The sequence below is a fragment of the Papaver somniferum genome, chromosome 3 (genome assembly GCF_003573695.1).
Source record: "Papaver somniferum cultivar HN1 chromosome 3, ASM357369v1, whole genome shotgun sequence".
NCBI classification, from domain to species: Eukaryota; Viridiplantae; Streptophyta; class Magnoliopsida; order Ranunculales; family Papaveraceae; genus Papaver; species Papaver somniferum.
The window spans coordinates 30,790,702-30,862,790 of NC_039360.1; the positions used below are offsets into that span (position 1 = coordinate 30,790,702).

At 36.5% G+C, this 72,089-nt stretch overlaps 3 protein-coding genes across 7 annotated transcripts; all 3 read right to left on the minus strand.

Annotated features, from left to right (window-relative positions):
* Positions 1-9,564: 9,564 nt before the first annotated feature.
* LOC113355728 (trafficking protein particle complex subunit 2-like) lies at positions 9,565-15,593 on the minus strand. 5 transcript variants are annotated; one of them, XM_026598664.1, is made up of 7 exons: positions 15,313-15,476; positions 14,771-14,908; positions 11,419-11,542; positions 10,753-10,838; positions 10,609-10,670; positions 10,089-10,174; positions 9,565-9,923 (listed from the first exon to the last, which is right to left on the minus strand). In XM_026598664.1, the coding sequence occupies exons 3-7, from the start codon at positions 11,497-11,499 to the stop codon at positions 9,831-9,833; spliced, it is 408 nt and encodes a 135-aa protein (XP_026454449.1). In that variant the 5' UTR covers positions 11,500-11,542; positions 14,771-14,908; positions 15,313-15,476; the 3' UTR covers positions 9,565-9,830. The 5 variants fall into 5 exon arrangements, with proteins under 5 accessions (XP_026454449.1, XP_026454448.1, XP_026454447.1 ...); XM_026598663.1 differs by lacking the exon at positions 14,771-14,908 and having other exon boundaries at positions 15,313-15,471; XM_026598662.1 differs by lacking the exons at positions 14,771-14,908; positions 15,313-15,476 and adding an exon at positions 12,244-12,373.
* A 406-nt stretch (positions 15,594-15,999) lies between these two features.
* Positions 16,000-18,694, minus strand: LOC113355729 (peptide deformylase 1A, chloroplastic-like). Its single transcript, XM_026598665.1, has 4 exons — positions 18,146-18,694; positions 17,030-17,119; positions 16,833-16,900; positions 16,000-16,425 (listed from the first exon to the last, which is right to left on the minus strand). The coding sequence occupies exons 1-4, from the start codon at positions 18,677-18,679 to the stop codon at positions 16,179-16,181; spliced, it is 939 nt and encodes a 312-aa protein (XP_026454450.1). The 5' UTR covers positions 18,680-18,694; the 3' UTR covers positions 16,000-16,178.
* Positions 18,695-18,876: 182 nt separating this feature from the next.
* On the minus strand, positions 18,877-20,404 carry LOC113355730. Its single transcript, XM_026598666.1, has 3 exons — positions 20,049-20,404; positions 19,837-19,942; positions 18,877-19,404 (listed from the first exon to the last, which is right to left on the minus strand). The coding sequence occupies exons 1-3, from the start codon at positions 20,189-20,191 to the stop codon at positions 19,105-19,107; spliced, it is 549 nt and encodes a 182-aa protein (XP_026454451.1). The 5' UTR covers positions 20,192-20,404; the 3' UTR covers positions 18,877-19,104.
* Positions 20,405-72,089: the final 51,685 nt, after the last annotated feature.

Sequence of the window (72,089 nt, forward strand, 5' to 3'; positions counted from 1 at the left end):
GCGAGCTGTTTTGATATACTTCAGGATTGGAAACTAAGTTTGCATACCCGTTCACAAACTGTTTCAACTGTTTAAGTCAAAGTACTTAAGTTTGCATACCCGTTCGCAAACTGACTTACCTTTTGAAGTACGGGAACCAAGTTTGCGTACCTGTTTGCAAACGGTTTCACCTGAGTTCGGTCCGGAACCAAAGTTTGCGTACCCATTTGCAAACGGTTGGTTTATGACCAACGTCCGTAACTTAAGTTTGTGTACCCATTTGCAAAATTAAGTGGTTCAAGTTCTAAAATCGGAAAAGTATGTTTTCACACTCATGAAAAAATACATTTATATACTAAGGAATGTAATTTTTGCAAACTGTGGCTTAAATGTTCGTTACTTGATTCTTTCGAATCAATCCGATTTTGCTTCAGTTGGATCATATATACTTCTATGTGATTGTTAACAATTGAACATATTTATGAAGAACATAATTAGATTTTTTGATTATCATTCATGTTCGATTGATCATCATAGTTGATCTAGATGTGTTAGATGAATGTGGATTAGACAAAAGTGTTCATATGGATAACTTTGGTTTATTGAGCCAACCTTATGTACATGTTTAGGTACGGTTACCCATATCTAAATGAAGTATATTTCATTTGTGTGTGACAAGATAAGTCCATCTAACGATAGAGAGATATTGCTTTGGTTTCAAGCGAAACTTAGCTTGCATCTTAAATCACGATTTCATCTAACAGTGAATAATGAATGATTTTTTTCTAAGCTAACTTAGCAAACCCTGATTTGAAAGGCTATATAAAGGAGAATTCTAGCAACTGGGAAACTTAACCCCACATCTCTTCTGTAATACTAGTTGCGATAGAAGTCGATTCTCCTCTAACTTACGTTTTTCCTAAAACCATTATAGGTTAACGACTTGAAGACTTCATAGGGATCCCGAAGACAGATCCAACTATTTTCTCTGAAGTTGCGTATCATGATCTTAATTGTTTTATCGTATTGAGTACTATCTTCTCTAAGATTTGCTCGAAATTTAACTCCGATAGGTAAGATATAAAAAGTAATCACAAAGCTCTTCGTCTCATTTTTTTGTGATTCCACAATAACTTGTTCTACTACCTTATAGTTAAGTTATTGTGAGGTGATTGATATTTCTAAGCTGTTCTTTGGGAATATAAGACTGGATTATCAATTGGTTCCTGTGCACCTTGACTTATCATAAGACAGAACAAAACTTCATAGGTATTTCTGTGGGAGACAAAATTATCTATCTGAATAGACTTTTCTGTGGGAGGAAGATTGGTTTGTAAGTCTTCGACTTTAGGTCGTATCAACTCTTGGTTGTGGGTGAGATCAGCTAAGGGAATCAAGTGCGTAGAGTCCTGCTGGGATTCATAGGCGTAAGGAACGTGACTGTACCTTGATCAATGTGGGATTAGTTAGGGCTCAACTACATTCCAGTATGAAGTTAGTCTTGTAGTAGGATAATGTTTGTAGCGGCTTAATACAGTGTGGTGTTCAATCTGGACTAGGTCCCCGGGTTTTTCTGCATTTGCGGTTTCCTCGTTAACAAAATTTCTGGTGTCTGTGTTATTTCTTTTTCGTATTATATTCGTTTATATAATTGAAATATCACAGGTTGTGTGTAGTTCAATCAATTGGTAAATCCGACCTTGCTTGCTGGATAAGAATTGATTGACGCTTGGATATTGGTCTTTGGTACCATCCAAGTTATTTCTCATATCGATCAGGCCCACAGATTTTTATATATTCGATTGCAAATTGATTTGATAAATTGAGATATAACTCTTGGATACTTTTCCGTGATTGAGTCTTACTGTCTAGTTGATTCTATTGGAATTGTAATGGAGTTGTACATACAAATTGCCGAAATTGGGGGTGGTTGTTAAACCGTCGCTATTTCAATTGGTATCAGAGCAAGAAAACACGCCAAGACCTCATAAGTTTGTGTTTGGAGCAATATGATTATTATGGACGAGTCTATCTCTAATAACGTACCAGCTCAGAAATTACCAGATGATTATCAAAGCTTGTATTCAACTGAGAGAACTGTCACATCTAAGTCAATATCTAAACATTCTCTTGATGTTGAAACTGTTGATTGAGAATCACTCCTAGAAGAAAAATTGGATGAAATTTATGATGAAGGTGATTCGGATATTGATAGATATGTTGATGAGGAAGTCTCACAATATGTTAAGCTTTTGGATTCATTGGAAAAGAAGAAGATGACAACTTCTCATGTCACAACTCTACTGACTCCTCTCTGTCGAGAAAATAAGAAATTGAGAAGAATTTACTCAGGTCTTTATTCTTGGAATAACATTAACGATTCGATGCTCAAAGATCGTGTTAAAGACCTAAGTAAAAAGTCACTTGAATGTGATAATCTTCGCCAAGATTTCTATAAGTAGGAAGAAAAACTTGCAGCAACTGAAGCAAGGATTAACTCCAAGCAAATAAGTTCTGATGACAGGGAAAACACTTGTCTCACTCGAGAAAAGCGTCTTGAGGATGATTTAGTTGTTTCCCTTGGTAAAATCAAGATGTTAGAGGAGGACTTAAAAATTTTCAATACTAGTTCGAACAAATTAACCATTATGTTAGGAGCAAGTAAAAATCATCGTGATACACGAGGATTAAGCTATAAGGGAATAAATGCTCCAATTATTAGCAAAGAGGTAAAATTTATCAAGGTTAGTGATTCTTCTGAAAAAAAGGTTTGTACTGATGGCAAAAGTGAAATGCCTTCACCGGTAGTTAAGGTTAGAAAGAGCAAAGTATGTCAACCTACAAAACCATCACACATGAATCCAGGTAAGAACGTTTCTTATAGTTGTCATTATTGCGGAAACAAAGGTCACCTGGAAAGAAATGTCGTTTTCATATAAAGAATGAAAAACTTCGTGATATTCTTGTTTAGGTGTCAAAAGAAGTTATTAAACCTAGATCATATGTTAAGGCTAACACCCTTAACATTACGGGGTGTCAATGTCCAACCTTCAGGCAAAGGAATCATCGTTGTGATAAACCTAGATTTGCCTATAAATGTTATACGAAGCCTTTTCACAATTGTAATGGTTATCAAGAGGATAACTTCGTAAATACAAAGACAAGATCCGATGCTCCGAATTGGAGAAATACTAACTTGCAAAAAAGTAGTCAATCCAATCCTCCTTCGAGAAATCTTGAAGAAAGTAATGGGAAGAAGGTTCCGGTTGTTTATAAACGCACTCATGAGCAAGACATTGTTCACCTCAACACAACTTGAATGTGTTGTAAGTGCATCCTCACCAAGGAATGCCCTTCTATGTATACGGTGATGGAAGCACGAAAATTTGGGCGCACAGATTATGTTTGGTAAGGTTGTATAATTCGATTGGATTCATCTAAAAAGGCATGTCTATAAACTTGAGCAAAATTTGTGCTTTTATTTATTTGCATAGAGTACTTATAATGATCCACGTACCTTTCTTATCGTTCTTTTTACCTAACTTGATTTGTGTTTAAGGTTCTTAAGTGTTTAGGTTTGAAATTAGTAGTTCAAGATGTTTGGACTACATGGTACACATACCATGTATGCATACCATCATTTAAAAATCAAAATCCTGGGGTTTTAGTATGGATATCCTTTTGCATACTTCTTCAGGACATGGAAATTCGTTTGCAAACCCATATGCATACTAGCCTGTAGATATCGTTTTTCGGTAGTTGCGTATTCTGATCTTACTTGTTTTATCGTATTGAGTACTATCTTCTCTAATATTTGCTTGAGATTCCGATAAGTAAGATATAAAAATTAATCACAAAGATCTTCGTCTCATTCTTTGTGATTCCACAATAACTTGTTCTACTGCCATATAGTTAAGTTATTTGAGGTGACTGATATTTTTAGGGTGTTCTTAGGGAATATAAGACCGAATTATCAATTGGTTCATGCACACGTTGATTTATCATTAGACGGAAAAAAACTTCATAGGTATTTCTGTGGGAGACATATTTATCTATCTGAATAGACTTTTATGTAGGAGACAGATTGGTTTATAAGTCTTCGACTTTGGGTCGCAGCAACTCTTGGTTGTGGGTGATATCATCTAAGGGAATCAAGTACGTAGAGTCCTGCTGGGATTCATAGGCGTAAGGAACGCAAATGTACCTTGATCAGTGTGAGATTGGTTAGAGCTCAACTACATTCCAGTCCTAAGCTAATCTTGTAGTAGGCTAGTGTCTGTAGAGGCTTAATACAATGTGGTGTTCAATCTGGACTAGGTCCCGGGGTTTCTCTGCATTTGCGGTTTCCTCATTAACAAAATTTATGATGTATGTGTTATTTCTTTTCCGCATTATATTCGTTTATATAATTGAAATATCACAGGTTATGCATAGTTCAATCAATTGATAAATCCGACCTTGCTTTTTGGATAGGAACAGATTGACGCTTGGATATTGGAATTTGGTACCATCCAAGTTATTTGTCATATTGATCCAGCTCACTGATTTCTATCTGTTCGATTGTATATTGATTTTAGAAATTGAGATATAACTCTTGGATACTTTTCTGTGATTGAGTCTGACTGTCTAGTTGATTCTCTTGGAATTGTATTGGAGTTGTCCATACAGATTTCCGAACGAAATATTGGGTGTGGTTGTTAGACCCCCGCTTTTTCAATGGTAAAAAGAACAAATCCCGAGGTGCAAAACATCACATAAGACGAAAACATTTGTCGTAATTATGTTTATTTTACCCAAGATTGCGTCGATGGTGCACAATAACATTGTAACACCATGTGGGATAACATATTTGGTAAATATGAAGAACAAACCATGAGCATCAATAGTCGTGATGCAAAAGGATTGTCGGAACGCTTCATTGTAATCAATAGGGAATTCGCCTTATATGTTGTTGCAATAATGCAAGCCAAGAGTGGACGGGAGAGTGGTCTTGTGGATATCCGGTGATGTTGAAAGACAAGTTCATACAAAATGACAGCGAAAAAATGACATTTTTTTGCTTTCGGAAGTTGTTATCATATTTTGAAGGTATTGAACAAATATAGTCCAGAAGTGTTAACAGCTAATCAACGAGTACCTGAAAGGTCACCATAGAATTCTTCTCCCCCAACACCAAATTCTTCACCATTTTCACCAGGTCTATCAAATTCTTCACTAGATACCCCAAAAAACTCAAATGTCAACTTAGTTCTTAATAATGATTATGCTAATAAAAAACTTCTAGGAAGAAACATAGCAAGACTTGCTAGAAAATTAGCTCAAGAAGGTGGAAGCTCCAATAAATTTAACATGACGGAGTTTATGGAACATCGGAAGACCGTCGAGAAGCAAAGAGCGGTTGGTATGAAATTTCAAAACAGGGAGACTAAAAAAAATCGCCTTTCTCAAGAAAATTTTGTAAATTACTATGACAAGCATAAAATTCTTCAAGCTGACACTTCAATTATGAGACCCCGGCAAAAACATTTGTGGCAAATCGAATTTGACAGGATTCAACCACATATTGAACAAAAAACTGGATTAAATAACAACTAACCTAGTGGTGGTGGTGATGATGATGATGATGAGTTCGGTGTAGTAGAACCTCTAGATAATTGATGTATTAATTTAAGTTTTAAAGTATTGCATTTTAATTTGATATGTTGTTGTTGCATTCTACTTAATATTAGTTTGAAATGAAAATTTGATTATTTTGAAATGTTGTTGTAGTCTACTTAAACAAGTTTCACTCATTAACTTAATATTGAATAAAACAAACCATAATTATCAACTATCACATTCAGTCTCATCAATTTACAATCCAAAAAAAGAAGGAAAAAAATCACGGCTACTACATACCCTTACGAAAAGATTGTGCAACTGTGAGAGCGTGTGTGACACTCAAACAACACTTTGAAGATCTAGGAAAACACATAGATCAAAATCCGATGCTTGGTGGAACCGTGTATTCATAGTTTTTGTGGCGTTAGACGGAAATTGTAACTCAAGGACTTTGAAACTCGTTAAGAAAAGGTTCAAGGAGATATTCGAAGAATGCAAATCCTTCAAAAAAGAATTGAAATCCGTGAAGGAGTCCAATCCCTATATTTTGTGTGTTATAATAGTAAGTCTTTCAACAAATAAACACTTATAATCCCGAATTTTGAATGAAACCAACTAAATAAATTATATTTGTTTTGTATTTTTAGTGGGGATGGTTCTTGCCATGAGACTATCCATGGGAAAAAGCTTGAGCTCGATGATTGTTACCGTATCTTGGAAAATACTACCTATGATTATCATCTATATGATTAAGTGTTTAGGTGCAACATTATTATCTATTTTATTTCATTTCCTTCAACGTAACACTACGTAAGATGTATGCCTTTGATAATAAATGAAATGCTTTTATGAAATCCCAAAAATATAACAATCCATTTAAAGAGTCGATAGGGTAAATAAATGTCGAGCCTGACGACTCCTCCCAAAAAATGTAATGGTAGGTTAGAGTCGTCATTGTATATGAATAGCCTCATGAAGACTCCGGGAGCTATATTGACAGAGGGCTTTTGGTTACAGAGTCATCAGGTATAAACACACAAATATAAAGACTCTTCCTGACCCAAGCTAGTTAGAGTCGTCAGAGTATATCATATTACCCTGGCGATTTTTCATAACCTGGATAAGTTGCGTTTGAGTCGTCAATTTTGGTGACAATACATTGACGATTTTGAAGAGTTGTTGGGGTAAACACCTCTCGACATTGACGACTCTTTCTCCGTGTTATGACATAATGTCTATGACTCGACCACGTAGAGCACCATCTAGACAATTTGAAGAGTAAAATAAGTTTACCTGAGTATTTTGAGCTCCAGATTCTTCATTTTGAGGATTGGTTTCTTCGTTTTTGATCAATTGGATCATCATGCACCATCATTTGAGGCTTCCTCTTCATCATATATCCAATCCATATGAGAACTTAAGATAATCTTACCATCAACACAATCATCTTTGTTATTTGAACATTCCCCAACATCATTTCTCCCACTAGAATCACTCATTTCTACAAAACCCTAGGTTTTCCTCTAAAACCTCTTCTTCTTCTTCTTCTCAACTAAAAAAAAAACCAAATATTTTTTCTCCAATTTTAATCATAAAATATTATTTTAATCTAATATAATCTAATCAAACTAGTTAACTTAACTTAGTACTTATTAACACTAATCACTCTGGGGCAGTTTAACCATTACACAAAATATTTGGATAAGGGGTTCTTGAAATTAGGTTTAGGTGATCTTTTTTGTCCTCTAGGTCAAGGCCCCCAATTAAACGAGGTATTTTATATGGGTTATGGTTAATAAAAGTATGGACTATATTTAAGAAAATCCTACAAAATAGGAGGGATGTGAAAATAAATATGAAGGTGTTAAAGAAAGTCTTATCTACGCTTCCGAATGCACCTCCACCTCATATTTTCTATTATCTTATTTTTTTTTAATAATTAATTAATGTAAAAATAAATGATTAAGATTTTATCACATAAGATATCCTAATTAAGTATTAAATCCTTTACTATTGGAGAGAGTTTTTTTAACTTTGGAGTCTTATTTTTACTACACCTGTAAATTCTCCAAATAATAATCTTAAGAAGACTTCCATGTAGGATTTTTTACACTCTTAATACAAGACTCTTTAGATCATCAAATTTTATTTAAGAACCAAAAAACCCCAAATTAAGCTATTTTTGTGGATTTTGAAGGTTCAAATGAAGAACCAAACGAGGGAAATGAAGAAATTAATCTTACAAACACCAATTGGCAAGAGCCAATATGATATTCAATCTTGTTCCAAGCCAACTTTGAGCAGCCCCCAAATGGTTGGGCCACAGTCGGCATAGTCAGAATTATATAGCCCCTAGTTGGCATGCTAAACAGAAACCTGAGTTACGAACATGGACAAAGTCTGAGAAAATCAGTCTATGTTGGTTGAATCATTGCAACATTAAAACAACTCAAATATGGTGGTTTATGAAGCCATAAGATAAGAAACTTGTTTTGAGGCATACAAAATCATTTTCCTATCTAGAGTAGGTTTATAAGGGTGTTCTAGCAATGGGTAGATTACTAACTTATCATTACCTAAAATTAAAAACCCTAACCTACTATGTGTCAGAAAAAAAAAAAAAAAATCTTTGAAGCCAAGACTATATAATTGTTGGCATTAACCATTAATCACTAATGTAGTAAGGGCATTACTGTCGTGATAAAAATACGATGGAGAAAAGGCTATTGATTTTACCACATAATAATTTTATTGTGTGATTACCTTGTATGCCTCAAAAAAAATTAAATATGCCTCAGCAGGTTTCTAAGATAAGACTATGCGGCAATGTCTTGACAATTGGGTTGTTTACTATAAAAAAAAGTAGGCCCTTGGGCCAATTTGATATGCAGATGAGAATTCCCATTTGCCTTTACCCAGAACTGTATCCGATTGTTTTTCTGAATTTTTTTCTTTCTTCTGGTAGGTAATTAATTTACCTCTCGTAAGTCCTCATGAGCTTCTCTTTGAAATCTTGAACTTTCTCCAAGACCCATCATGTGGGTAATTGCACGTACATTTTCTAAGCCTTTGAAATCCTCTACAACTGTTGTAGTTGCAGTATTCGGGTCAAAGCGGAAGATGATCCTTTTTAATTTGTTCCAGAATAGAATTTCACCACCATTTGTAAGCGCGAGAGGGGAAACATCAGCACGATCCCCACTCAAAAATAGGTCTTGCCGTGGTGTAGAGAAAATATTTGTCCAATGCTGCCTATTCTCAACTGTCATGTCTTCCTCCATATCAACATATCCACCAGGTTCATTCTTGCATTCTTTAGAAAAACAAACCAAGCCGTTGCACGAACCAACCAAAGAATAACGGTAGCTACTTAGCATATTATTTGGTATCCACCAATCCTTATTATCTGCTATAAGTTCCTCAGCAGTTGTAATATTATCAATATTCTCATTGTACTGAAGTTGGAGTTTCTCAGGGTATCCAAAGAATGCCATATTATTATATTTTTTAATCAAAAATATATGACCAAGGCTAATATAATCATCAACATACCTTCTATCGTCATCACATGCATCAAGTTGTTGACGATATAGAATCTGGCGACGAGAGTGAGTATTTGCAAAGTAGATACTACGTATGAGATTTCGCCATCTCCTGCATACTTTTACACACTCTAAAACTGAATTAACAGGTAACCGGAAAAGTATTTCCATTGTTATGCCTGTTTCAAGATTCTCCATGATTTGTATAACAAAGCTAACTTGTGCAGCTAAACTAGGTGCTGCAGATAAGAAATTTAATCAGATTCTAATCCGGAATGCATCCCAATAAGGAAATTCCCTGCTTTTAGTCTGCTTTCCTTTCTTGGGTCGGACAGTCCAAAGCCCAACAATTAGTTATGGGTCCATGTTGGCCGGCTACAGGAGCATCAACAGTGTTACTGTTTCAACTTAAAACAAGATAGAACTGAAGGCACTACAGAAATAAGCTAGAAGATAGATAATGACTTTAGTTAAGAAACAGAGTTGTTCAAACTTAAGACAAAAGGTATCACTAACATTTCTGTTCCAACTTATATCCTTTTGAAAGAGAAATTGTACAACAATATTGAACACAACACGAGAATTAGAATGAAGGATGTCGAAGACAAACGTCTGCAGAAGCAACTTAGGATACTAACCACCTATCCCAAGTTCCACTTTTCACAAGAATTATCTTCATCTTCACTGGTGACAATGAAAATTGGCTTACTACAGATACTTTCTTGCTAAAGCCCTGACTTTCGTATCAAAATGAGATGATGTTATGCGCGATCCAGGAATATAGAGGGGATTGAGAAGAATCTGCAGGAGTACCAGAGGGGGACACTAAGCAAAACGATTACAAAATGAATAAAAGTTAACATCTAACGTAACTACTGAGGATTAACAGAGCGGCACCAAGGACCTCATATTTACTCTACAAAAAAACACACAGGAAAAATGGCTCTTTCAAACTGAAATTGTTACCTTTATATACAGCTCATGGACATCTTGAAAAAAACTTTTGATCCCATCTTCACTTCTCGAGTCATGAAGTAGCATCAAACGTGTATGTATGATGAGATGCTTGGTCAAAGAAGACAAAAGAACAAAAGTGAAAAAGCTGATGCGAAATACTGAGTCATACGACTATAGAGATCATGAAGCAACAGTTCACAAAATTAATTAACCTTTGATTAACCTATGGGGAATATCATGCATTGTGTACACAGACATCTATCTGCAATTTTCAAATTTGGTCGGCCCTTCAATCAATAAAACCCCAAATCAGATGATGGAAACAACTCTGACTAAGGTAGCATTTGGTAAAACTCAATCAACCACTTGTCACTAACTTAATTTCGGCTTTACCTATCCAAGATTTATCAAACAAGTATAATGATCATAACAATGCTTTACCCTAATGATGCTTCACAATACATTAATCTGTAAGTTATTCTAGAGTTATGCGATTAATAAGTTTATCGATTCCCATTTTGTAGGATATGACCAGCAGTAACGTATACAGACACCACCAAATCGTTGAACCTATCCACCGTCTTCAGGAACCTGTGTCCAAATTGTGAAGCAGAATGTCTTAGTGGGGAAAAAGAGAATGGGTAACAACAAGGACTTCGGTATTTTTACTCACATAGCACTAGTAGTCCATGCAAGGTCTTGAACAACATCCAACGCTGCATGTAAAATAAATTGGTGCTGGTGAGCAGCATCTTCTTTCTGTCATCATAATCTTAGGAAATTAAGAACTGGTAACAAAAGAAACTTGCGAACAAATATAAGAAATAAACGAGGAATGCGACCACTGGTGGAACAAAGTTACACACCAGGGTAAAGTGGAAAGTAAATAAACATACAGAAGCAAGCTTGGTAAAGCACATAGCATTCCCAATTAAAATAGACGAGTAAAGCACCAAAGTGTCGGGTAAATGTCATGCATAAGGTGAGTACATTTCATGCACAACTACTGCAAAATTTTCTCAGACTGTATGTGAACTCCAACATTTTATGTAAGCGTGCGAAGAAGCAAACTCATTTCTACAGAATAATGATATAACAAAATACATATATCTTACGACTCCCATAATATCCAAATCTTCCCAGGATGTTATACAATTTAAACAACTTATCTACAAAAAAAATGAAGAATCAAACTCATGGCAGCATATACAATGATATAACAAGAAAGTGGAAAATCTTCTAATCATTTGCTAAGTTAGTGGCTTGTAATCATCACTTCCTAATTCAGAATACAAGGTTCATACAGTTCTAAAAGAATAAAACTCAGGAAAATTCATACTCTGAGAGCAGAGCCAACTTCAGCTTCATAAACGGGAATGTCATTCTTGCTAACAATAACAAAACATGCTGTAGTTGCCATAACCCCTTCCTTTAGTAGAATAACCTTCGGTATAAATCGCAAACTGCAAGAGAAAAGAAAAATGTCAGACCTTAAGAGCATAAAGTAAGATTACCTGTCTGCTGCTTCTTCTAACATGAACGACAAAATGAGAAAAGATATAACAATTTAAACTAGCAAAAACAGATAAATTCAACTTCATGTTGCACGTCTAGGGAGATGGTGGGAGATCTGCAGCTTTAGCTTGTAAGCATGCTTGGTATGTCCACACAATATTGTGGGTAATATATTTCAGGTATTAACTACAAAAGATTCTGTGTTCCATGCCATCAAATGCAAGCCATATATCCAAAACAACAAAAACAAAAGAAAGGAATCCATACAACAACTAAACACACTTATGAGTAGAGATCACCTAACTAACAAAGCCCGAGTTGTATTACTCTTATACATGGCTCAAATATAGTTCCGCTTATAAATGCTACCAGGTCAACAGTAATGCTACTTGTGACTTGGTCAATTTCTGGTTCCAAAAGATGAATGTTAACAGAATAGTTCTTAGCTGGTATACCTATACTGTTAGATCAGGACTTCGGAACAGTTTTAAGCTGGAAGTACATCATGACCAAATTTATCCTCCTTATCTAGCAGCCAACATTCATCAATTTCAGCTAAAACTTTTAATCAACTCGTCAGGCATTACATATAAAAGTATATGCAAGGACAACAAAATCCTCTATTTGCTATATTAGAAGAAAATTCTACCTTTCAGCCATTATATAAATATATATTGTCTTTCCCGATTCTCTGATTTTGCATCTCTAACAGCTTCATCTCCAACCCTATATATTCTACCATTTTATATATATCTTCAGTTTGTGGATGAGATTTATCCTCTGAACAGAAACCATGCATATACATAGAACCATGCACCTCACCAACATCTGCCCAACTTAACCCTGTTAGTTTCTTCACTCCTTTGTCTCTCATCCCTTTCCTTATCTTTGCTACTTTCTCCCACTCTCCTTTCTCTGCATACATATGAGACATCAATACATAAGAACCAGACTCCTCTGGTTCCATCCCAATTAGAACTTCTCCGACTTTTATACCCAGCTCAACATTACCATGAGTTCTACAAGACCCAAGCAAGCTCTGCAACACTGGCAGTCCAGGTTTTGTTGGCATTTTATCCATAAATTCTTCTGCTAAGTCCAACCGACCAGCTCTTCCTAACATATCCACCATTGACGAATAATGCTCAGGTGAAGGCTCAATTTTATGATCATTCACCATGGAGTTGAAGATTTTCATACCCATGTCAACCATTCCTCTTCGACCACAGACTGCTAATATTGGAAGAAATGTAATCGAATCTGGCTTTACTCCTTCTTCAATCATCTCCTCGTATAAGCTCATCACAGTTTCGAAATCCCCATGTCTTGAATAAGCCGAAATTATTGCAGTCCAAGCAACTAAGCTTCTCTCTGTAGTCTCCTCAAAAACAGCCCTAGATTCATCAATACTTCCACGTTTAGCGTACATATCCAGCAAAGCTCCTAAAACACTAATTTCTGTGTGTACGCCTAGCTTGATAATGTGGGAATGGCAGCGTCGTCCATGTCTTAGTGACACAGGTTCGGCAGATGCAATCGCATTCAATACACTACCGAAGGTGAATTTGTTTGGTCGTAAGAACTCCATAATTGCAGACAAAAATGTCTCCAAAGCTTCTTGATATAGCCCATTTTGAGCATAACCAGAAATCAAAGCATTCCATGAAACAATCTCTCCGTGACTTAACTCATTAAACACTTTCCTTGCTTCTTCCATATATTCAAACTTAGCGTACATGGTTATGAAACTGTTAGAAACATTCAATTTGGTTATAAACCCTGTCTTAATACAACACCCATGAATCAATTTTCCTCCTTCCACTAAATCTTGACTAGATATTGCTTGGATTAGCCCCACATAAGTGACTTCATTTGGACAAACTCCATCAAGTTGCATTTCTTTAAATAGAGAAACTGCAGTTTCTTCATTTAGCGAAATCATGGTAGTCCATGACACCACATTTCGATCAGTCATACTCTCAAAAACCATTTTAGCACTGTGGGTAATCTCACATTTCGAATACATCGAAATCAGAACATTACATACTGAGACATGAACACCATACCCAGTTTTCAAAGCTAAACTGTGTACTTGTCTCCCCATATCCAAGTTTTTTACATGACCACAGGCTGATATTGCACTTGAAAATGAAACATGATCGAGCTTCAAACCTTCTTTTACCATATCCACGAAAAGCAAAATAGCCTCCAGTCCATTATTTCCTTCTTGCACATATCCACAGATAACTGCATTCCAAGAAACCAAATCTCTATAAGCCATTTCATTAAACACCATTTTAGCTTCTTCTAGTCGGCACCACCTTGAATACATTGTTATAAGAGCGTTACCCACATAATTTTCAGCCCCAAACCCAGATTTTAGTATCTGAGAGTGAATCTGAATTCCAAGAAGCTCTGGAGGATCTGAACAAAAGGAAATTATAGTTGTATACGTTACTGCATCAAAAACAACCCCTTTTCGATGCATTTCAACAGCAAACTCTGCAGCATCTTCACTACATTGGAAACCCGAAAGAATGGTATTCCAAGACACAATGTCTGGGTTTTCTAGACTCCTAAAAATATCAAAAGCTTGTTTAAACTGCCCAGATTTACAATAGAAACTAATCAACGAATTATGAACGGTAACATAGGAATTGAATCCAGCTGATATTGTCAAGCCATGTATTTGAGAACCAGTTTTTAGGTTTCCACAACAAGATTTAAAAGCAATGGCAATGGTGTTCTCATTTAATCCACTCGTACCACCAAACTGAATCTGCTTTCTTAGTGTTTCAAGAGCCAAGGATGGACGATTATTGTGTAAATAAGAAAGCATTGAACGGTTAAGAGAAGACGGATTTGGACGAGGAATATGGACGGAAGAATGGAATCCATGTTTCAGAGAGAGGAAGTTCTTGAAACTTGCTAACACTTGATCTTGTTCTAGGAAACAGTTACGGAATCTATAATGGAGGGAAAACATTAGAAGATTTCAACACCTGCCCCAGAAAACCCACTAAGAGTGTAAGTAAGTATAAGTCTTCAATGGAGTGGCATCACAAAAATTCCCACACGGAATCTGGCTAACGACAGCAGATCCTCCTGGTTTCATTTTAAATGGTCATAAAACTACAAAGACTAGGATGTACGATTCAAGATGAAAAACATCATACCGTATAAGCAGTCAGCAAAAACATGTTGAAATTGTCGTACCCCCTTCCTCTAGCAGAATAACATATTGCAAACAGCAAAACGAACGAAAACTCATATCAAATCTTGTCTTGAAGTATGATGTATGATTCTGGAACCTACTGCTTCATATACCAGGAACGATAAAATGTCAAAGACAACGAGGACTTTGGTGGTTATTAAAAGCATCTAGATCACAAATACATCTATTCGAAGCAAAATGAGGTTTCACACAATTCACCACAGACAATAAAAAACTATCCAGTCATAGAACAAAAATCACCATACCATTTTAAACTAGCAAAATTATTATAAGAATCCAATTTCACATTTCACATAAACTCATACTGATATTTCAGTTATTCAATGCTTTTGTTTCATTATAACGATAGTGTTTGCCATGAATAGGGAACCAGGTCAAGTGATGAATTTGGTTTAAGTTCAGGATATAGATTAATTCAACGAGATCTAAAGAAGAAGGCATAGAAAATTAAACATCACTGGATGAAGAGTTTTGAAAATTTACCTGATTTTTGCAAAAGAATTCTGAGTATCCTTAAAACCCTAATTTTTGTTCTAAATCGGGCGGGACAAAGTTTATTGGAGAAACCTAAAAATTGCTGTGTGCTACAAGCTCTTCGGTACACGATATTTACCCCCTTCGTTTTTACACGGCTTTTGTCACAGAAATAACTTTGACAGAATAGCCTGTTTGGATGTAAAGTAAGAAATAGGTCAAGAATAACTTTGACTTCTGGAAGACAAAATAGAAGAAGTCAATTTGGGGATGACTTCTAGAAGTAAAGATGTTAGTACTTCATAGTGAGCAGTAAGCAAAGTGTTTTTGCTTCCGACTTCTAGAAATGGTTTAATACATCTCCACCTTTACTTCTGGTATTCAAATAGGCTTACGCTTGTAGCAATGTGTGCGTGCATATCACAACAAAGTGTGCACTAATAGAGGCAATTGCCAACATTTGTTTATAACTGACTCCATGTTTGATTGCAAGCTTTAACCAGATAATGCGAATGACGGGTAAGCTGGAATAAGGATGCGAGCTAAAAACACTTGTAGTGGCTTCTCATATCTTTCTCTTTTTATATATTAATATAGAGATAAACAATGATTTTCTTCAAAACTGTACTCATAATTATTTTTTTTTGAATTGATGTTTGTTTGTTTGTTTCAAGTTGGAAAAGGATGAAACTCTACTGAAAGAAAACGAGAAACAACCTAGACTCATAATCCAGGTTTCTCGTTTATGGAGCTGAATTCTCAACAATTACAACGAAAAGGCAACATAGAGTAGAGGTTTATGGAGCTGAATTTTCACAATTACAACGAAAAAATGACAAAAATTTAGTGCAACAATGTTTCACAGAAATTCCCACCTATGAGTTGAGCACTCCGAGTTTAGGGACTGCAGCCGGAAGAGGCAACTCCAGGTTCTCCACAGTTCTGAATGTTCTTGGAACCATTTTATCAACATAAATTGTGCCATCTAGATGATCACACTCATGTTGTAGTATTCGAGCCTGCCAACCTGAAGCTTTTACTTTCAACGGCTTGCCATCACGTCCTAAACCTGTAACTTCCACCTCAAGGTGACGCTCAACCACTGCCCTAAAGCCGTCAACACTTTACCATGATACAAATAAAAACGACATCACGGTTAGTTCATGATAAAGTATATTCGAATTGTGAATGACGTAAATGCATAACAGAGATATAAGCAACTAAGCAAGGACTTTCGAAATCCATATATCTACTGCAATAGCTTCAATTACAAGAAAAAGTTTTCAGCTGAAATTCTCAGTGAAACTTGATAGTGAAATCCAACATCACTGACTCATGATACTAGATTACAAGGGAAGTTATTTTCAACTAGGATGTTTCCAGATAATTGCTTGACGTCGCATAACATGAAGTCAATCAGTATATGTTCTAATATTGAAAGAATGAAAGTAGTTGTTGGTTAGCCGAATAAGCTCTTATACAAAGTAAATAGAATGGCAAGGAGGTAAAGGTTAGGTATGTTTTCTTACCTCAGGCAGCCTTCAAAGAACAACGCAGTCTTGCTGCCTTTCTTTTCAAGCTTGGGGTTCAGTATGACCTGCTTCCAGAGAAACATTAACTACTAGCTCTGTAGAAATAAAAAGTTTTCTGTCGATGAGAAAATAATGAAAAGAAATAGCACTAAATCGTTTATTGGTGTACGATCTTCACAGAAAAACCAACTTACCAGAAGATCAAAAACGCGTCTATCTTGTTCTTTGATATCCTGCTTTGGAGCATAACCAATATACTCTTTTGTATCTTCCAAAACAATAATCTGCAGACCACAAGATTCGCATTATTGTGATTTCATTAACTCTTGTGCTTCATATGACGATGTGGATGTATATGAAAATGATACAACTCAACTATGCATTCCCCGCCATTTATCAATCTTTCGCAAACTCAGCTGATTTCCGTAAACACAACCTGAAGCAACCTTCATGAAAATGACACTAATAAAACCCAATAGTCATTGCAGTAGTTCAAATTCCCAATATCCTTCTATTTATTTTTGGTTTTCTCATCAAATGTTTACAACCTTAAATGATCTCCGCTTACATGAAGTTCAAATATTTCACAAAATTGGCCTCTTACAATCTTCTTATGCACTTTTCTTTACCCTGACATAACACAATTGGATATTGATCCTACACCAGATTCATTGAACCGATAATTTACCATCTGTAACCTCAATAGAAACAAAATGTTTAACACATACCTCCTAAATCAAATATACACTGACAAATTATGCAGTCGGAAAACTCACCAAAAACCCTAGAAACTAGGATTGAAGAAGCCGACTGCAAACAAGATGAACTGTTTATTCAAGACATAGTACTAGTGGGAACCTCACAATTGGCAAGACTAACTAACTAATTAGTTTCAGCCAGACGCAACAAGAATAACAGTTTATTCAAGACATAAACTAGTAGGAAACATCACAATCGACAGCACCATAAACTAAAATCAAAATTCAACTGAATGCAAACAAGATTAACAGTTGATTCAGAACCTACACTACTAATAGTGACATCACAATTGGCAACACTATAAACTCACTAATCAAATTCAACCCAATGCCATAAACTACTTGAACATACCAACTGCCAGACAAAGCTAACATTTCATTTCTAGTTGGCAATACATTAACCAAGAAATATGGCATGCTAAGAGGAACCTGAATAGGCAACTAGCTAAATCCATGAATTGAATTCAAACAGCAATCAAAAAAAACGAAGAAATACAAATTTTCCAAACAAAATGCAGCAAGTATGAACTTAAGAAAGTCAGTGAAAAAAACCTTTAATGGAATGCCAATCTGAGGAGCAGCAAGACCAACACCAGGTGCTTGTCTCATGACTTTAATCATATTATCAATAATTCTTTCAATCTTTTCAGACCCAATTTCATCAACAGAAACATCACGAGCAGGTTCATGAAGAACAGGATCTCCAGCTTTAACAATCTCTGGTAAGATTTGTTTCTTTTCTCCTGTTAAACCCAGTAACCAACCTGCTTTAGCAGCAATAGAAGAAGAAGTAGAAGAAGAAAAGGGTTTTGAAGTGATCAAGTTAGTTTTGCCATTGAATGCTGGTGTTTTAAGGTCTAAAACCTTGGATTTGAATGATTTTTCTTGAATTAGACGAGAACCCAGAATTGGGGTTCTAATGAATTGTTTGTTTATTGAATTTCTGAAGCATTTATCAGCTATTGAGATTGGAGATAATCGATTTGAGAATCTATATATCATCTCCATCTCACTCCGTTCTTTAATGGAGAATCTTTTCCAGAAACTCCTTTTATCCAGTAGAAGTTGTGGGGTTTTTTTAGTCATTTTCACAGATAAATCAAATTCTATTCTTACACTTAATTTACACCCACAACAATGGTGTATGCATGGTTTGTTTGTTTGCCTTGCCATGAAAATGCTGATATGGTTGCCGGTTTTTCTGCCTGATTCTTCTCCGATGTCATCCAGATGTGCCCATAAACAATTCAGGGAGTTGATTCCACAGAGCTTAGGACTTGATAAAATCTCTTAACTAGGAATAAAACAAGCTTTTATAAACTTAGAAAATAGTCCCGAATCGACTAACATGGATATATGGGATATGATATCCTACAGGCTCCCTTAAAGTCCTCAAGGACTAACAACAGATTCAGAGACCCTCCAGAAAAAAGGCTCCCCATATACCCCAATACACTAACCCTGCATATCTAGTCATCAAGCTACAACAAACTGACACTTTCTATTCCTTCCTACACATGCAAAGGAGAAACATGTTGAACCATAAGTTTTTGCTGCTGTTGTTGATTTTGTTGAATTTGAATCTTATTCTTCAACTTATTGATTCTCGAACAAGCTTGCATTTGAACTGGAGCTTCTCCAGTGAGTGGGATAACCGGAAGATTATCACAGTTACAAATTTCGATCATAAAACCATCTGGGTCATGGAAGAACAACTGATCGACGTAGACTCCACCTTCTTCGACTGTCCGCTGAATATAATCAATCCCCATGTCCTTGAGCTTTTTCTCCACCATAGCCATGCTTTCACACTACACAAAATGCATCTCTTTCTTAACCAATATAGAGGAAATTTGTTTTACGTATAAAAGCTTGATTGTTCTTTTCTTTTTGGAAAGATGAGAGGGGTTTTCCGAGAACCCCAATCAATCTCCTCGATCTGCTGACCTCAAGAATGAGAATCAGACTCTTGGCCAACTAGGATTGTCCTTGTTGGTTTAGTGCACTACTTTTATGTCACTTGCCATGATAATGCTTGTACTTTGTACTTGTAGTGCATTCAATAATGCAAACTTATGTCATGTCATGTGTACCATAAACAACATAGTGCAAATTTGTTGCATTTTGTCAATTCCAGATGCAAAAATGAAGCAAAATTCGTTCAATTATTCAATGGTGATCTGCCAAATTATCTGCTTAAAAAAAATTAGAAAAAATTCTTTTGCAGTAGCTAGAAATTCTACCTGGAAAGATATGTGCTGATCTTTGGGATTTATGCTCATTTTCTTTGACAGATTTTCTGGGTTTTCCGACTGCAAGAGATGAATTCCAATGCCATAATTGAATAACCTAAATAAGTAAATAAATAAACAGATAATATTCACAAAATTAGCCAAAACAGATGATTGATTCATGATTGGACAATTAATTATTAAGGTTTCATGGTTATTATTACCAAGCTCCATCGAAATCAAATGATCCAGGCCTTCTAATAGGATAAAACCCAAGAACATTCTGATAAAATTCAAGAGATTTCTCAGCTGATCTGCATACAAGCGAGATATGATTCATAGATGTAATTGGCAAAGGACCTTCCATGATCGATGAACAACACTAATCAAGCTATTATCAAGTGTGCACTAACTAAAAGAACTGTAATTTCAGACGGAAAATGAAGAAAACGCAAGAATTTGGAGAAATTATTGCAGTGAAGATATGATAAGGATTTCTGGATAAACTTGGTTTTGTAATCAAGAGGTACTCCTATCATGAAGACGCAAAATGTGGTACATTATATAGACTTTGTTGAATGACATATGTCATGGTACGAGTTTACACGTAGATAATCACAATGCTAAGGCAGTGACACGGACCACACTTGCGTCTGGAACACATCCATCCATATCCTCCATGCTATATGCTGCACAGAGCAGCGACGCACTCATCACGTGAAAAATCTTGCAAGAAAGATGACTCATTTTGCGAGAAGATGACTCATTGAGGACAGACATTTAAAAAAGGTGAATAAAGTATGCATCCTCTGTTGTCCACACGAAAGTACGAGACAAGATTTCTTTTCCCCATCCGTTGTCAAACTAGTCACAAGAAAGCTAGGCTTGGATTTTGTCAAGATGATGATGTTGTGATTCACTATTACATGTCGATCTCATCCTGATCGACACGTACATACATTAAATAACTTTTAGTTTCAAACTATTACTTTTCTTAATAAAGTACCATTTGATTTTTGGAGGCGTCGGTTGGTTGTCATTCTTCGAAAAGCGGTGGAGCCAGGATTGTATGGAAGGGCAAGCGAAAGGATGAAGCAATTACCCGGGGTGGACAAAAATTCTAAGAAAAATGGCTCGAGGAACCTGCTCCGCCCACGGCCTATTTTTGCTATAATATTGGCTTCGTCAATGCTGTTAGCCGCATCCGTAACGAAACCTCGAGCTCGATTATGAGTTAAAATTGGAGCCAAGCAATTTTAGTGTCCAATGGGTTGAACTATTTTGATGATTTTTTACTTCATTTCCACTATTTTAAGACCACATATTGTTAAAAGCTAGAAAACAAACTTTTATAACAAAGCCGATATTTATTTTTAGCGATGACCGAACAAAACTGAATCTGTTGACACCAATGTACAGTAAAATTTCGATAAATTAATTATCTTGGAACCAAAAGAAATTATTATTTAGCAAAATCATTAATTTATCGAATTAAAATTTAGTTTACATAAATTTAATTGAGACCATATAATTTTATTATTTTAACAAAATATTATCGACGTCTACTAAATTTTTGTTTATATATAGTTAGTTCATGATAATAATTTTATAAAAAAATATCAACATGAATGAATGGGATTTGCATGTACACAAATGGATTCATCTAAACACCAAATTTTCTATAAAATAATCTCAACATCAGAAGTGATTAGTGATTGAGGACGTTTGCATATGTACAGTGTACATCGATTAACCCAATATATTTTTACATCTACAATGGCCGACGCGAAAAGCCAAATGCCCATCTAATATTTGGCCAGCCTTTAGATTTACACACCAAACACACGGCTTTTGAATGTACCAACTGCCTTCTATCTTGTTTAGCATAATATCACTGCTGGTCGTGGTGAAACATATGGCGTTTCTCATCCTCCAAACATCACAGCTTTTAAATGTACTAACTACTATCTTTTGTATCTTACACCGGAATAAAATTGCTTCTCGCTATAAATAAGAACCCCCCTTTCTTTACTTCTCTTATCATGCTACCATTATATATCTGTCTCAAATTGTACTTAATTTTTCAAACCCTTCAAATTATTTCCGGAAACCATTAGAACTTCATGCAAAATATTTTAAAATATTATAAAACATCCTAAAAATCTCAAAATCTACTTCCAACTCTTTGCAAGAATTTGAATATCATTATAGGGTTGAACAATAGTTATTCTCTTGGTGATTTGGTCAATTGGCATGAGCGGAATCGAAAATGGAAATGGGTGGTTAAAGGATTCATGAGGTTCTTCTTGTTTTAGTTTCTTATCGGATCTCTTCCAATGGGTCTATTCCGGTGGAGACCAATGCCTAAGTTCGTCCGATTTCCTACTTTGGAGAAGCAAACGTTCATTGAAAGAGATGTGCTGGTCTTTGGGATTTATTCCGGCGACACAATAGTTGTGATGGAATTACACATAGTTTTCTTGGTCCATGCCGATGGTTCAACGACAGTACGACACTAACAATATCAGAGGAAAATGATCAGTCAGGGTCAAGTCAAGACTAGCAGTATTTTTTATTATTATTTTGATGCTTTCCAGGTTAGGGCGTGTGCACGGATTTGGTTCGTTCTGTCAAACGTATGATCTTCCTCTCCTACTTCTTCGTTCATATTTTTTTTTCTTCAATTTCTTTTTTAGAATTTTAATATTTTGTTGGTGTTCCAGATGAAACTTGATTCAGTGAGTCGTTGTTGTTGGATTGATGATATCAGAAGAAACTTGATTTAATTAGGCGAATTGATTAGAGAAAGATACTGAGAAGAACACTTACAGTTAGCTCATCAAGAAGAACACTTGTGTCTGGAACACATCCATATCCATGGCATGGTATACGCTGCACAGAGCACTCATCCACGTGAATAATCTTGCAAGAAAGATGACTCATTTTGCGAGAAGATGACTCATTGAGGACAGACATTTAAGAAAGGTGAATAAAGTATGCATCGTAACCTAAGCAAAATTGTACCCTCATTAGCAACCTTGGAAAATTAGGCTTGTATTTTGTTAAATTGATGATTTATTCTGATTCACTATTACATGTCGATCTCATCCTGATTGACACGTACATACATTAATTAAATGAAAGTCTCAGGCCTAGCTAGGACTGTAAGAAAGGATTGTAAATAGGGCAAGCAGAAGGGTGAAATGTTTACCAAGAGTGGACAACCAACTAAATGGCTCAAATTCAAGGAAAAATTGGTTTGGGAACCTGCTCCGCTGGGTGGTTTAACTGCCTACTTTTGCCATAAGCTGGCTTCGTCGCTGCTGTTATGAGTTAAAATTGGAACCTAAGATAATTTGGGCTCGATTATGAGTTAGAATTGGAGCCAAGCAATTTTACTATTTTGATGATTTTTTACTTCGTTTCCACCATTTTAAGACCCCAAATTGTTAAAAACTAGAACCAACTTGTATAACAAAGCCGAGATTTATTCCTAGCGATAGCCAAACAAAACTGAATCCATTTACACCATTGTAGTACGTTTACTGAACTCATTCTTATTTATAGTTCATGATAATAAATTTTATATAAAAATTTCAACATCAATGAATGGGATTTGCATGTTGATGTACACAATGGAAATCATCCAAATACTTAATTTTCTATAAAAATCTCAACACCAGTAGTGAGTGACGACGTATACATCTGTACAATGGACATCGACTAGCCCAATATATTTTGAACCACTGATGGCATCTTTAGTGGTGATCGCGAAAAGCCAAATGTCCTATACAATATTTTTCACCTACGTACCAAACACACAGCTTTTTGATGTACTAACTAGCGTTTTACATCTACCAAACACACAACTTTTTAATGTACTGACTACTGCCTTTTGTATATGTAAACACATGGTTTTGACCCAGAGCGGAAGACACGAAACGGGGCTTCGGGTATTAACCGAAGCCACCATTGACAAAGCCGAAGGTACTACTGACGATGGGGTAATACAAGTAGGGCTGCCCCAAAGGTGGAGGAAGATGACCAGTGGGTGCCTAAATAACCCCAACTGTAATAGTACATGTATACGGCCAATAATAACAGACTTACTAGGAAAGGTATTAGGGTACACGTGTTCGGTACTTACATGTCAGTCTTTGTCTATAAAAGCAGGGATTTCTCCCAGAAAAATACAGAGCTCTTCAGAATATTATACTGTGCATTGGGATTTTTTTTCTTTTCTTTTTCCTGAATCACATTTTTTATTGATTGAAAAACTAAAGAAACATATTACAGGACTGACCCAAAATAAACTTACAAAACCCAAAAGACTAAAGAAGGAAAAACAAAGGCAAGAAAGTAGATGGCCCAATATAAACCTAAGCCCAAAACCTAAAAAAACTGTGCTTCATATCATTACAAACACTTCCAAAGAAAGACACGGATCCTTCTTAGACTTTGAAAAAATTCATTACCTGAGATTCATAAGGTTGCTGCCAGCTAACTCCATTCAATCTATACCCACCTTCATGAACCAGCTGCATAATTCTGCATTTAAATCCATTCAGATTGGGTTTCTTCTCATCAAAAAGTTTTTCATTTTTCTGAAACCACAATTCGCTCATGGTTGCACAAGTTGCAATCATCCAAACTTGCCTGACCAGGGGACCCTTTTTCTTGGCTGCTATACAAACTTCATCAAATGATTTTGGATTTGCAAAGCAAAAGACCCTGTTCAAACAGTCCCAAACTGCAACACTGAAAGCACATTCCCATAGAGTATGATTCATGGTGTCATGTATTTAGCCCATATTGACGAAAAGTTGGTGGATTCAGAAAAGAAGTGGAATTGTAGATTTAATCAGATGGTGGTAATATTGTTAAATTTCATAGAACTCTAATACAGATTAGGATTGTGTTGTGAAAATGAGTAAGAGAATGGTGCTGCTGATTTGGAAACTAGTTGTATGTATAGTAGTTTATGCGAAACTAATAGGAATTAATAGGAATTAACTCGATTACCCGATAATAACTAGTACGAAACGGATAAGGGAAAGCCACAACGTGTCCTTGTTGCATCAAAATCGTTTTTCGGAAATAACGATTTTATCCTTCATATTGTCTTGATGTTTTCTTTTTCATCCAATATCTTATTCACACGTTCGAGTAGTCCATTTCGCATAACTTTTCGAGATCTAACCGATGGTACTAGTTTCATATCTAGATCGTTGTTAGATTAATTCCTATTAATTATCATTCGTGTTAAACTAATCGAGTTATTATCGGCTAAATGAGAGCAGATTTCCAAATTGTAATTAGGGTTTCAGAGGAATTAGTTTGGTGAACTGGCAATTCAAAGGAAGCTAGTGAATGGGTAAGTTTCTATGTCGTTAAATTCCGTATTTGGTGTTGAATTGTGTATAATCTGATGTAGTTGAATAATGGGATGAGTTTAAGGAAGATGTTAATATTGTTGTTATATTTGGATGAGTAGGTGATTTCAAGAGATGTGATTGTGTAACTATGGTTGTATTTGGTATGTATTTGAGATGATATGATTACTTCTTGTGAAGATGTACTTGGTGGTGGTTTGCTGAGTTAAGATATCAGGTGGTGATTTATGTGTGACAAGGATTTAGGAATGAAGCTATTGTTTATCTGAGTTGCAGATGTGTTAATTGACCTTTGCTCAGCTGGTAATGGTTGTAAGTTTTAGGTTGGCTGCTGGGTATGTGATAGAGATATGATTATGGTATTGTGTTGTGTTTGAGTAGTGTTGATGGTTGGAGATGTTGTTGGTGCTGCGATGAAGTTGCAGGTGATGTTGGTTTGGTAATTACAGGGTTATGGAGTGGTTAAGGGAGTTGAATTGCAGATTTATAGGGTTAATGTGAACTGCAGGGTAGGAAATTGGTGTCAATGTTGTGAGAGTGTAGTTGTAGAGTAAAAAGGGGATCATGGTGGTGATTCAGAAAAGAAATGGAACTGCAGATGTAACCCGATGGTGGTAATATTGTTAAGTTCATAGAACTGTATTGCAGATTAGGATTGTGTTGTGAAAATGAGTAAGAGAATGGTGTTGCTGATTTGGAAACTAGTTGTATTTGTAGTAGTTTATGGAGTGAATTGTTTCTGAAGTTTCAGTTCATGAAGAATGGTGAATTCAGAGTTGTAGATTGTATTTACTGTGAAATCTTGCAGCTACTGCAATTGCAGGTACACATAGTCTTTGTTTGTAAATAGAATTTGAAGTTTGTCTACTTTATTTTGAATTGATGTTGAGATATAAAATTGGTAGATGAAGATGTAAGAATTAGACTCAGAGTGACCTGTAACATGGTGTGTTTAGTTAAACCTGGTTGACTTAACTTATTCAGTCGGACTCAGTTGTATTACTGTCTAACTTAGATCATCTGACTGAGTTAACTCAGTCTGAACCAGACTCAACTCACTGAGTTGACTCGTGTGACCAGATCATTGACCATACTTGACCATTGACTTGACCCTTGTTTCTGACTTACGTTGACTGTTAGTTGACCCGTGACTGTTAATTTGACCGTTGGTGACCGTTGGTGACCGTTAGTTGACCCTAATGGACCAGGCCTTGTATAATGGGCCTGTTTAGTGTACTTGGGCTTAGGTTTAGTGTTCCTATTTGATGTAATGGACCTTTATGGTATGAATCAGCATTTGTTTCCTTCTACAATGTTGTAGTCTTGTAGATGTTCATAAGACTTAGACAATGGACTATAGAACCAACCCAATTGAATTGGTAAACCTTAGCTATGCTAAAGACAGAAAATGAAAAGGTGTAAGGTCATAAATTGGCTTAAAACCATTAGATAGACTTGTATGATTCTTGTGTGAGCCTTTTGGCTAGATTCTTAGACTTCTTGTATGATTAACAGTTAGTCTATATTAACAACGATCGATTCAAAGGATGAACCGGTGGATCATGGATCTCGAGGTAGATGTTGCTTGTCATCAAAAGAGGTGGGAATACATTTGACTCTTTTGTAACCATTATTGTTTCTTTTACAAAAGTTTATGCTTAACAAACTCATGCATTGTCTGTCCGTGCATTCCATGCTTTGTTTAAATTGCATTATGATAATTCTGTTGATTCTGTGAATCTTTCCACGATTTGGAAAGGACTTGTAATGTTTTGTTTGTCATTATGAATTGTTATTGGAAATGAGAATTTCCACTTGTGGTATATAGGATACGCTCCTTCACAATTATGTTTACATGAATTCAACTTTTATGCTTATTATGGGTCATCATGGTCTCGGTGTTATCAATAGCTATTGAGTGTGGTTAGCACGAATAGTATACATTGTTTGAAGAAGGAGTTTGTCCATATACATGTTGTTTATTTTAGTGACTTGGCATTATTTATTGTTTGGGAAAACATTATTGTTTTCAAACTCTTGTCATGATTACTTGAAGGTTAAATGTTATTCCTACTGGGAATCCCTTTTAGGGAAGATGTGCTCACCCATTCTCACTTTCAGTTTCAGACACAGATCAGAGTTGCGCAACGAAAGCTTCGAGGAGTTGAGTCTGTTTGTTAGATTATTTATGCTATGTTTATTATGTTGTATATTCTATTTGCAAACAAAATGACTATTGTATATGTATCATTTGAGAGAAGTTCTTGTATATATATTTCTGAGCGGGGCTAGCTTTGGGTTAAGTTTTATAGCAGATTTCTTAATTGAATGTTTAAGTAAATGATTTAGATTCTTAGTACCTCTTTTTTTTTTATTTAATCTCTTGGATAAGTCAGTTGCTAGCTTTGGGGGCGCTACATGTTCAATCACTAAACTCCCCATGGACCGTTTGAAATGCAAGATAAGTACCATACCTTAAATGCTCTATTCGTTCGTTACAACATGAACAATCTTCAAATTTCGTAAATCATCCAAAACCAACTGTGAATGCAATGATTAAATCTTCGCAATGTGGTTGCTTTGCTTCAAATGAGACGGTACCCCACATGGAATGCTTTTCACTTAAGAGGCGCAGAAGGCCTTCAGTTCAAGAGAGAACATCTAAGAATACTTTCCACTATCGGGGTACCTATCAAATGGACGAAACAAGTCATATGACGGAATATTAAAATCGAGCAAACAAAATATGTTTCAGCATAAACATACATGAAACATACCCAATCTGGAAAACTAGAGAGCTTATTTATATACTTATTTTTGTAACGAATGCATCACTAAATGAAAACCCGAAGTGACTTCAAACCAAGCAACCAAGTCAAGAGTTCATATAGGGTACTTCGGCTGATGTATACCCGAAGCTATCAACAATGAAGTCAAGAAGACGATGCTCCGGGAAAAGAAGATCCTAAGTCATGATCAAAAGGGCTCTGAGAAGATCAAGGAAATCAAAGACTCAAAGAGAAGCGAACTTCAACAAAGTAACTCTATATAGACTTGTCGCATTGTACTCTTTTCCCTTCGTTGAGGTTTTTGGTGGGCCCGGGAAAGCGTATAAAATTGAAGCGAAATGAAACGGGCCTACAGTAATACCGCAAGTGCACGGTCGTCAGTTGTAGCTCGTGCAAGTACGGGTCGATCCACAGAGACTGGGAGTGTTTTGGAGTTTTCTAGCTATTTTGGGTTTCTAAATTGCTAATGGGCTTTGAGTACCAAAGGGTTTTGAATATCAATGGGCTTTGAATAACTTCGAAGCTTTTTCTTTCACAATAAGAGCAAGATGGGCTTTGATTAACTGTGAAGCAGTTTGGGCCTTTGATGGACTGAACTGGGCTTGGTAACAGTGAACTGGGCCCTTAGCTTTTCACCTGGGCTTTGATTAAGTCCACAGTGGACTGGACCTTTGATTTTTGGAATGAACTGAGCCTTGGGCTCAGTTGGCTGGGCCTTTAGATTATCTAGGCTCTTGGCCTTTTACCCTAACAGTGGACTAAAGAAGAAGAGAAGTGACAAAGAGTGAAAAAGAGATGGTGCAACTAAGAGTGACAGACAAGAGTAACAGTGGAAACAAGTGAACAAGTGGAAACAAGTAAGAAAAAGAATGAACTAACAAAGTAACAGTGAACAACAAGTGATAAGAAAGGCACAAAACAGCAAACAACAATGGAGATAAACAGTGAAGCAAAGACAATAAAATGACAGTGTAATAAACCAAGGCCTAAGCCAAGGGCAGTGATGTGAAGAAAACAGTGAAGTAGAAATAAGAAAACAATGAAGACAAGAGGATGATCACTAGGACGTTGAATCCACCATTAACCTAAGGGATATTCTAATCACAGCTAAAATACTTACCAAAGTACTAATTGTCTGATTAAAGTACAACTAGTCTAAGGGCTTAGCAACATTGGGCATGAGCTGCACATGATGAAGACTATCTCAGCATTCCAAACACAACATGAATGTCATAATTTGATCTGACTCCTTACTGGTTCATAGCTTCATCTAATCCTAGCATTTGAGGTTCAGAACATGATAGACATGAAGATAAACATACATTAACAGTTGACAGTGAAACAAAACATGAATTTAAACACAATAACATAACATGGGAAGCACATAACACTGGATAAACTTAGAACAATTGAGGAACTAAACATTAACATCACATAGTATTAAACATAAAACATCACAGTGAACATAAATGGAACAGCACAAAAATTGGAGAGACTGGCTAATCCAGTTCTCCCAAAATCAAACCAAATGACACTGGCTATTCCAGCATCTAGATAAACATGAACAGGAGCTTGATATAAAATGTAACAATCACACACTCAAATTAAATACATGTTGGAGTTCAGAACAACTAAAATTAACAATGCATTTGAATTGAGAATCATGGAATTGAAAAGATTGAAACCCTCAAAGCTACAGTTCATAACAAAACTAAACTATTCTACTGATACTCTGGTTAATCCAGGCATGATTCCAACACTCACCCAATATCCCCTTTTATACCCAATTACATAATTAGGGTTTACACCCTTTTCACCCAAAAATTCCCAAAACAGTAGACATTAGGGTTCTACCTAATGTGACAGAAAATCACAGTTAGGTTCAATTACCTACCCTATATCACCCACTTTATCTTCTCCATGCTCTATCTCAACCTAATTAGGATTTATGTAAAAACCCCCAAATTGACAGAACTAGGGTTTGGTAAATTCTTACCCAAATTGATGCGATTACACACTACTGACTTCGACCCATTCTTCTCCTTAGTCTCCTGCTCCTATCCATGCCTCTGATTATCTCCATCTCATCATCCTATTTCACCTATTTCACACCTAGGATTTCTGTGGCGTGGGAGGAGGTGAAATTGGTTTTTGAGGGAGGTGTAGAGTGTGCTAATGATGAAGGGTTAGGTGTTTGGTGGTGTTTAGGTGGCTATGGAGTAGGTGGTGGCGATGGAAGTGGCAGGGTAGGTGGTGGTGGTTCTGCAACAGGGATGGGTGAAGAAGAAAGAAAGAAAAGAAGAAGAAGTGGTCGATTTGGAGGTATGGGTATTAGGTTTTTAGAGTGTTGAGTGGCTTCATAAAATTTTGATGTTCTGTGACTCTGAGCTGCGGGATGCAAAGATGGTTGGTAGATCTAACGGTGAGATGAGAGATGAATCGATGCGACCGTTGGATTTTGAAACACAACGAAGTCAACGGTGTTAGATGATGTTAGGTACTGTAGTGTAGATCGGGAGTATCTAATTTTAATGAACAGGCATAGAAGCGATCGTTGGATTCAACTACAATCTAATCTGAAGGCTTGGAATTTAAGCGCTGTGGTGTTTGGCAGAGACTTCAGATTTTGATGCTCTACGAAGGAGCGACCGTAGGATTTCGATGTAGTCCCATCTAACGGCTGAGAATGGATGCGGTTATGGATATAGAAAATGGGTTTGGGTAAGGGTTTTGGGCCTTGGGTATGCCAAGCCCATATCTTCTTTAAGAACAATTCTTCCTTCTTGAGCCCATTCCTAGCTCTTTGGACTTGTGCGCACCATTCTTCGCGGCTTCCTTGCGTAATTTCTTCCGGCTTTCTACTACTTTTCTGCTCTTTTCCTCTCCGCAATTCATCCAAACTTCATTTATTACCTAAAAATACAAAATTAATTAAGAAAAATATTTATTCTTGAAAACAATGAAAATACAGAATATGGGATAAAATGTAGAATTAATGCACAAAAGATGAGTTAATTGCCAACAAAAAGGGATAAAAATATACAATATTTGGCACTCATTAGTTTTGTCCCACTAGGTTTTCCTTGACAAGGTTTTAATGAGGCAACATAAGCGAGTCCGATTGTGCCCCAAGTCTTCTCAAAGGCTTGGATCCGACCGATATATAACCAAACCCAAAGTCACGACCAACATGGGTCTTCAAGAAGACGAGATGAATCGACAACCCAAAGACGCATTCCGAATACAAGCTATGACTAATTGCCAAGCCTGCAAGCCTTGACAAAACAGTCAGGGGCTAATGTAAACACATGGTTTTGACCAAGATTCGAAGACACGAATGGGGGCTTCGGGTATTAAACAAAGACACCATTGACAAATCCGAAGGCACTACTGACGATGGGGCAACAGAAGTAGGGCTGCCCCAAAGATGGGTTGCCCCGAAGAAGATGACCAGTGGGTGCCTAAATAACCCCAGCTGTAATAGTACATGTGTACGGCCAATAATAAGAGACTTACTAGGAAAGGTATTAGGGTACACGTGTCCGGTATTTACATGTCAGTCTTTGCCTATAAAAGCAGGGATTTCTCCAAGAGAAAGACAGAGCTCTTCAGAATATTGTACTGTGTATTGGGATTAGTCTCCTCATACGGTGCGGCTACGATGTGGTCGGGCCACATCATTCAAGTATGTGGCCCATCTTTAAAAAGTTACACCTAGATTTTTTTTCTCCAAAACAGTTTCATTACCTAATTTTTGTCTTAACTTCCTACTTTTTCTCAAAAAGGTAAAGCAATTACGGGGATTTAGAGGGGGCAGGTTTTTAATTTGAGTACGTGTCAAAATATTAAAAGGGGCCACATACAAAATATATGTGGCCCGACCACATCATAATCCGAGCACTCCTCATAACCTTATAATAATATCAGGGTATTTACAGTATCTTAAACCGGAATAAGAATGTGTTTCACTATAAAAATCCCCCATTCATTACTTTTATCGTGCTATTATCAGTCTCGCACTCTCTGTAGTTGGCACTTGGTTTTCTTTTCATTCCAAAATCCATACCCTTCAAATTATTTCCGGTAGCCGTTAGAACTTCATGCAAAATCTTATGAATATCACATTTCTTATAAAACTTCTCAAAATTTCAAGATCAAGACTATGATCTGATAGACGCATTTATGTGTCTATTTTGTTCTCAATGTTTTGTGTTGTTAGACTCAATTAAATACTTATTGTGTTATTTTATATTTTTGTAGATGTTTTTAGAGAAATAAGCCTTTGCGGCGAAATGAGCTCGAAAAGTAGTGTTTTACACCCCAGGATAATGTACCGGAGGCACCTCAGAAATGCACCGGAAGCGTCCCAGAAATGTACCGGAGGAACCCGGCAAAATTACTATTTCCACCCCAATTGCTAAAGGGACACCCGTACAGGATTAGGGGGAGGACACTTTTCTTCTCATAATTCAAATTTTGGAAAAAGGCGAAAAAATATTTCTTCTCACTGGCAGTTGGGTCGATCGATTTTTGGAGGGGTTAGAGTTCGATTAAACCTCTGATTTTCAATGGGTATTTGTAATATGGATAGAGGAAGACATTTTGGGTGTTAGGATCGATCATAATTGGCTGGAATCATCGCAATCCGTTGTCGGGTCTCTTCTAGAGATGGAACAGGTTCAGAAATATCATAATCAGAACTAGTTTCCAAAAATGAGTAACCAGTACTACAGTATTCCTGATTTTCTTGCTCGTAAGACCAATTCGCGTGTGGATAGTAATTGGGCTCACCATGGTATGAACCATAACCTTGAAAAGGTTGGCATTCCCAACTACTATTCCTACCATGGTCATAAAAAAGATGATTTCCATATTCAAATTCAGGTCGATACTCATTGTATTGGATTCTATCATACCAGTTCGACATTCTTAATTACAAGGGAATTCTACACAATCACAAACAAGGATGACTCGACCAAATCAAACCTATAGAATCTAGCAAACAAAAAGCATGATGGCTCCACTTAGATTGTTTTCTAGACCAGATTTTATTCCTTCGAAAAGGAATTCGTTACAATTTCAGCACACCCTTCTGGAATCAATCCGAGCTAATGTAAGTTGAATCGAGGCGAGGGAAGCTCAGTGGAGCTTTGATACCCAAGGCCTCACCGCTATCACAAGGTGGCGCAGTCACACATTCAACTTACAGAAACCATCAAGAACTTTGAAGTATGCTTAAATGAGTAACCAATATTTTTCGAACGACTTTCCTACTAAGCTCGTTACCCTATAGGTCTCGTTCTAGTCAAAATTTTAAGCTTAGGTTCGCGTTTGGTTTCGTTTTCCTAAAGCGGGCAAGAAAGGAGCGGTGATGAAATCCGAACCCTTATCTTGTATTGGCCAGGCCTTGCCCTTTACTAGAATTTAAAAACAGTCCAAATTCGTCCTCAATCAATGAATCACCTTAAGGAATACAATAACTCGCTTACGGGAGATTCGCGAGTGTTTCGATGGACTTACCTCCCGTACCAGACGGGGGATGAACCGTTGAAGTCGACTCGGGCCACGACTCCTATGTCATGTACGAACCCGAGGGGCCGAGACGATATTGTAATCGTCGTCCTTCCCTGCAAACAGTTTATATTTAATTTTTTTTATATAACCCTTCCGAAGGGTTTAAAATTGAAATAAATTGTCCAAAGTCCAGTCCAATGAAAATAAATACAAAAAATAATAATAATAATTATAAAAAATATAAAAAATAGAAAGTCTCTTAAAACAAAAAAAATAATTCTCTCTTTTTTTTTTGCTTTGTCTTTTTTCCTTCTCTTTTAGCTTTAAGATTTGATTCCAAGGTCTTTAGTATCCAACTTCAAACCTGTAATACAAAGACAACCAAAGAGACGTAAAAAGAACAAATGGAATAATAAAAAATAATAAAAACCTAAAAATTCTACCTAAGCACAAATCCGCGTCGGCGGCGCCAAAATGATTAAAGTTTTTGAGAGTCGTTGTTGTAAATAGGGGTAAAAAGGATTCGTTTCAGACTTGTGAAGGAAATGGAATTTTTAGATTTAATAAAAATATATATACAAAAATATTAACAATGGGCGAGAGGTACTGGGACTAAGAATTTGGCCGAATTCACTACACAGGGTTCATTCATATATTCTTTGACAAATAAAACTCAATAAAATTAACATAGACTCTGATTTTGCCAAGATAGATTCTCAAAACATCGATTGTAAGTCCTAAGCATGATGTATCAAAACACCTAAGCTAAGCATACATCATCAAATTAAATAACAACCAATTAATTCAAATCATATTTCAATTTTAGATTAATGCAAAAGTCATAAAAAAGAATAAAATAAATTTACCTGTGTATGAAATTCACCCTCCTTCGTCGTCCCAGTGTTGGGTTTTAGATCATCATGATAAAAACACGCTCAACATATTTATTTATTTCTCAAATGGTGTTTACAATGAAGAGAAGAAGACAAAATGGTGTAAAACTGTAATCTGCGACGCACAAAAAGCGTCACAGAATGAACGATAAAAAACAAGTGATGCTAATGTTTAGACTGCACTGCGACCCACGGATGTGCGTCTTAGACACTGTTGATAAACCACTGTCCTTGCGAGTCTGTTCTTCGTGTTCTTGGTGTTCTTCATCAGCATCAGCAGAAACAGAGTTTCATCAACTCTTGATTTCTGCTTCTCTGGACCTTCTCTCGACCCCAAACTCTCGACCCCCATTCTCTGTGATACCAGAAATCTATTTATACTCCTCAGCCTCATTTAATCACGCCATAACTCAAGATAATTCTCTCTTTACTCGGCTTAAAGAGAAAATATTTTTTGGATATTTTCTTCCTTTAATTAGCTCTCCACGCATTGAAATGATGTATAAACACTCCAAACATGATCTTACACGCTGTAGAATTGATTCAACACTCTCCAAACACATGAGTACACGTCTAAATTTGATGTGATCGTGTGATATTCATTTCTTGAACGTGCTTCCTGATTTATTGATTGCGATGATTCCAGCCAATTATGATCGACCCTAACACCCAAAATGTCTTCCTCTATCCATATCACAAATACCCATTGAAAATCAGAAGTTTAATCGAACTCTAACCCCTCCAAAAATCGATCGACCCAACTGCCAGTGAGAAGAAATATTTTCCCGCCTTTTTCCAAAATTTGAATTATGAGAAGAAAAGTGTCCTCCCCCTAATCCTGTACGGGTGTCCCTTTAGCAATTGGGGTGGAAATAGTAATTTTGGGGTGGAAATAGTAATTTTCTGGGTTCCTCCGGTACATTTCTGGGACGCTTCCGGTGCATTTCTGAGGTGCCTCCGGTACATTATCCTGGGGTGTAAAACACTACTTTTCGAGCTCATTTCGCCGCAAAGGCTTATTTCTCTAAAAACATCTACAAAAATAAAATAACACAATAAGTATTTAATCGAGTCTAACAATACAGAACATTGAGAACAAAATAGACACATAAATGCGTCTATCAAATACCCCCAAACTTATTATTTGCTAGTCCTCGAGCAAAATTTATTTTGAAAAGTAACCGAGTTAATCTCGGGTGGGTTTACAGAGGTGTACCCACAAAACCAATACTCCAGACCCTAGCTATCTACGCAGAACCTTGGAAGGACTAAAGAATCTCCTTGGTTGGCATACAATCATTGACTATAGGAGGAAGTACCCTGATGCGAAATTCCAATTGTGTACACGAGTTTGCACTCAAGCATACTAAAATTCATATAAAGTGACAGAGCTCTACTCAGATAGTTGCACTATGGACATCATATTCGAGTCAAACTAATCATATGGATAGAAAAAGGAGATGGAAATAGAAAAATGTAGATGGTTTTGATGTTAACCAAATGATCGATGTTTCACATATCTGTCTGAAGGCCACTGCCAGAATGAACCTATCCTAATGGACTGAGATACCGGTCTGACTAATATCAACACAACTGGCATATACAAGGGAACCAGTGGTCAATAACTTAAATCTAGATCAACAAACTGGCAAATACAAGGGAACCAGCAGTTGACTACACAGAACAATAACCATTTTTTTTTAACTTAACGGCATGAATAGATCTTTTTGATCCAAGCGCATGCTTCTTGTCAGCAGATTACACGATAGTTCCCACGGGTCCTGCATTCCACGCTTGCTTAGGCGACGAAACAGGAGAACACACGCATATTGCTATCCAAGTGTTAATACTTATTCCGATTGGTCTAACTGGTCCGGTCTTTTTTTTTTTAGTAACTCAGTCACTCTAATTCACCCTAGCAGTGGTAACAACTTGAATCGTGTGCCCCACCTAATCACTTAGAGAAACATAGTTTAAAAGAAAAAATAAAATAAAAAAAAATGAAAAGGACTCAACGAGATATGGTGCAACTATCATGTTATTTCTAACACCTGAGCTCTGTGCTTTTATGAATAGACTCTATAGATGTTTCCATCTAATCAGATTGGTTCCTCAACTCCTACAACCAAGATGCTTCCATCCACTTAGATTAGTTAGTGCCATCCTGAATACGCATAAATCTCTAGGCTCTGGAGCGTATTTATTTATTGCAACTAAAAGATTTTCCCATACCCCCAGACTTAAATCTAACATTGTCCTCAATGTTCTAAAGATGAAACTAAAAGCATGAACAAGGAGAAACTGTTACCATTTGAAGCGAAAGAGTTAAGGAAAGATATTACTGTTGCATGAGCATGGGATACCTCCCAAGAAGTGCTAAGTTTAAAGTCTTCAGCCAGACTTAGGAAAGGATTAGTCAACTCGAACCATAAAGTAACAGTCGAAATAACTGTGGGTCTTCAAAACTAAATAGAGCTGACCAAAGGAAACTGCAATGAACCAAGAAAGTGAACAAGACTAGCATGCCCTTACTTAGTTTCCTGATTAAGAAATTTATATCTAATTGTGGTTCAGGTTCAGGTTCTATGAAAGGGTCTAAATAGAAAATTTTCATTGGCTACGTTTCTTCATAGGTGGGATCCGAATCATTAGGTCCTAGAGTCTGAAAAACTCAAATATGATCTTAGAAGCGCATAATAATAACCTAAATAACTGAGGATCCTCTAAGTCAATAAGATTTGACTTACATAATTGACCACAATGAGAGTAGTGGTCATTCTTAACAAATGTGTCGATTCTAATTTCCTAAAGCATTTAGGTTTAGTCTCACAACTTAATATTCGACACATTTGGAATATAAACGTTCCCACAGTTGGAAGAAAACTATTTGGTGGGAAAACAAAGTCAATCTGGGGATCATAGCCTGGGAAACCACATCAACCAGAGGATGGGTTTCTAACGACTGAACTTCTTCTGGACATCATTAGGTTCGGGAAAACGAGTATGAAGGTAATCTTGTAAAATTGTCGAGGCAGAGATATCAAGTCCTAAGTGAAGGGACTTTCTGAGAGTTAAAGGTAAGGCACTAGGAAGGTGATAATCACCCCCAAACTTAGAGTTTTCAGTGTCTCTAGATAGACTAGTTACAATCTCCCTAATTTCTAGATCATTGGAATCCTGAAAATAGTCAATTGCTCCTTCGAGGTTATACTCAAGCGACGCATCCTTACTCATATTTAATAGCTCTACGAGTTCATTTTCTTCGTCTAAGACTATTGTTTCTAAGTCGCTAGACTCTAAAACAGCATTTTCGGAATAAACCCGTTCCTCTAAAGCATTATCGGCTTCGTAATCAAAAGGAAAAACTACATCGTCTAAAACGGTGGTATCCCTAATCAAATCCTCGTCCTTTTGAATAGGTGAATAATCATAAAAATTATTTGGATTTGAACTAGAATCATTATAAAGCTCAATTGGATTAATAGATTCCTGATCACTATGCCTACACATTTCAGATTCTTCATTACTACTATCCTCATCATAATAGTACGAAGATGATTGAACCTTATCTAAATAAGTAGTGTCTTTTATTCTAACCTCGTCCTCTAAATTAGGCAAAATTCACTATTGATATCAAGGGTAGAATTAGAAACACTATTTTGGAAATTTAGATCATTTCGAGCAGCATTAGCTAACTGTTCATTTTCTGCCTCTAGACGTGCCTGAATTTCACTGAGCATAACACTTATACGTTCACTACTCTCGTTTATCATCTCAGAATATCGTGTACACTCTTCTTTTGAACTATTCATTGCAACTAAACGTTTATACGTCCTTTCAATCCGTTGTTGGGTCTCTTCTAGAGATGGAACAGGTTCAGAAATATCATAATCAGGACTAGTTTCCAAAAAGAGTAACCAGTACTACAGTGTTCCTGATTTTCTTGCTCGTAAGACCAATTCGCGTGTGGATAGTAATTGGGCTCACCATGGTATGAACCATAACCTTGAAAAGGTTGGCGTTCCCAACTACTATTCCCACCATGGTCATAAAAAGGATGATGTCCATATTCAAATTCAGGTCGATACTCATTGTATTGGCTTCTATCATACCAGTTCGACATTCTTAATTGCAAGGGAATTCTACACAATCACAAACAAGGCTGACTCGACCAAATCAAACCTATAGAATCTAGCAAACAAAAAGCATGATGGCTCCACTTAGATTGTTTTCTAGACCAGCTTCTATTCCTTCGAAAAGGAATTCGTTACAATTTAGCACACCCTTCTGGAATCAATCCGAGCTAATGTAAGTTGAATCGAGGCGAGGGAAGCTCAGTGGAGCTTTGATACCCAAGGCCTCACCGCTATCACAAGGCGGCGCAGTCACGCATTCAACTTACAGAAACCATCAAGAACTTTGAAGTATGCTTAAAAGTAACCAATATTTTTCGAACGACTTTCCTACTAAGCTCGTTACCCTATCGGTCTCGTTCTAATCAAATTTTAAGCTTGGTTCGCGTTAGGTTTCGTTTACCTAAGCGGGCAAGAAGGGAGCGGTGATGAAATCCGAACCCTTATCTTGTATTGGCCAGGCCTTGCCCTTTACTAGGAATTTAAAAACAGTCCAAATTCGTCCTCAATCAATGAATCACCTTAAGGAATACAGTAACTCGCTTACAGGAGATTCGCGAGTGTTTCGATGGACTTACCTCCCGTACCAGACGGGGGATGAACCGTTGAAGTCGACTCGGGCCACGACTCCTATGTCATGTACGAACCCGAGGGGCCGAGACGATATTGTAATCGTCGTCCTTCCCTGCAAACAGTTTATATTTAATTTTTTTTATATAACCCTTCCGTAGGGTTTAAAATTAAAATAAATTGTCCAAAGTCCAGTCCAATGAAAAGAAATACAAAAAATAATAATAATAATTACAAAAAAAATGGAAAGTCTCTTAAAAAAAAAAAAAAAAAATAATTCTCTCTTTTTTTTTTCTCTCTTTTTTCTTTATTTTTTTGCTTTGTCTTTTTTCCTTCTCTTTTAGCTTTAAGCTTTGATTCCAAGGTCTTTAGTATCCAACTTCAAACCTGTAATACAAAGACACAACCAAAGAGACGTAAAAAAAACAAATGGAATAATAAAAATAATAAAAACCTAAAAATTCTACCTAAGCACAAATCCGCGTCGGCGGCGCCAAAATGATTAAAGTTTTTGGAGTGTTGTTGTAATAGGAAAAGGATTCGTTTCAGACTTGTGAAGGAAATGGAATTTTTAGATTTAATAAAATATATATACAAAAATATTAACAATGGGCGAGAGGTACTGGGACTAAGATTTGGCCGAATTCACTACACAGGGTTTCATATATTCTTTGACAATAAAACTCAATAAAATTAACATAGACTCTGATTTTGCCAAGATAGATTCTCAAAACATCGATTGTAAGTCCTAAGCATGATGTATCAAAACACCTAAGCTAAGCATACATCATCAAATTAAATAACAACCAATTAATTCAAATCATATTTCAATTTTAGATTAATGCAAAAGTCATAAAAAAGAATAAAATAAATTTACCCGTGTATGAAATTCACCCTCCTTCGTCGTCCCAGTGTTGGGTTTTAGCTCATCATGATAAAAACACGCTCAAATATTTATTTATTGCTCAAATGGTGTTTACAATGAAGAGAAGAAGAGAAAATGGTGTAAAACTGTAATCTGCGACGCACAAAAAGCGTCACAGAATGAACGATAAAAAAAAGTGATGCTATGTTTAGACTGCACTGCGACCCACGGATGTGCGTCTTAGACACTGTTGATAAACCACTGTCCTTGCGAGTCTGTTCTTCGTGTTCTTGGTGTTCTTCATCAGCATCAGCAGAAACAGAGTTTCATCAACTCTTGATTTCTGCTTCTCTGGACCTTCTCTCGACCCCAAACTCTCGACCCCATTCTCTGTGATACCAGAAATCTATTTATACTCCTCAGCCTCATTTAATCACGCCATAACTCAAGATAATTCTCTCTTTACTCGGCTTAAAGAGAAATATTTTTTGGATATTTTCTTCCTTTAATTAGCTCTCCACGCGTTGAAATGATGTATAAACACTCCAAACATGATCTTACACGCTGTAGAATTGATTCAACACTCTCCAAACACATGAGTACACGTCTAAATTTGATGTGATCGTGTGATATTCATTTCTTGAACGTGCTTCCTGATTTCTTGATTGCGATGATTCCAGCCAATTATGATCGACCTAACACCCAACAAATGTCTTCCTCTATCCATATCACAAATACCCATTGAAAATCAGAGTTTAATCGAACTCTAACCCCTCCAAAAATCGATCGACCCAACTGCCAGTGAGAAGAAATATTTTCCCACCTTTTTCCAAAATTTGAATTATGAGAAGAAAAGTGTCCTCCCCCTAATCCTGTACGGGTGTCCCTTTAGCAATTGGGGTGGAAATAGTAATTTTCTGGGTTCCTCCGGTACATTTCTGGGACGCTTCCGGTGCATTTCTGAGGTGCCTCCGGTACGTTATCCTAGGGTGTAAAACACTACTTTTCGAGCTCATTTCGCCGCAAAGGCTTATTTCTCTAAAAACATCTACAAAAATATAAAATAACACAATAAGTATTTAATCGAGTCTAACAATACAGAACATTGAGAACAAAATAGACACATAAATGCGTCTATCAAATACCCCCAAACTTATTATTTGCTAGTCCTCGAGCAAAATTTATTTTTGAAAAGTAACCGAGTTAATCTCGGGTGGGTTTATCAGAGGTGTACCCACAAAACCAATACTCCAGACCCTAGCTATCTACGCAGAACCTTGGAAGGAACTAAAGAATCTCCTTGGTTGGCATACAATCATTGACTATAGGAGGAAGTACCCTGATGCGAAATTCCAATTGTTGTACACGAGTTTGCACTCAAGCATACTAAAATTCATATAAAATGACAGAGCTCTACTCAGATAGTTGCACTATGGACATCATATTCGAAGTCAAACTAATCATATGGATAGAAAAAGGAGATGGAAATAGAAAAATGTAGATGTCTTTGATGTTAACCAAATGATCGATGTTTCACATATCTGTCTGAAGGCCACTGCCAGAATGAACCTATCCTAATGGACTGAGATACCGGTCTGACTAATATCAACACAACTGGCATATACAAGGGAACCAGTGGTCAATAACTTAAATCTAGATCAACAAACTGGCAAATACAATGGAACCAGCAGTTGACTACACAGAACAATAACCATTTTTTTTAACTTAACGGCATGAATAGATCTTTTTGATCCAAGCGCATGCTTCTCGTCAGCAGATTACACGATAGTTCCCACGGGTCCTGCATTCCACGCTTGCTTAGGCGACGAAAACATGGAGAACACATGCATATTGCTATCCAAGTGTTAATACTTATTCCGATTGGTCTAACTGGTCCGGGTCTTTTTTTTTTTTAGTAACTCAGTCACTCTAATTCACCCTAGCAGTGGTAACAACTTGAATCGTGTGCCCCACCTAATCACTTAGAGAAACATAGTTTAAAAAGAAAAAAAAAATAAAAAAAGAAATGAAAAGGACTCAACGAGATATGGTGCAACTATCATGTTATTTCTAACACCTGAGCTCTATGCTTTTATGAATAGACTCTATAGATGTTTCCATCTAATCAGATTGGTTCCTCAACTCCTACAACCAAGATGCTTCCATCCACTTAGATTAGTTAGTGCCATCCTGAATACGCATAAATCTCTAGGCTCTGGAGCGTATTTATTTATTGCAACTAAAAGATTTTCCCATACCCCCAGACTTAAATCTAACATTGTCCTCAATATTCTAAAGATTAAACTAAAAGCATGAACAAGGAGAAACTGTTACCATTTGAAGCGAAAGAGTTAAGGAAAGATATTACTGTGTTGCATGAGCATGGGATACCTCCCAAGAAGTGCTAAGTTTAAAGTCTTCAGCCAGACTTAGGAAAGGATTAGTCAACTCGAACCATAAAGTAACAGTCGAAATAACTATGGGTCTTCAAAACTAAATAGAGCTGACCAAAGGAAACTGCAATGAACCAAGAAAGTGAACAAGACTAGCATGCCCTTACTTAGTTTCCTGATTAAGAAATTTATATCTAATTGTGATTCAGGTTCAGGTTCTATGAAAGGGTCTAAATAGAAAATTATATTGGCTACGTTTCTTCATAGGTGGGATCCGAATCATTAGGTCCTAGAGTCTAGAAAAACTCAAATATGATCTTAGAAGCGCATAATAATAACCTAAATAACTGAGGATCCTCTAAGTAAATAAGATTTGACTTACATAATTGACCACAATGAGAGTAGTGGTCATTCTTAACCAAATGTGTCGATTTTAATTTCCTAAAGCATTTAGGTTTAGTCTCACAACTTAATATTCGACACATTTGGAATATAAACGTTCCCACAGTTGGAAGAAAACTATTTGGTGGGAAAACAAAGTCAATCTGGGGATCATAGCCTGGGAAAACCACATCAACCAGAGGATGGGTTTCTAACGACTGAACTTCTTTCTGGACATCATTAGGTTCGGGAAAACGAGTATGAAGGTAATCTTGTAAAATTGTCGAGGCATAGATATCAAGTCCTAAGTGAAGGGACTTTCTGAGAGTTAAAGGTAAGGCACTAGGAAGGTGATAATCACCCCCAAACTTAGAGTTTTCAGTGTCTCTAGATAACTAGTTACAATCTCCCTAATTTCTAGATCATTGGAATCCTGAAAATAGTCAATTGCTCCTTCGAGGTTATACTCAAGCGACGCATCCTTACTCATATTTAATAGCTCTACGAGTTCATTTTCTTCGTCTAAGACTATTGTTTCTAAGTCGCTAGACTCTAAAACAGCATTTTCGGATTAAACCCGTTCCTCTAAAGCATTATCGACTTCGTAATCAAAAGGAAAAACTACATCGTCTAAAACGGTGGTATCCCTAATCAAATCCTCGTCCTTTTTAATAGCTGAATAATCATAAAAATTATTTGGATTTGAACTAGAATCATTAGAAAGCTCAATTGGATTAATAGATTCCTGATCACTATGCCTACACATTTCAGATTCTTCATTACTACTATCCTCATCATAATAGTACGAAGATGATTGAACCTTATCTAAATAAGTAGTGTCTTTTATTCTAACCTCGTCCTAAATTAGGAAATATTCACTATTGATATCAAGGGTAGAATTAGAAACACTATTTTGGAAATTTAGATCATTTCGAGCAGCATTAGCTAACTGTTCATTTTCTGCCTCTAGACGTGCCTGAATTTCACTGAGCATAACACTTATACGTTCACTACTCTCGTTTATCATCTCAGAATATCGTGTACACTCTTCTTTTGAACTATTCATTGCAACTAAACGTTTATACGTCCTTTCAATCCGTTGTTGGGTCTCTTCTAGAGATGGAACAGGTTCAGAAATATCATAATCAGGACTAGTTTCCAAAAAGTAACCAGTACTACAGTGTTCCTGATTTTCTTGCTCGTAAGACCAATTCGCGTGTGGATAGTAATTGGGCTCACCATGGTATGAACCATAACCTTGAAAAGGTTGGCGTTCCCAACTACTATTCCCACCATGGTCATAAAAAGGATGATGTCCATATTCAAATTCAGGTCGATACTCATTGTATTGGCTTCTATCATACCAGTTCGACATTCTTAATTGCAAGGGAATTCTACACAATCACAAACAAGGCTGACTCGACCAAATCAAACCTATAGAATCTAGCAAACAAAAAGCATGATGGCTCCACTTAGATTGTTTTCTAGACCAGCTTCTATTCCTTCGAAAGGAATTCGTTACAATTTACACACCCTCTGGAATCAATCCGAGCTAATGTAAGTTGAATCGAGGCGAGGGAAGCTCAGTGGAGCTTTGATACCCAAGGCCTCACCGCTATCACAAGGCGGCGCAGTCACGCATTCAACTTACAGAAACCATCAAGAACTTTGAAGTATGCTTAAAAGAGTAACCAATATTTTTCGAACGACTTTCCTACTAAGCTCGTTACCCGGTCTCGTTCTAATCAAATTTTAAGCTTGGTTCGCGTTAGGTTTCGTTTCCTAAGCGGGCAAGAAGGGAGCGGTGATGAAATCCGAACCCTTATCTTGTATTGGCCAGGCCTTGCCCTTTACTAGGAATTTAAAAACAGTCCAAATTCGTCCTCAATCAATGAATCACCTTAAGGAATACAGTAACTCGCTTACAGGAGATTCGCGAGTGTTTCGATGGACTTACCTCCCGTACCAGACGGGGGATGAACCGTTGAAGTCGACTCGGGCCACGACTCCTATGTCATGTACGAACCCGAGGGGCCGAGACGATATTGTAATCGTCGTCCTTCCCTGCAAACAGTTTATATTTAATTTTTTTTTATAACCCTTCCGTAGGGTTTAAAATTAAAATAAATTGTCCAAAGTCCAGTCCAATGAAAAGAAATACAAAAAATAATAATAATAATTACAAAAAAAATGGAAAGTCTCTTAAAAAAAAAAAAATAAAAAAATAATCTCTCTTTTTTTTTTCTCTCTTTTTTTCTTTATTTTTTTGCTTTGTCTTTTTTCCTTCTCTTTTAGCTTTAAGCTTTGATTCCAAGGTCTTTAGTATCCAACTTCAAACCTGTAATACAAAGACACAACCAAAGAGACGTAAAAAACAAATGGAATAATAAAATAATAAAAACCTAAAAATTCTACCTAAGCACAAATCCGCGTCGGCGGCGCCAAAATGATTAAAGTTTTTGAGAGTCGTTGTTGTAAATAGGTAAAAGGATTCGTTTCAGACTTGTGAAGGAAATGGAATTTTTAGATTTAATAAAAATATATATACAAAAATATTAACAATGGGCGAGAGGTACTGGGACTAAGATTTGGCCGAATTCACTACACAGGGTTCATTCATATATTCTTTGACAATAAAACTCAATAAAATTAACATAGGACTCTGATTTTGCCAAGATAGATTCTCAAAACATCGATTGTAAGTCCTAAGCATGATGTATCAAAACACCTAAGCTAAGCATACATCATCAAATTAAATAACAACCAATTAATTCAAATCATATTTCAATTTTAGATTAATGCAAAAGTCATAAAAAAGAATAAAATAAATTTACCCGTGTATGAAATTCACCCTCCTTCGTCGTCCCAGTGTTGGGTTTTAGCTCATCATGATAAAAACACGCTCAAATATTTATTTATTGCTCAAATGGTGTTTACAATGAAGAGAAGAAGAGAAAATGGTGTAAAACTGTAATCTGCGACGCACAAAAAGCGTCACAGAATGAACGATAAAAACAAGTGTGCTATGTTTAGACTGCACTGCGACCCACGGATGTGCGTCTTAGACACTGTTGATAAACCATGTCCTTGCGAGTCTGTTCTTCGTGTTCTTGGTGTTCTTCATCAGCATCAGCAGAAACAGAGTTTCATCAACTCTTGATTTCTGCTTCTGGACCTTCTCGACCCCAAACTCTCGACCCCCATTCTCTGTGATACCAGAAATCTATTTATATCCTCAGCCTCATTTAATCACGCCATAACTCAAGATAATTCTCTCTTTACTCGGCTTAAAGAGAAAATATTTTTTGGATATTTTCTTCCTTTAATTAGCTCTCCACGCGTTGAAATGATGTATAAACACTCCAAACATGATCTTACACGCTGTAGAATTGATTCAACACTCTCCAAACACATGAGTACACGTCTAAATTTGATGTGATCGTGTGATATTCATTTCTTGAACGTGCTTCCTGATTTCTTGATTGCGATGATTCCAGCCAATTATGATCGACCCTAACACCCAAAATGTCTTCCTCTATCCATATCACAAATACCCATTGAAAATCAGAAGTTTAATCGAACTCTAACCCCTCCAAAAATCGATCGACCCAACTGCCAGTGAGAAGAAATATTTTCCCGCCTTTTTCCAAAATTTGAATTATGAGAAGAAAAGTGTCCTCCCCCTAATCCTGTACGGGTGTCCCTTTAGCAATTGGGGTGGAAATAGTAATTTTGGGGTGGAAATAGTAATTTTTCTGGGTTCCTCCGGTACATTTCTGGGACGCTTCCGGTGCATTTCTGAGGTGCCTCCGGTACATTATCCTGGGGTGTAAAACACTACTTTTCGAGCTCATTTCGCCGCAAAGGCTTATTTCTCTAAAATCATCTACAAAAATATAAAATAACACAATAAGTATTTAATCGAGTCTAACAATACAGAACATTGAGAACAAAATAGACACATAAATGCGTCTATCAAATACCCCCAAACTTATTATTTGCTAGTCCTCGAGCAAAATTTATTTTTGAAAAGTAACCGAGTTAATCTCGGGTGGGTTTATCAGAGGTGTACCCACAAAACCAATACTCCAGACCCTAGCTATCTATGCAGAACCTTGGAAGGAACTAAAGAATCTCCTTGGTTGGCATACAATCATTGACTATAGGAGGAAGTACCCTGATGCGAAATTCCAATTGCTGTACACGAGTTTGCACTCAAGCATACTAAAATTCATATAAAATGACAGAGCTCTACTCAGATAGTTGCACTATGGACATCATATTCGAAGTCAAACTAATCATATGGATAGAAAAAGGAGATGGAAATAGAAAAATGTAGATGTCTTTGATGTTAACCAAATGATCGATGTTTCACATATCTGTCTGAAGGCCACTGCCAGAATGAACCTATCCTAATGGACTGAGATACCGGTCTGACTAATATCAACACAACTGGCATATACAAGGGAACCAGTGGTCAATAACTTAAATCTAGATCAACAAACTGGCAAATACAATGGAACCAGCAGTTGACTACACAGAACAATAACCATTTTTTTTTAACTTAACGGCATGAATAGATCTTTTTGATCCAAGCGCATGCTTCTCGTCAGCAGATTACACGATAGTTCCCACGGGTCCTGCATTCCACGCTTGCTTAGGCGACGAAAACATGGAGAACACATGCATATTGCTATCCAAGTGTTAATACTTATTCCGATTGGTCTAACTGGTCCGGGTCTTTTTTTTTTTAGTAACTCAGTCACTCTAATTCACCCTAGCAGTGGTAACAACTTGAATCGTGTGCCCCACCTAATCACTTAGAGAAACATAGTTTAAAAAGAAAAAATAAAATAAAAAAAGAAATGAAAAGGACTCAACGAGATATGGTGCAACTATCATGTTATTTCTAACACCTGAGCTCTATGCTTTTATGAATAGACTCTATAGATGTTTCCATCTAATCAGATTGGTTCCTCAACTCCTACAACCAAGATGCTTCCATCCACTTAGATTAGTTAGTGCCATCCTGAATACGCATAAATCTCTAGGCTCTGGAGCGTATTTATTTATTGCAACTAAAAGATTTTCCCATACCCCCAGACTTAAATCTAACATTGTCCTCAATGTTCTAAAGATTAAACTAAAAGCATGAACAAGGAGAAACTGTTACCATTTGAAGCGAAAGAGTTAAGGAAAGATATTACTGTGTTGCATGAGCATGGGATACCTCCCAAGAAGTGCTAAGTTTAAAGTCTTCAGCCAGACTTAGGAAAGGATTAGTCAACTCGAACCATAAAGTAACAGTCGAAATAACTATGGGTCTTCAAAACTAAATAGAGCTGACCAAAGGAAACTGCAATGAACCAAGAAAGTGAACAAGACTAGCATGCCCTTACTTAGTTTCCTGATTAAGAAATTTATATCTAATTGTGATTCAGGTTCAGGTTCTATGAAAGGGTCTAAATAGAAAATTTTCATTGGCTGCGTTTCTTCATAGGTGGGATCCGAATCATTAGGTCCTAGAGTCTGGAAAAACTCAAATATGATCTTAGAAGCGCATAATAATAACCTAAATAACTGAGGATCCTCTAAGTAAATAAGATTTGACTTACATAATTGACCACAATGAGAGTAGTGGTCATTATTAACCAAATGTGTCGATTTTAATTTCCTAAAGCATTTAGGTTTAGTCTCACAACTTAATATTCGACACATTTGGAATATAAACGTTCCCACAGTTGGAAGAAAACTATTTGGTGGGAAAACAAAGTCAATCTGGGGATCATAGCCTGGGAAAACCACATCAACCAGAGGATGGGTTTCTAACGACTGAACTTCTTTCTGGACATCATTAGGTTCGGGAAAACGAGTATGAAGGTAATCTTGTAAAATTGTCGAGGCATAGATATCAAGTCCTAAGTGAAGGGACTTTCTGAGAGTTAAAGGTAAGGCACTAGGAAGGTGATAATCACCCCCAAACTTAGAGTTTTCAGTGTCTCTAGATAGACTAGTTACAATCTCCCTAATTTCTAGATCATTGGAATCCTGAAAATAGTCAATTGCTCCTTCGAGGTTATACTCAAGCGAAGCATCCTTACTCGTATTTAATAGCTCTACGAGTTCATTTTCTTCGTCTAAGACTATTGTTTCTAAGTCGCTAGACTCTAAAACAGCATTTTCGGAATAAACCCGTTCCTCTAAAGCATTATCGACTTCGTAATCAAAAGGAAAAACTACATCGTCTAAAACGGTGGTATCCCTAATCAAATCCTCGTCCTTTTTAATAGCTGAATAATCATAAAAATTATTTGGATTTGAACTAGAATCATTAGAAAGCTCAATTGGATTAATAGATTCCTGATCACTATGCCTACACATTTCAGATTCTTCATTACTACTATCCTCATAATAATAGTATGAAGATGATTGAACCTTATCTAAATAAGTAGTGTCTTTTATTCTAACCTCGTCCTATAAATTAGGAAAATATTCACTATTGATATCAAGGGTAGAATTAGAAACACTATTTTGGAAATTTAGATCATTTCGAGCAGCATTAGCTAACTGTTCATTTTCTGCCTCTAGACGTGCCTGAATTTCACTGAGCATAACACTTATACGTTCACTACTCTCGTTTATCATCTCAGAATATCGTGTACACTCTTCTTTTGAACTATTCATTGCAACTAAACGTTTATACGTCCTTTCAATCCGTTGTTGGGTCTCTTCTAGAGATGGAACATGTTCAGAAATATCATAATCAGGACTAGTTTCCAAAAATGAGTAACCAGTACTACAGTGTTCCTGATTTTCTTGCTCTTAAGACCAATTCGCGTGTGGATAGTAATTGGGCTCACCATGGTATGAACCATAACCTTGAAAAGGTTGGCGTTCCTAACTACTATTCCCACCATGGTCATAAAAAGGATGATGTCCATATTCAAATTCAGGTCGATACTCATTTTATTGGCTTCTATCATACCAGTTCGACATTCTTAATTGCAAGGGAATTCTACACAATCACAAACAAGGCTGACTCGACCAAATCAAACCTATAGAATCTAGCAAACAAAAAGCATGATGGATCCACTTAGATTGTTTTCTAGACCAGCTTCTATTCCTTCGATATGGAATTCGTTACAATTTCAGCACACCCTTCTGGAATCAATCCGAGCTAATGTAAGTTGAATCGAGGCGAGGGAAGCTCAGTGGAGCTTTGATACCCAAGGCCTCACCGCTATCACAAGGCGGCGCAGTCATGCATTCAACTTACAGAAACCATCAAGAACTTTGAAGTATGCTTAAAAGAGTAACCAATATTTTTCGAACGACTTTCCTACTAAGCTCGTTACCCTATAGGTCTCGTTCTAGTCAAAGTTTTAATCTTAGGTTCGCGTTTGGTTTCGTTTTCCTAAAGCGGGCAAGAAGGGAGCGGTGATGAAATCCGAACCCTTATCTTGTATTGGCCAAGCCTTGCCCTTTACTAGGAATTTAAAAACAGTCCAAATTCGTCCTCAATCAATGAATCACCTTAAGGAATACAGTAACTCGCTTACAGGAGATTCGCGAGTGTTTTGATGGACTTACCTCCCGTACCAGACGGGGGATGAACCGTTGAAGTCGACTCGGGCCACGACTCCTATGTCATGTACGAACCCGAGGGGCCGAGACGATATTGTAATCGTCGTCCTTCCCTGCAAACAGTTTATATTTAATTTTTTTTATATAACCCTTCCGAAGGGTTTAAAAATAAAATAAATTGTCCAAAGTCCAGTCCAATGAAAAGAAATACAAAAAATAATAATAATAATTACAAAAAAAAATGGAAAGTCTCTTAAAACAAAAAAAATAAAAAAAATAATTCTCTCTCTTTTTTTTTTCTCTCTTTTTTTTTCTTTATTTTTTTGCTTTGTCTTTTTTCCTTCTCTTTTAGCTTTAAGCTTTGATTCCAAGGTCTTTAGTATCCAACTTCAAACCTGTAATACAAAGACACAACCAAAGAGACGTAAAAAGAACAAATGGAATAATAAAAAATAATAAAAACCTAAAAATTCTACCTAAGCACAAATCCGCGTCGGCGGCGCCAAAATGATTAAAGTTTTTGAGAGTCGTTGTTGTAAATAGGGGTAAAAAGGATTCGTTTCAGACTTGTGAAGGAAATGGAATTTTTAGATTTAATAAAAATATATATACAAAAATATTAACAATGGGCGAGAGGTACTGGGACTAAGAATTTGGCCGAATTCACTACACAGGGTGGGTTCATTCATATATTCTTTGACAAATAAAACTCAATAAAATTAACATACACTCTGATTTTGCCAAGATAGATTCTCAAAACATCGATTGTAAGTCCTAAGCATGATGTATCAAAACACCTAAGCTAAGCATACATCATCAAATTAAATAACAACCAATTAATTCAAATCATATTTCAATTTTAGATTAATGCAAAAGTCATAAAAAAGAATAAAATAAATTTACCCGTGTATGAAATTCACCCTCCTTCGTCGTCCCAGTGTTGGGTTTTAGCTCATCATGATAAAAACACGCTCAAAATATTTATTTATTGCTCAAATGGTGTTTACAATGAAGAGAAGAAGAGAAAATGGTGTAAAATTGTAATCTGCGACGCACAAAAAGCGTCACAGAATGAACGATAAAAAACAAGTGATGCTGATGTTTAGACTGCACCGCGACCCACGGATGTGCGTCTTGGATACTGTTGATAAACCACTGTCCTTGCGAGTCTGTTCTTCATGTTCTTGGTGTTCTTCATCATCATCATCAGCAGAAACAGAGTTTCATCAACTCTTGATTTCTGCTTCTCTGGACCTTCTCTCGACCCCAAACTCTCGACCCCCATTCTCTGTGATACCAGAAATCTATTTATACTCCTCAGCCTCTTAATCACGCCATAACTCAAGATAATTCTCTCTTTACTCAGATTAAAGAGAAAATATTTTTTGGAAATTTTCTTCCTTTAATTAGCTCTGCACGCGCTGAAATGATGTATAAACACTCCAAACATGATCTTACACGCTGTAGAATTGATTCAACACTCTCCAAACACATGAGTACACGTCTAAATTTGATGTGATCGTGTGATATTCATTTCTTGAACGTGCTTCCTGATTTCTTGATTGCGATGATTCCAGCCAATTATGATCGATCCTAACACCCAAAATGTCTTCCTCTATCCATATCACAAATACCCATTGAAAATCAGAGGTTTAATCGAACTCTAACCCCTCCAAAAATCGATCGATCCAACTGCCAGTGAGAAGAAATATTTTCCCTCCTTTTTCCAAAATTTGAATTATGAGAAGAAAAGTGTCCTCCCCCTAATCCTGTACGGGTGTCCCTTTAGCAATTGGGGTGGAAATAGTAATTTTGGGGTGGAAATAGTAATTTTTCTGGGTTCCTCCGGTACATTTCTGGGACGCTTCCGGTGCATTTCTGAGGTGCCTCCGGTACATTATCCTGGGGTGTAAAACACTACTTTTCGAGCTCATTTCGCCGCAAAGGCTTATTTCTCTAAAAACATCTACAAAAATATAAAATAACACAATAAGTATTTAATCGAGTCTAACAATACAGAACATTGAGAACAAAATAGACACATAAATGCGTCTATCATGATCAACACTTGTTTATTTTCTTGATGTTGGCGACCAAAGTAGTTTTTCTGTTTCTAAGAAATCTTCTAATCATTCATTCGAACAGAAGAGAACAAATGGGTTCTACTTTACTGATTTGGTCATTCAGTATGAGCAGAATCGGAAATGAAAATGGTCGGTTAGCGAACATTTTCCCTTGCTTATGCATGTGGTATAATGATTGTTAGAGCATTGCTCGGTCGAACTCGCATGCGTTGCTATCGCAAGCATGTTTGTCAATGTTAGTGATCAAAACTATAAGTCTTGATTTCTAGTCTATTATAGCTAAATCTCGGACTAGGATAGAAAGTATAGTTGAGCTCAAGGAATTCATGGCGATTCATCATACAAGTAGAAAAACTACTCAAGGAACCGGTGGAACTTCTCGACAAAAAGGTATGTGAAGACTTGAACTTATCTGTCACTCAAAAGTCTATCTAATCTATCTCATACTCTTTGAGAAAAGAAGTCGTATGCTATATATATAGACTTGGATTATACACATTTGGTATTTCGAGCCGAGTATACCTCGCCTATCTATATCTCGAAATATGCGTTGGTAAGATTTTCGCTTCGATCAAGTTTATCTTTACCATGTGACGAAAGTCATGATATGTTTCAATCATCTTGAAAATTGCTTTGACGAGAAATGGTGTAACAACTATATAACGTCCTCTAAGAATGTTTCAATGATTGAAATGAGAGTTTAGATTACATAACCAATGGTATACATAAGCATTATTGTGGAAACACATTTATGTATAAGTCCTATTCCTTGAACCAAAGTTTGCGAACTTTGTTGATCAAGAGAACCGGAAGAATGGCGTGAGCCAAGTCCGCAAACTGCCAAAGTTCTCAAACCCGAGAATTTCTGCTGGAGTTGAAAAACTACTTGCGTGAAGATAAGTCCGTGAACTCAGTCCGCGAACCCAGTCCGTGAACCGGCGAAGTTCTCATACCCTAGAATTTCTGCTGGAGTTTGTAAACTCTGCCCGGTAACTTAAGTCCGCGAACCTAGTATGCGAACTTTAGAAGGTTATATATCTGAAGATAATTTCTGAACTTCAACTTTAAAAGACTAAGGAATGCAGTTTGCAAACCGTGGCTATAAAAGTTCATGAACCGATTCATGTGAATCAAATCATCTTTGCTTCAATTGTGTCTTGTGTAGTACATGAGATTTCCTTGAAATTGAACAACACTCTAACTAGTTCATTTGAAGTCATCTGAACTAGTTATGGTGAATAAGAACGTGGTTGATATGAAATGCTCATATGGCTAACCTTTTGGTTAACTGTTGTTGAACCAACAAGTGCATATGTTTGGGTACGATTAACAAACCTAGAAGTGTGCATTGTCAAGTGTGTATAACAAGCTAAGTTTTCGATCTAACAGTTGAGAATTATGAGCTTGAATCTAAATCAGGTTTTCATATAACGGTGAATATTGAATGCTTTGTTACTAAGCTAACATTGATTTCAAACCCTGATTTGAAAGACTATATAAAGGATACATCTAGTATTGTGCAAAACTAATCCCCACACCTTACGTGTGATACTAGTTTGCGTGCTAGAGTCGATTCTACTTTAACCTTTGGTTTTCTTCTTCTAAAACCAGGTTAACGACTTAAAGACTTCATTCGGATTGTGAAGCCAGACCGATATTACCTTTATCGTAGCTGTGTGATCTGATCTTGCATCTTCTATCGTACGAGTACAATCAGATGGATTTTCTTGAGATTGATATCTCCGATAGGCAAGATATAAAAAGTAATCACAAACATCTTCATCTCATTGTTTGTGATTCCGCAACATCTTGTTTCGCTACCATACAATTAAGATTGTTATGAGGTGATTGATAACTCTAGGATGTTCTTCGGGAATAGAAGACCGGATTATCAATTAGTTCCTGTTCACCTTGATTATTATCAAAAAATGGAACAAAACCTTTAGGTTTTATCTGTTGGAGACAGATTAATCCTTTGATAGACTTGTTTTTGGGAGACAGATTTGTTTATTGTCAAAGCCTGCGATTTTGGGTCGTAGAAACTTTTAGTTGTGGGCGAGATCAGCTAAGGGAATCAAGTGCGCAGTATCCTGCTGGGATCAGAGGCGTAGGGCGTACAACTATACCTTGGATCAGTGGGAGACTGATTGGGGTTCAACTACAGTCCAGTCCGAAGTTAGCTTGGAGTAAGCTAGTGTCTGTAGCGGCTTAATACAGTGTGCGTTCAATATGGACTAGGTCCCGGGGTTTTTCTTCATTTTCGGTTTCCTCGTTAACAAAATTTCTGGTGTCTGTGATATTTCAATTTCTGCATTATATTGTTTTATCTTTATAATTGAAATAATATAGGTTGTGTGTTAGATCATCAATTAGAGTAATCCAACCTTTGGTTGCTGATTGTCATTGATTGATCCTTGGATATTGGTCTTTGGTACCATCCAAGTTATTCCTTTCATTTGGTTAGAACTCGCAGCTCCTGCTTGAGTAAATCAAATCAAGAGAGAGATATAAACTCGTTGATATACTTTTAATTGATTGAGTCATGTTGATTCTCTTAAAAGTATATTCGAGTTTGTCCATACAGATTGCTAAGCGAATATTGGGTGGTGTTGTTATACCCCCGCTTTTTCAACTGGTATCTAAGCATGCAAACACATTTTAAGACCTTACAAGTCTGTTTTTGTAGCGATTTGACTCTATGGACAGAGCTGCTATCACTATTAACGTACCACCAGTCTTCGATGGCTCTAATTACTTATGGTGGAAAATTGTTATGCGAGATTTTCTTCAAGCGCGTGATTTTCAATCATGGGTATATGTTGTTAATGGCTATGATGCTCCCGTTGTGGCAGTTGGAGATGTAAACGTTCCCAAGAATATTGGTGAATATAATCCTGCCGAAATACTTGCTGCAAAGCAAAATTCCAACGGTTTGAAGGTCATCATACATGCCATTACCTCGAATCTTCAGAACCATGTGTAAAATTGCACTAGGTCTAAAGATGCTTGGGATATCTTAGAAACCGTATTTGAAGGTAACTCGAGTGAAAAGGAAGCTAGGCTTCAAAACCTTAATTCTGATTGGGAGAATCTTCGTATGGCGGATGAAGATACATTTGATGAGTTTAATCACAGAGTGTCTGAAATTGTTAATGCATCTTTTGCATTGGGTAAGACTACTCCTGAAAAGGACATTGTGATGAAAATTCTCAGATCGCTGCCATCTAGATACGAGTCTAAGAAGCATACCATCGTTGAGGGAAATAACCTTGATAATATTTCCACAAATACATTGGTTGGAAAGCTAAAGATCTTTGATCATGAGCATACATCCAAAATCGGAAAGGATGTTTCCTTTAAAGCACAGAAGAACACTAAGTTACTTGATGAAAGTAAAAGTGTCTTTGTCTCTGAGGATGATCAGTCTGAGGGTGATTTTTCGGATGAAGATCTTGACAAATCAGTCTCCTTGATCACAAGACCGTTTAGGGATCTTCTATTGAAGAGAAGTAAACGGTTTTCAAGAGACAAACCTAGGTCATCAAATAAACCTCACAATCGCGTCCCTCCTAAAAACGGGGATGTTGACGAGGCTGATGACGAGGATATTCCACAATGATTCAAGTGTAAAGGTTTTGGTCATTTTGCAAACGAGTTCCCAAATCGTAGAAAATACACTGGGAACAAAGGTCTTGCTGTAACACTTGATGAGATGTTTGAGATCTATGATTCTGATGAAGATAGGAAATCAAGTGTTGGTATTCTATGTGAAAACATTGATTTTGATAATTGTAGCAATAAATATATCAACCTTGATGGTTTCGGTGAAGAAGATAATCCAATCAAGCTTGAAGAATCAATTGACCCATCCTTTGGAAACTCTGTTTGTAATGTTTCAGGATCTACTATGTGTCTGGCTGCTTTCACACCATAGATGCCTGAATACTATCCAAGTTTGACGTGCTCGTTTTGTTCTCAGAAGGGTCCTGAACTATCAAGATGTTACAAGTACAAACATCAAGTGAGGCACGCCAAAAAACTTACGAAGAGAAATTTGATTGGCAAGGAAGCTTAAACTTGCTCAGAAGACTGCTGAGGTATGTAGGATTTTATCTTCGTTCAAGAAGTTGGTTTCGAAAGACAACATAAGACCATTAGAGAAGAAGGTATGTTCAAATCGCTTTGATAGAAAGAAGTCAAAGGATTCCTCTCAAGAGGAAAATGGTGGACAAATTGTTGTTCACCATATCACAAATTAATTGTATTGTTTGGTAAATCTTGTCTCATGTGTCTGATCAAAAGAGATAAGATTTTGTACCGCTCAGGCTTTAGGAAAAGTTTTTTTCTTAGGTTTGTTTTTCCTGTCTATCAAATAAAGTAAAGGGTCATTATCGATAGTCTTTATAGGGTTCAGATGGGGCGTCCACGAACCTGTGTAAAGGTTGCGAACCCTACATTCCTTTTTCCTCTCTGATATCCTTTATATCTTAAGACTGTTTGATGAGATTGTGAATTCCACTCACGAAAACCAATTGTTCATAACTGTTTTCTAAGCATCATGTCTTTGGATGGAAAAGATGTCAATATGATTGTTAAGCCATCAATCAAGGAAAAAGAGAAATCTCCAGTAACTCCTTCCTTGAAAAGAAAGAGGAGGAATACATGAAAGCCAAGGGATGTCCCTTCTAACTCTCAGAAGTTTTCCGATGTTCTTGATGAGTTGAAGGAAGTAAGAAAGGAGATTAGTGAAATAAAGTCTTGCGTTTTAAGATCTTTGGAAATTCAGAAGTCCCTGGTTCGACATCATCATCCAAGACGGTTTGTTGGTATTGACTCCTTCCTCCACGGACTTATATTCCAATGGTTATTGACGACAAGGAGTTCAGGAATGATAAGGTATTACGCAAAGACATTGTTTCCTAGTATGTCTTCTTTTTAGTTTAGTTGGAAGAATAACAAGTGCTTGAATAACAATAATTGTGACTACACATAGCTATTATTTTTCATCTTCTTGTTCGTTTTTAGGTTTATTGGTTTAAATTCTAAAAATATTTGGAGGATGATGTTTTTGCAGTATTAATATCTGTGATTTGTTATATTGCAATGGGTTATGGGATTGGTGTTTACGTCCGTGAACTATATTTGTCCCATACTTTGTCAAAAGTAAAGTCGTTCGTAGTCGGTATTCACGTACTGGTAAAAGAATGAATGGACCTTTGACAAATACAAAAGTTAAGCCTATATTGTCAATTATTTGATGGAAGATAGGTTAAAATCTTTTGCTTTCAAGGATTATGTATATTATTTTCGTTATGCAAATAGTGATTGAAGATAGAATGAATCCTTGTGTATTCCGCAGTATTGATCATCCCTGATTCATATTTTATGTATTACTGTGAGGCTCCGTAATGTATCTTATGTTGAGCACTATACAACCAAGTTGATCTTTTAGCTTAGTTGGTGTTCCGTGAGAAATGTTATGTCGAGCATATTGAACTAAATTAATCATCATGTTTGGTTATTTAGTTATTGCTCCATAAGTATTCGTATGTCGAGAAAAACAAATGACAATTAAATTGATTACTTTTGTGATTAGTTTGGTTGTGTATTCCAATTATATTAACTCTGGGTTCTCTTGTAATTAATCTAGTTGACTATTTTCGTGTCTCCATAAGTTCTCTTATGTTGAGCATAATCAATTGAGTTGATCACATCTTGTGTTTAATTTGATTGTGTATACCAATTAAATTAATCATGGGTTTACTTGTGATTACTTTGACTGAGTTCTTTGGATATAGAAAATCGTTCTCATGGTTTTTGGTGTCCAATAAAATCCTTATTTTCTTTCGAAATTAAGGTCGCTCTGGTTGTTCTTTCGGGAATGACATCAAATGGGGAGAGTTCTCTTGAACTTGTGCTTAATGGTCATATCTTGAGGGGTGTGCGGCTGTGGAATTTTAGAGGAGTTATCTTGTATCTTTAAACTCCTTGATGAATGCATTTAGCTTCGGCTCTATGATTGCATCTAAATTAGTTGGTATGTATTTTTTTTTAGTCATGAAATGTCTCTTTCGGAAATTTCATTATGATCCCGTTCTTGTACCTTTGCCAATTTTATTGACAAAAAGGGGGAGAATTAATATGTAGTTCACACTACAAATACATATGGTTTACAGATCATTATGTAAGGGGGGGTGGTTTCCATGTGAGATGGAGTATTGACTAAGGGGGAGTGATACATATCACCATAGTATTATTGTTGAAGTTGTGATACAATTGGACTTTGACACTGTGTAATAATACTATGACACTGTATAAAAATGATCGAGACTGATGCTTTCTCATTGTTATAGCTACGGATCTTCAAAAACGGTGATGCTAAACTTACAACCTTTGGGATCATTGGAGTACTTGAAAGTGACGAAGATTTCGAGGAATGTTGAAGATTAGACATGTGGAATAGGAGCTACTAAAGTTTGTTTATTTTTTTTGTATCCCATATGTATTGATAGTTTTGTCACTAGAATTGACAAAGGGGGAGATTGTTAGAGCATTGCTCGGTCGAACTCGCATGCGTTGCTATCTCAAGCATGTTTGTCAATGTTAGTGATCAAAACTATAAGTCTTGATTTCTAGTCTATTACAGCTAAGTCTCGGACTAGGATAGAAAGTGTAGTTGAGCTCAAGGACTTCATGGCGATTCATCATACAAGTAGAAGAACTACTCTAGGAACCGGTGGAGATTCTCGATAAAAAGGTATATGAAAACTTGAACTTATCTGTCACTCAAAAGTCTATCTACTCTATCTCCTACTCTTTGAGATAAGAAGTCGTAGGCTATATATATAGACTTGGATTATACACATTTGGTATTTCGAGCCGAGTATACCTCGCCTATCTATATCTCAAAATATGTGTTGGTAAGATTTTCGCTTTGATCAAGTTTATCTTTACCATGTGACGGAATTCATGATATGTTTCAATCATCTTGAAAATTGCTTTGACGAGAAATGGTGTAAAAACTGTATAATGTCCTCTAAGAATGTTTCAATGATTGAAATGAGAGTTTAGATTATATAACCAATGGTGGACATAAGCATTGTTGTGGAAACACATTTATGTATAAGTCCTATTCCTTGAACCAAATTTTGCGAACTTTGTTGATCAAGAGAACTGGAAGAATGGCGTGAGCCAAGTCCGCGAACTGCCGAATTTCTCAAACCCGAGAATTTCTGCTGGAGTTGAAAAACTACTTGCGTGAAGATAAGTCTGCGAACTCAGTCCGCAAACCCAGTCTGCGAACAGGCGAAGTTCTCATACCCGAGAATTTCTGTTGGAGTTTGTAAACTCTGCCCCGGTAACTTAATTCCGCGAACCTAGTCTGCGAACTTGAGAAGGTTATATATCTGAAGATGATTTCTTAACTTAAACTTAAAAAGACTAAGGAATGCAGTTTGCAAACCGTGGCTATAAAATTTCATGAACCGATTCAAGTGAATCAAATCATCTTTGCTTCAATTGTGTCTTCTGTAGTACATGAGATTTCCTTGAAATTGAACAACTCTCCAACTAGTGCATTTGAAGTCATCTAAACTAGTTATGGTGAAGAAGAACGTGGTTAATATGAAATGCTCATATGGCTAACCTTTTGGTTAATTGTTGTTGAACCAACAAGTGTATATGTTTGGGTACGGTTAACAAACCTAGAAGTGTGCATTGTCAAGTTTGTATAACAAGCTACGTGTTCGATCTAACTGTTGAGAAATATTAGCTTGAATATAAATCAGGTTTTCATCTAACGATGAATATTGAACGCTTTGTTACTAAGCTAACATTGATTGCAAACCCTTATTTGAAAGACTATATAAAGGAGACATCTAGTATTGTGCAAAACTAATCCCCACACCTTATGTGTGATACTAGTTTGCGTGCTAGAGTCGATTCTCCTTTAACCTTTGGTTTTCTTCTTCTAAAACCAGGTTAACGACTTAAAGACTTCATTGGGATTGTGAAGCCAGACCGATACTTCTTTTATCGTAGTTGTGTGATCTGATCTTGCATCTTCTATCGTACGAGTACAATCAAATTGATTGGCTTGAGATTGATATCTCCGATAGGCAAGATATAAAAAGTAATCACAAACATCTTCGTCTCATTGTTTGTGATTCCACAACATCTTGTTTCGCTACCATACGATTAAGATTGTTGTGAGGTGATTGATAACTCTAGGATGTTCTTAGGGAATATAAGACCGGATTATCAATTGGTTCCTGTTCACCTTGATTATTATCAAAAGATGGAACAAAACCTTTAGGTTTTATCTGTGGGAGACAGATTAATCCTTTGGTAGACTTGTTTATGGGAGACAGATTTGTTTATTATCAAAGCCTGCGATTTTGGGTCGTAGAAACTTTTAGTTGTGGGTGAGATCAGCTAAGGGAATCAAGTGTGCAGTATCCTGCTGGGATCAGAGGCGTAGGGCGTACAACTATACCTTGGATCAGTGGGAGACTGATTGGGGTTCAACTACAGTCCAGTCCGAAGTTAGCTTGGAGTAAGCTAGTGTCTGTAGCGGCTTAATACAGTGTGCGTTCAATCTGGACTAGGTCCCGGGGTTTTTTCGCATTTGCGGTTTCCTCGTTAACAAAATTTCTGGTGTCTGTGTTATTTCAATTTCCGCATTATATTGTTTTATCTTTATAATTGAAATAATATAGGTTGTGCGTTAGATCATCAATTAGAGTAATCCAACCTTTGGTTGTTGATTGTCATTGATTGATACTTGGATATTGGTCTTTGGTACCATCCAAGTTATTCCTTGCATTTGGTTAGAACTCGCAGTTCCTGCTTGAGTAAATGAAATCAAGAGAGAGATATAAACTCGTTGATATACTTTTAATTGATTGAATCTTGTTGATTCTCTTAAAAGTATATTCGAGTTTGTTCATACAGATTTCTAAGCGAATATTGGGTGGTGTTGTTAGACCCCCGCATTTTCAATTGGTATCAAAGCAGGCAAACACGTTTTAAAACCTTACAAGTCTGTGTTTGTAGCGATCTGACTCTATGGACATAGGTGCTATCTCTATTAACGTACCACCAGTCTTCGATGGATCTAACTACTTATGGTGGGAAATTGTTATGCGATCTTTTCTTCAAGCGCGTGATTTTCAATCATGGGTATATGTTGTTAATGGCTATGATGCTCCCGTTGTGGCAGTTGGAGATGTAAACGTCCCCAAGATTATTGGTGAATATAATCCTGCCGAGATACTTGCTGCAAAGCAAAATTCCGACGGTTTGAATTTCATCATACATGCCGTTACCCCAAATCTTCAGCACCATATGTCAAATTGCACTAGGTCTAAAGATGTTTGGGATATCTTAGAAACCGTATTTGAAGGTAACTCCACTGAAAAGGAAGCTAGGCTTCAAAACCTTAATTCCGATTGGGAGAATCTTCATATGGCGGATGAAGATACATTTGATGAGTTTAATCACAGAGTGTCTGAAATTGTTAATGCATCTTTTGCATTGGGTAAGACTATTCCTGAAAAGGACATTGTGATGAAAATTCTCAGATCGCTACCATCTAGATACGACTCTAAGAAGCATGCCATCGTTGAGGGAAATAACCTTGATAATATTTCCAGATATACATTGGTTGGAAAGCTAAAGATCTTTGATCATGAGCATACATCCAAAATCGGAAAGGATGTTGCCTTTAAATCACAGAAGAACACTAAGTTACTTGATAAAAGTAAAAGTGTCTGTGTATTTGAGGATGATCAGTCTGAGGGTGATTTTCGGATGAAGATATTTACAAATAGGTCTCCTTGATCACAAGACAGTTTAGGGATCTTCTATTGAAGAGAAGTAAACGGTTTTCAAGAGACAAACCTGGGTCATCAGATAAACCTCACAATCGCGTCCCTCCTAAAAACAGGCTGACGAGGATATGCCACAATGCTTGAAGTGTAAAGTTTTTGGTCATTTTGCAAACGAGTGCTCAAATCGTAGAAAATACACTGGGAACAAAGATCTTACTGTAATACTTGATGAGATGTCTAAGATCTATGATTCTGATGAAGATAGGAAATCAAGTATTGGTATTCTATGTGAAAAAATTGATTTTTATAATTGTAGCAATACATATATCAACCTTGATGGTTTCGGTGAAGAAGAGAATCCAATCAAGCTGGAAGAATCAATTGACCCATCCTTTGGAAACTCTGTTTGTAATGTTTCAGGATCTATTATGTGTCTGGCTGCTTTCACACCATAGATGCACGAATACTATCCAAGTTTGACGTGCCCTTTTTTTTCTCAGATTGGTCATGAACTATCAAGATGTTACAAGTACAAACATCAAGTGACGCACGCCAATAAAACTTCAACGAAGAGCAAATCGATTGGCAAGGAAGCTTAAACTTGCTCAGAAGACTGCTGAGGTATGTAGGATTTTATCTTCATCCAAGAAGTTGGTTTCCAAAGACAACATAAGACCATTAGAGAAGAAGGTGTTGTCAAATATCTTTGATAGACAGAAGTCAGAGGATTCCCCTCAAGAGAAAAATGGTGGATAAATTGTTGTTCACCACATCACAAATTAAGTGTGTTGTTTGGTAAATCTTGTATCGTTTCCCTGATCAAAAGAGATAAGATTGTGTACCGCTCAGGCTTTAGGAATTTTTTTTTCTTAGGTTTGTTTTCCCTGTCTATCAAATAAAGTAAAGGGTCATTATCGAATTCTACTCTTTATAGGGTTTAGAATTGGGCGTCCACGAACCTGTGTAAAGGTTGCAAACCCTACATTCCTTTTTCCTCTCTGATATCCTTTATATCTTAAGACTGTTTGATGAGATTGTGAATTCCACTCACGAAAACCAGTTTTTCATAACTGTTCTCTAAGCATCATGTTATTGGATGGAAAAGATGTCAATATGATTGTTAAGCCATCAATCAAGGAAAAAGAGAAATCTCCAGTAACTCTTTCCTTCAAAAGAAAGAGGAGGAATACAAGAAAGCCAAGGGCTGTCCCTTATAACTCTCAGAAGTTTTCCGATGTTTTTGATGAGTTGAAGGAAGTAAGAAAGGAGATTAGTGAAATAAAGGCTTGCATTTTAAGATCTTTGGAAATTCAGAAGGCCCTGGTTCGACATCATCAACCAAGACTGTTTGTTGGTATTGACTCCTTCCTCCACGAACCTTATATTCCAATGGATGTTGACGACAAGGAGTTCGGGAATGATAAGGAATTTCTCAAAGACATTGTTGCTTAGTATGTATTCTTTTTGGTTTAGTTGGAAGAATAACTAGTGCTTGAACAACAATAATTGTGACTGCATATAACTATTATTTTTCATCTTCTTGTTCATTTTTAGGTTTATTGGTTTAAATTCTAAAAATATTTAGAGGATGATGTTTTCGCAGTATTAATCTCTATGATTTGTTATATTGCAATGGGTTATGGGATTGGTTTTACGTCCGTGAACTATATTTGTCCCATACTTTGTCAAAAGTAAAGTCGTTCGTAGTCGGTATTCATGTACTGGTAAAAGAATGAATGGACTTTTGACAAATACAAAAGTTAAGCCTATATTGTCAATTATTTGATGGAAGATAGGTTAAAATCTTTTGTTTTCATGGATTATGTCTATTATTTTCGTTATGCAAATAGTGATTGAAGATAGAATGAATCCTAGTGTATTCCTCAGTATTGATCATCCCTGATCCATATTTTATGTATTACTGTGAGGCTCCGTAATGTATCTTATGTTGAGCACTATACAACCAAGTTGATCTTTTAGCTTAGTTGGTGATCCGTGAGATATGTTATGTCGAGCATATTGAACTAAATTAATCATCATGTTTGGTTATTTAGTTATTACTCTGTAAGTATTCTTATGTCGAGCAAAACAAATGACAATTAAATTGATTACTTTTGTTATTAGTTTGGTTGTGTATTCCAATTAGATTAATTATGGGTTCTCTTGTAATTAATCTAGTTGAGTATTTTCGTGTCTCCATAAGTTCTCTTATGTTGAGCATAATCAATTGAATTGATCACCTCTTGTGTTTAATTTGATTGTGTATACCAATTAAATTAATCATGGGTTTACTTGTGATTAATTTGATTGAGTTCTTTGGATATAGAAAATCATTCTCATGGTTTTTGGTGTCCAATAAAATCCTTATTTTCTTTCGAAATTAAGGTCGCTCTGGTTGTTCTTTCGGGAATGACATCAAATGGGGGAGAGGGGTATGCGGCTGTGGAATTTTAGATTAATTATGGGTCATATCTTGAGGGGTGTGCGAATGTGTAATTTTAGAGGGGTTATCTTGTATCTTTAAACTCCTTGATAAATGCATTTATCTTCGGCTCTATGATTGCATCTAAATTAGTTGGTATGTATTTTTTTTTTTAGTCATGAAATGTCTATTTCGGACATTTCATTATGATCCCATTCTTGTACCTTTGCCAATTTTATTGACAAAAATGGGGAGAATTAATATGTAGTTCACACTACAAATACATATGGTTTACAGATCATTATGTAAGGGGGGTGGTTTCCATGTGAGATGGAGTATTGACTAAGGGTGAGTGATACATATCACCATAGTATTATTGTTGAAGTTGTGATACAATTGGACTTTGACACTGTGTAACAATACTATGACACTATATAACAATGATCGAGACCGATGCTTTCTCATTGTTATAGCTACGGATCTTCAACAACGGTGATACTAAACTTACAACCTTTGGGATCATTGGAGTACTTGGAAGTGACGAAGATTTTGAGGAGTGTTGAAGATTAGACATGTGGAATAGGAGCTACTAAAGTTTGTTTATCTTTTTTACATCCCATATGTATTGATAGTTTTGTCACTAAAATTGACAAAGGGGGAGATTTTTAGAGCATTGCTCGGTCGAACTCGCATGCGTTGCTATCTCAAGCATGTTTGTCAATGTTAGTGATCAAAACTATAAGTCTTGATTTCTAGTCTATTATAGCTAAGTCTCGGACTAGGATAAAAAGTGCAGTTGAGATCAAGGACTTCATGGGGATTCATCATACAAGTAGAAGAACTACTTAAGAAACCGGTGGAACTTCTCGACAAAAAGGTATGTGAAGACTTGAACTTATCTGTCACTCAAAAGTCTATCTACTCTATCTCCTACTATTTGAGACAAGAAGTCGTATGCTATATATATAGACTTGGATTATATACATTTGGAATTTTGAGTCGAGTATACCTCGCCTATCTATATCTCGAAATATGTATTGGTAAGATTTTCGTTTCGATCAAATTTATCTTTACCATGTGACGAAAGTCATGATATATTTCAATAATCTTGAAAATTGCTTTGACGAGAAATGGTGTAACAACTATATAACGTCCTCCAAGAATGTTTCAATGATTGAAATGAGAGTTTAGATTACATAACCAATGGTGACATAAGCATTGTTGTGGAAACACATTTATGTATAAGTCCTATTCCTTGAACCAAAGTTTGCGAACTATGTTGATCAAGAGAACCGGAAGAATGGCGTGAGCCAAATCCGCGAACTTCCGAAGTTCTCAAACCCGAGAATTTATACTGGAGTTGACAAACTACTTGCGTGAAGATAAGTCCGCGAACCGGCGAAGTTCTCATACCCGAGAATTTCTGTTGGAGTTTGTAAACTCTGCCCGGTAACTTAAGTCCGCGAACCTAGTCTGCGAACTTGAGAAGGTTATATATCTGAAGATGATTTCTGAACTTAAACTTAAAAATACTAAGGAATGCATTTTGCAAACCGTAGCTATAAAAGTTCATGAACCGATTCAAATGAATCAAATCATCTTTGCTTCAATTGTGTCTTGTGTAGTACATGAGATTTCCTTGCAATTGAACAACACTTTAACTAGTTCATTTGAAGTCATCTGAACTAGTTATGGTGAAGAAGAACGTGGTTGATATGAAATGTTCATATGGCTAACCTTTTGGTTAACTGTTGTTGAACCAACAAGTGCGTACGTTTGGGTACGGTTAACAAACCTAGAAGTGTGCATCATCAAGTGTGTATAACAAGCTAAGTTTTCGATCTAAAAATTGAGAAATATTAGCTTGAATCTAAATCAGGTTTTCATCTAACGGTGAATATTGAATGCTTTGTTACTAAGCTAACATTGATTGCCAACCCTGATTTGAAAGACTATATAAAGGAGATCTAGTATTGTGCAAAAATAATCCCCACACCTTACGTGTGATACTAGTTTGCGTGTTAGAGTCGATTCTCCTTTAACCTTTGGCTTTCTTCTTCTAAAACCAGGTTAACAACTTAAAGACTTCATTGGGATTGTGAAGCCAGACCGATATTACTTTTATCGTAATTGTGTGATCTGATCTTGCATCTTCTATCGTACGAGTACAATCAGATTGATTGGCTTGATATTGATATCTCCGATAGGCAAGATATAAAAAGTAATCAGAAACATCTTCGTCTCATTGTTTGTGATTCCGCAACATCTTGTTTCGCTACCATACGATTAAGATTGTTGTGAGGTGATTGATAACTCTAGGCTGTTCTTCGGGAATATAAGACCGGATTATCAATTGGTTCATGTTCACCTTGATTATTATCAAAATACGGAACAAAACCTTTAGGGTTTATCTGTGGGAGACAGATTAATCCTTTGATAGATTTGTTTGTGGGAGACAGATTTGTTTATTGTCAAAGCTTGCGATTTTGGGTCGTAGCAACTCTTAGTTATGGTTGAGATCATCTAAGGAAATCAAGTGTGCAGTATCCTTCTGGGATCAGAGGCGTAGGGAGTACAACTGTACCTTGGATCAGTGGGAGACTGATTGGGGTTCAACTACAGTCCAGTCCGAAGTTAGCTTGGAGTAGGCTAGTGTCTGTAACGGCTTAATACAGTGTGTGTTCAATATGGACTAGGTCCCGGGGATTTTCTGCATTTGCGGTTTCCTCGTTAACAAAATTTCTGGTGTCTGTGTTATTTCAATTTCCGCATTATATTGTTTTATATTTATAATTGAAATAATACAGGTTGTGCGTTAGATCATCAATTAGAGTAATCCAACCTTTGGTTATTGATTGTCATTGATTGATCTTTGGATATTGGTCTTTGGTACCATCCAAGTTATTACTTGCATTTGGTTAGAACTCACAGTTCCTGCTTGAGTAAATCAAATCATGAGAGAGATATAAACTCGTTGATATACTTTTAATTGATTGAGTCTTGTTGATTCTCTTAAAAGTATATTCGAGTTTGTCCATACAGATTGCTAAGCGAAATATTTGGTGGTGTTGTTAGACCCCCGCTTTTTCAATGATTCAAAAGTCATCAGGAAAAAAAGGATGAGGGTGAAGTGAAGTGCAATTATTTTCCTACGTTATTTTCTTTTTGTTCCCAGTATTGCCAATCATCTTCAATAACGACACTTAAGTATTATGATTTCTCCTTAGAAGAAAGCAAAATAAATAAGCATGCGTAAACTTGACAAGCAATTCTATGTTCATGTTATTTTTGTACTTTGGTTGTTGTTTTGGTTTTTGTTGTGAAGAAAAAAAATTAAAAAATCCAAGGATGGTGAAATCTATGTGAGGTCTCAAAGGCGAAAGCCGTTGCATTGAGGAAGTGCTTGCATCTTGAGATAATGGGTTTTTTTCATCACACGTCCAACCGCACGATCCCACCCTTGCAACTCAAAATCCAAACCTCCGAAAGACAAAAGTTCATCCAATTTCTATTTATTTAAAATTAAATGCATCTTACAAAACTTCAAAACGTTAAAGGTTCCGTAACAAGTTCAGGTGTAGAAAAAGTTTTGTTAGCGAAACCAAAAATAACCGATTCTAGTATAATTATAAAATTATTAGGTGATGATATCAATGATCTGAGCTCGAAATTCATTGACCGTTTTAAGACACCAAAAATTCTTTACTGATCGAAAAGAAAAAAAAAATCTTAAAATAGGTTGGACTTTGGAGATGAGAGCCATATGGTTAAAGTCTTTCAGAGAAGGGTTGCCAATGGTACCCATCAGCTAAGAGCGACTTTAGTGTTGTTGCTATAAGCCATATATGGCAACAAATCCAATCACACTTTTAGCTGCTATAAGTCCCATATTTCCATATTCTTAAATCGGGTGTCTATATATGAAAAATTTATTTGGCAGATCCCATATATAGCTTCACGGAGTTATAAAATGCGTTGGACATAAACGAAAACTTAAATTGCGTGAAACTTTCAAAAGGTGTTGAAGTTTACGTTTATTACTAAAACAGTATTAAGAATTCGTGTGGATCAACCGACATTTAAGAATCCATTTTCATAAACAAACATATTAAATGCGTTTAGGCTCAAACGCATTTTATAAATGAACGCTCAATTGGGGGATATGGAAACTATTTGGGGGATATGAATTACTTCCCCCAACCAAAGGTGTCTGCTAAGGGGTGTTTTTGGGGCCGAAAATACTAAAATACCCTTAGATTAATTAAAAAACAATATGAAAAGACTGTTATACCTTTTCAACCAAAACATAAAATCAAAAACAAAATCATTTATCCCCCATTCTACACTATCAGTTCCGGCACTCATTAGGTTAGGGTTTCGAGGAAACAAAATTCTTCATCTTCTTCGTTGTTCACACCATCGTTCTTCATCGTCTATTAATCGTTAATTCAAAAATTTCTTCGTCGATTAAAACTAACCCATAAGAATGCCTCCAAGAAAGAAATCATATGCCCAATCGAAATCAAAATCGATTGCTCAACAGAAATTAAAGAAAAGGATTGCTTTGATTGCTCAAGAGCAAGAACACGAAGAAGAAGAGTTATCGAACGATCAACTACTCAGAATTATGGCTTCTGTGAGAAGGTAAGTCATTTAAAACTCTTTAATTAGTGTTTCAATCGATTTGTAGCTATGGGTTTGGGTCAAAATCGCGAAACCCTAACTGAAACAGTTGAGTTTCAGTAGTTCTGGCACTCAATTTCGTATGAATACCACATCGGAAATCAGTATCGCCATTCAATCTAGGATGAAGACCACACCGGTAGTCAGTTACGGCATCTAATTTAGGTTGAAGACCGCACCGGAACTTAGTTTCAACATTGTATTTAGGATGGGCACCACTTCTGAATCTAGTACCGGCATTGAATTTAACTTTTACGAGTACGCCGGTAGTAAGCTTCTAATAAACTGAAAACCCTAGGATTTTTTTATTTGTACCGGAGTACATTTTAGGTTAGATTCCATGACGGTACTTGAGTTTTGCTATCCAGAAACTTTAGAACTACTACCGGCGTCCTCGAATTTTTTTTTAATGTCGGTACTGTGTTCAGGCATTTGTTTTTATTTTACATAGCTGTCGGTACTGGTGTTTTCTTATCCAAGAATTTCCTATAGTGTACCGGCATTCTAAAAATTTATTTGTCAATGCCGGTAGTTACTCGCGGCATGTAATCGTTTGAATTTACAATGCCGTTATTAGCTCTCGACATGTTCGATATTTTTCCAGGATGCCGGTAGTGATGATTTTATATCGTAAGGTGGTGTATCTATGCCGGTGTTATAAATGAAAGTTAGTTGTCTTATATTTATTTCGTGCTTCTTTTGAAATACATCTAAAGCAAAGGAGGCTAACAAAGGAAAAGCTAAATATGTTGTCACTAAGAAAAGAAGGAAGGATGGTCTTGATACTCCTCAGTCTCTGCCTCCTCGAGGGAAAGACCAAGGTCGCAAAATCCGATTGGGGGATGATACAAGAGGTGAAGTTTGGGAGAGTGGTCATGACTCGTAATCCGTGAATCTACTGGAGCAGTTGAGGTGGAAGATGAGCAAGATGAGAAAGATGAAGAGGAAAGTGAGGAGGAAGATAATGAGATTGATCCAACTCAATTAGCAAACCAAAGCCAAGGAGTAGTGGAAGAAGGTGGTCCAATTCAACAACCCACACAAGGCAAGGGGAAAGGCAAAGGAAAAGTAAAAGTTAAAGGTTCGCACATTCCTCATGTTGATGACATGATACCCGACCTTGATCGTGGTAAAATTTCGGGCGCATCTTCTCTTGATCCGGGGTATCTATTTGGCTACAAGGACTTGTGGGCTCGTACTATATATCAAACCTATGTAAGAATTTATATCTCGTGCATATATATTGTTTTGTATTTATACAAAATCTCTTAATCGTGTTATCTCCTAATTGTAGGATCATACGAAGGTTGTGCGTGTTTGCCGAAACCAAGCCGCGGCTCATTGGGATTTGTCTAAGGAGCATGAAGAGGTTCAAGCAATAGTTAAGGATTCTGGTCTATATCCTTTGGTTGAAAATTATGTGAATCCAGATATTGTGACAGTCAATTGCTTCGTCGAAAGGTATCATGGTGACTCAGATACCATGCACTCCCCGTTTGGCGAGATGACCTTGATCCCTGATGATGCTCAGAACATTCTAGGCTTGAGTGTTACCGGAAAATCAATTATAGAAGGAGATAATCATTTGTTTGAGCTAGAATGGACGAAGTTGCACGAGCTTACTAAAAAGTTGCTTGGTTGGGACTACAAAACTTCTGTGGAAAGCTTCTATGTACCTAAGATTAGTAGGACAAAGACCATCAAGCTGACCCTGCTTAAGGAGAAGTTTCAAACCTCAAATGAAAGAAGTTTGAAGGATGGATATGACCCTGCACAGATTCGTTATACAGCTGTTGCGTACCTGTTATTCATCTTTGGCATTAGGGTATTCCCTGACACTAATGGCAACAGGGTTAGTGCAAACTACCTTCAATACTTGGATCCGTTGGAAGATGTCTTTAGCTATTATTGGGGCACCATGGTAATGACACGTTTGATGACGGAGATGAGAAGGGCCTCTAAGGTGGTTACAAACCGATTTTTCGGGAATTTCATTTTACTCCATTTGAACCCGGCAGAAATGAAGGTAGTCGAGGAAAAGATAGACAAAGTTGGATCCAGATGCAAAGGACTTGCGGAAGGAAATGAAGAAGAGGGTTCACAAGAAGCCAAGGACCGAGTAAATGGATTTTTTTTTAATGTTTCTTTTATAATATTAGTTATGTCTTTGAACAATCTACTGTCGGTTTATGTTTTTTGTGTGTCTTGCTAAACTTTAAACATCTTTGTTTCATTTGTTTTCGGTTTGGAACATGTTAACTTTACATATGGTTTGTTAAACAATCTAGTCCTTGCTTATGTTATTTTGTGTGTCTTGAGAAACTTTGGAGATGTTGATTTCATTTGTTTTTTCCTTAGAACATATTATATTGGTAAATCTATGTCAAATATTGCAATTTTTATGTTTTTTTTCAGAACCGGCATGGTCGAAATTGTAAGAACAATACCGGTATACTGATTTCTTTTCCGGACCAAAGGAATTTAGAATTACGGCATGGATTCGCTTTTCTCGACAATGCCGGTACTCTTTATTTTCTTCACACATAAGTGATCAGTGTAGAATTCCGGCATTATTAGGAAGTTAATTTCAACGCCGGCACTAAACATGATAACTTTGTGTACATATGGTGCTTTTCCGGCATAAAAGAAAAATGACTTTCTAAGCCGGAATCATTCCCGGCATTGTAAAGTTTGAACTAATTCATGCCGGCATGTCGTAGCATATGGTTTA

Coding starts and splice junctions, on each gene's coding strand:
- LOC113355728 (XM_026598660.1), bottom strand. CDS start 14,580: ATGTTTTCCCTCCATTATAGATTCCGTAACTGTTTCCTAGAACAAGAT.
- LOC113355729 (XM_026598665.1), bottom strand. CDS start 18,679: ATGACTAAAAAAACCCCACAACTTCTACTGGATAAAAGGAGTTTCTGG. Junction 16,901..17,029: donor GACGCGTTTTTGATCTTCTG/GTAAGTTGGTTT, acceptor CTCTGGAAGCAG/GTCATACTGAACCCCAAGCT. Junction 16,426..16,832: donor TTCTTTGAAGGCTGCCTGAG/GTAAGAAAACAT, acceptor ATCATGGTAAAG/TGTTGACGGCTTTAGGGCAG.
- LOC113355730 (XM_026598666.1), bottom strand. CDS start 20,191: ATGGAAGGTCCTTTGCCAATTACATCTATGAATCATATCTCGCTTGTA. Junction 19,943..20,048: donor TTTGATTTCGATGGAGCTTG/GTAATAATAACC, acceptor TTACTTATTTAG/GTTATTCAATTATGGCATTG. Junction 19,405..19,836: donor ATCAGCACATATCTTTCCAG/GTAGAATTTCTA, acceptor CATTTTGTGTAG/TGTGAAAGCATGGCTATGGT.